Below are 72,089 nucleotides of genomic sequence, written 5' to 3'. Positions count from 1 at the left end.
GCAGGTTCGAATCCTGCCTCCGGCATGGATGTGTGTGATGTCTTTACGTTGGTTAGGTTTAAGTAGTTCTAAGTTCTAGGGGACTGATGACCTCAGATTTTAAGTCCCATAGTGCTCAGAGCCATTTGAACCATTTAAAGTCCGTGGAGAAGAGACAAAACTTTGAGGTTCGCCGATGACATTGTAATTATGTCATCGACAGCAAAGGACCTGGAAGAGGAGCTGAACGGAATGGACAGTGTCCTGAAAGGAGGATATAAGATGAACATCAACAAAAGCAAAACAAGGATAATGGAATGTAGTCTAATTAAATCAGGTGATGGAATTAGGTTAGGAAATGAGACACTTAAAGTAGTAGATGAGTTTTGTTATTTGGGGAGCAAAATAATTGATGGGCTAAGTAGAGAGGATATAAAAGGCAGATTGGCAATGGCAAGAAAAGCGTTTCTGAAGAACAGAAATTTTTTAACGGCTAGTATAGATTTAACTGTCAGGAAGTCTTTGCTAAAAGTATTTGTATGGAGTGTAGCCATGTATGGATGTGAAACAAGGACGATAAATAGTTTAGACAAGAAGAGAATAGAAGCTTTCGAAATTTGGTGCTACATAAGAATGCTGAAGGTTAAATCAGTAGATCAAATAACTAAAGAGGAGGTACTGAATAGAATTGGGGAGAAGAGGGATTTGTGGCACAACTTGACTAGGAGAAGGGATCGGTTGGTAAGACACGTTCTGAGGCATCAAGGGATCACCAGTTTAGTATTGGAGGGAAGCGCGGAGGGTAAAAATCGTAGAGGGAGACCAAGAGATGACTACACTACGCAGATTCAGAAGGATGTATGGTGCAGTAGTTACTTGGAGATGAATAAGCTCGCACAGGATAGAGTAGCATGGAGAGCTGCATCAAACCAGTCTCTGGACTGAAGACCACAACAACAACGACCTCTCTGGAGGTCGACAGCGCCACCCGATAGCGACGCGCGAAGTATCTACGACTGGACAGAAGACGAAACAGGTAGAGGAACTATTCCAATGAATGTCAACGGCGCGAATTCCGAAGTGCCGGAGAAAGACAAAGCGGCACAGTAAAACAGTACAACGCTGATTGCAAAGTGCAACTCGGACGTAAAACGTCAGAATTATCAAAATAATGGCAAGGAGACTCAAGTAACTAGGAGAATATTTGAATAGAAAAACGTAGAAGTGGTTCCAAAATATTGTTAAACCACCATGTCATACACAATATATGTGCATAAGGTACATGGTTCTACAGGCCACAACATATGAAACATTTGTACAGAATAAAATCTGAGAAAATACTGAAATAAGCTCAGTGATTGCGAGTGTGACGAGATTAAGTGCTCTATTATTCTGTTGGATCAATGGAAACCCGCTTCTGTACCGTGCACGGAATCTCTCAGTACAGAATGCATGCTCTAAAGCTTTGAAAATATGGGTAGAATTAGAACTCTACATCTTTCAGTGTTACCCAGAAAATAGGCACACATTCACTGCGCACTGTGTGGGAGTGAGCAGCAGACACTGACTTCAACTGTACTCCAATCTTAAACAACCATTCAGCATCTTTACCAGACGTGCCCGTCTCACGCCCCAGCGCCCAGCGCGACATCACGTCACCGATTCCATCAGGCCGCTCTGTCGCGTACCAAAACAAGTCCTCCGGTCGGTCACGTGCGGCGCTCGTGTATCATTGGCTCGCAGGTGCCACAAAGCATTTCGTGCCTGCCGTGGTACTGAAAGCGTCAAAGACAGTTACGCATTTAAAAGACTGATTGCCCGATACATCTTTGCAGTCTATTGCGCTATTAGAACACTTGAAATAATTCAGTATCGAAAGCGGTGACTTTGTAGGCATATTTCAAATGTTATAACCTACAGGCGCGAACAATTAGCACTGTTGAAACGTTCCTTCCCGTCCACTGTCGGAGCTTCCGCGGCGTCCAACAAAGTACCACGCGCGGCTCCAGCTGGAATTCACAAACTTGGACACTGTGCAGCATGCAAGGTACATCACGCGACGTATTGATCGGTAGACTTTCTCGGAACCGTTTATTGACGGACCCGGAAAAATTCTCTGGACTGTCACGTATACTACGAAGTAACGCAAGGGTGGCCGGTCTCTCTTTGACCCGGGAGTCTTGGTTAAAATAGTCACTTCTTTTGTACCACTAATCAGTGGCCTTTAGCAATCCAAAAGATTCTCACATCTGACCACCGAATTTGAAAAGTGCTACAAACAGTCACTAACCGTCACCAGCCAATTTCTAATATCTTCCCCATAAATGAAACAGAATAACAGTATAAAAATTAAAAATGGAGAAGGACACACACGTAACACATCAACTTTCTACTGCAAGAAATGGAATTTACTATCTTATGTAAGAGCCTGGCAAGTTAGCCTCGTGTGAAAACACTATTCAATACGAAATGGCTTTGTGCATCCTTACAGTACGTCTAAAATGTGTTACATTTGTACAGATCATGAACATCTCCAAATTCATCAGCACATTTTCTACAGGCTGTTATAATAATGAATATTTTAGGACGAGGTAGTGCTGAATGAAACAGAAAAACCAGTCCAGACAAATGAGGTCCAGAAGCACAGACTTAGTGAATTCTGAATGTTGTTTATAATATAAACTCAATGTGACGTCAGTTTATGACATCTAGTCAACGGATGTGTTTAACCGTGACGTCCACCCATGGCAGTGCATCCCTCTCCACTTGGACTATACAAGGTGGTCCATTGATAGTTATCGGGCCAAATATCTCACGAAATAAGCATCAAACGAAAAAACGACAAAGAACTAAACTCGTCTAGCTTGAAAGGGGAAACCAGATGGCGCTATGGTTGGCCCGCTAGATGGCGCTGCCATAGGTCAAACGAATATCAACTGCGTTTTTTTTAAATAGGAACCCCCATTTTTTATTACATATTCGTGTAGTACGTAAAGAAATATGAATATTTTAGTTGGACCACATTTTTCGCTTTGTTATATATGGCGCTGTAATAGTCACAAACGTATAAGTACATGATATCACGTAACATTCCCCCAGTGCGGACGGTATTTGCTTCGTGATACAATACCCGTGTTAAAATGGACCGTTTACCAATTGCGGAAAAGGTCGATTCGTGTTGATGTATGGCTATTGTGATCAAAATGCCCAATGGGCATGTGCTATGTATGCTGCTCGGTATCCTGGACGACATCATCCAAGTGTCCGGACCGTTCGCCGGAAGGTTACATTATTTAAGGAAACAGGAAGTGTTCAGCCACATCTGAAACGTCAACCACGACCTGCAACAAATGATGATGCCCAAGTACGTGTTTTAGCTGCTGTCGCGGCTAATCCGCACATCAGTAGCAGACAAATTGCGCGAGACTCGGGAATCTCAAAAACGTTGGTGTTGAGAATGCTACATCAACATCGATTGCAACCGCACCATATTTCTATGCACCAGGAATTGCATGGCGACGACTTTGAATGTCGTGTACAGTTCTGCCACTGGGCACGAGAGAAATTACGGGGCGATGACAGATTTTTTCACGCGTTCTATTTAGCGAAGAAGCGTCATTCACCAACAGCGGTGACATAAACTGGCAGAATTTGCACTATTGGGCAACAGAAAAACCACGATGGCTACGACAAGTGGAACATCAGCGACCTTGGCGGGTTAATGTATGGTGCGGCATTATGGGAGGAAGTATAATTGGCCCCCATTTTATCGATGGCAATCTAAAAGGAGCAATATATGCTGATTTACTGTATGGTTAAATGATGATGGCGTCCTCTTGGGTAAAATATTCCGGAGGTAAAATAGTCCCCCATTCGGATCTCTGGGCGGGGACTACTCAAGAGGACGTCGTTATCAGGAGAAAGAAAACTGGCGTTCTACTGGTCGCAGCGTGGAATGTCAGATCCCTTAATCGGGCAGGTAGGCTAGAAAATTTAAAAAAGGAAATGGATAGGTTAAAGTTAGATATAGTGGGAATTAGTGAAGTTCGGTGGCAGGAGGAACAAGACATTTGGTCAGGTGAATACAGGGTTATAAATAAAAAATCAAATAGGGGTAATCCAGGAGTAGCTCTAATAATGAATAGGAAAATAGGAGTGTGGGTAAGCTACTACAAACAGCATAGTGAACGCATTATTGTGGCCAAGATAAACACCAAGCCCATGCCTAATACAGTAGTACAAGTTTATATGCCAACTAGCTCTGCAGAAATTATTCAGGTAGTGAAGGGAGACGAAAATTTAATAGACATGGGTGACTGGAATTCGAGAGTAGGAAAAGGGATAGAAGGAAACATAGTAGGTGAATATGGTTGGGGGTTAGTAATGAAAGAGGAAGCCGTCTGGTAGAATTTTGCACAGAGCATAACTTAATCGTAGCTAACACTTGGTTCAAGAATCATGAAAGAAGGTTGTGTACATGGAAGAATCCTGGAGATACTAGAAGGTATCCGATAGATTATATAATGGTAAGACAGAGATTTAGGAACCAGGTTTTAAATTGTAAGACATTTCCAGGGGCAGTTGTGGATTCTTACCACAATCTATTGGTTATGAACTGTAGATTAAAACTGAAGAAACTGCAAAAAGGTGTGATTTTATGGAGATTGGACCTGGATAAACTGACTAAACCAGAGGTTGTACAGAGTTTAAGGGAGAGCATAAGAGAATAATTGACAGGAATGAGAGAAAGAAATACAGTAGAAGAATGGGTAGCTCTGAGGGATGAAGTAGTAAAGGCAGCAGAGGATCAAGTAGGTAAAAGGGCGAGGGCTAGTAGAAATCCTTGGGTAACAGAAGATATACTGAATTTAATTGATGAAAGGAGAAAATATAAAAATGCAGTAAATGAAGCAGGCAAAAAGGAATACAAACGTCTCAAAGGTGGAAGCAGTATATAGAACGTCTATACAAGGGCGATGTACTTGAGGACAATTGTATGGAAATGGAAGAGGATGTAGATGAAGATGAATTGGGAGATACGATACTGCGTGAAGAGTTTGATAGAGCACTAAAAGACCTGAGTCAAAACAAGGCCCCGGGAGCAGACAACATTCCATTAGAACTACTGACGGCCTTGGGAGAACCAGTCATGACAAAGCTCTACCATCTGGTGAGCAAGATGTATGAGACAAGCGAAATACCCTCAGATTTCAAGAAGAATATAATAATTCCAATCCCAAAGAAAGCAGGTGTTGACAGATGTGAAAATTACCGAATTATCATTTCATAAGTCACAGCTGCAAAATACTAACTCGAATTCTTTACAGACGAATAGAAAAACTGGTAGAAGCCTACCTCGGGGAAGATCAGTTTGAATTCCACAGAAATGTTGGAACACGTGAGGCAATACTGACCTTACGACTTATCTTAGAAGAAAGATTAAGGAAAGGCAAACCTACGTTTCTAGCATTTGTAGACTTAGAGAAAGCTTTTGACAATGTTGACTGGAATACTCTTTCAAATTCTGAAGGTGGCAGAGGTAAAATACAGGGAGAGAAAGCCTATTTACAATTTGTACAGAAACCAGATGGCAGTTATATCCGTCACGCTGACCACTCAGCTACTGGGGCGGACAGTTATAAGAGTCGAGGGGGGTATGAAAGGGAAGCAGTGGTTGGGAAGGGAGTGAGGCAGGGTTGTAGCCTCTCCCCGATGTTATTCAATCTGTATATTGAGCATGCAGTAAAGGAAACAAAAGAAAAATTCGGAGTAGGTATTAAAATCCATGGAGAAGAAATTAAAACTTTAAGGTTCGCTGATGACATTGTAATTCTGTCAGAGACAGCAATGGACTTGGAAGAGCAGTTGAACGGAATGGACAGTGTCTTGAAAGGAGGGTATAAGATCAGCAAAAGCAAAACGAGTCGAATTAAGTCGGGTGATGCTGAGGGAAATAGATTAGGAAATGACACTTAAAGTAGTAAAGGAGTTTTGCTATTTGGGGAGCAAAATAACGTCGGACGCTGTGGCCGAGCGGTTGTAGGCGCTTCAGTCTGGAACCGCGTGACCGCTACGGTCGCAGGTTCGAATCCTGCCTTGGGCATGGATGTGTGTGATGTCCTTAGGTTAGTTAGGTTTAAGTAGTTCTGAGTTCTAGGGGACTGATGACCTCAGATGTTAAGTCCCATAGTGCTCAGAGCCATTTGAACCATTTTGAGCTAAATAACTGATGATGGTTGAAGTAGAGAGGATATAAAACGTAGACTGGCAATGGCAAGGAAAGCGTTTCTGAAGAACAGAAATTTGTTAACATCGAGTGTACATTTAAGTGTCAGGAAGACGTTTCTGAAAGTATTTGTATGGAGTGTAGCCATGTATGGAAGTGAAACATGGACGATAAATAGTTTGGACAAGAAGAGAATAGGTTTCGAAATGTGGTGCTACAGAAGAATGCCGAAGATTAGATGGGTAGAGTACATAACTAATGAGGACATACTGAATAGAATTGAGGAGAAGAGGAGTTTGTGGTACAGCTTGAGAAGAAGACGGGACCGGTTGGTAGGACATGTTCTGAGGCATCAAGGGATCACAGATTTAGCATTGGAGGGCAGCGTGGAGGGTAAAAATCATAGAGGGAGACCAAGAGATGAATACACTAAGCAGATTCAGAAGGATGTAGGTTGCAGTAAGTACTGGGAGATGAAGAAGTTTGCACAGGATAGAGTAGCATGGAGATCTGCATCAAACCAGTCTCAGGACTAAAAACTACAACAACAACAACAACAACAACAACAACAACATGCTAATTTCCTACGAAATGTTCTACCAATGCTAGTACAGGATGTTTCACTGCATGACAGAATGGCGATGTACTTCCAACATGATGGATGTCCGGCACATAGCTCGCGTGCGGCTGATGCGGTATTGAATAGCATATTTCATGACAGGTGGATTGGTCGTCGAAGCACCATACCATGGCCCGATGGCCCGCACGTTCACCGGATCTGACGTCTCAGGATTTCTTTCTGTGGGGAAAGTTGAACGATATTTGCTATCGTGATCCACCGACAACGCCTGACAACATGCGTCAGCGCATTGTCAATGCATGTGCGAACATTACGGAAGGAGAACTACTCGCTGTTGAGAGGAATGTCGTTACATGTATTACCAAATGCATTGTGGTTGACGGACATCATTTTGAGCATTTATTGCATTAATATGGTATTTACAGGTAATCACGCTGTAACAGCATACGTTCTCAGCAATGATAAGTTCACAAAGGTACATGTATCATATTGGAACAACCGAAATAAAATGTTCAAACGTACCTACGTTCTGTATTTTAATTTAAAGAACCTACCTGTTACCAACTGTTCGTCTATATGAGCCATACGTTTGTGGCTATTACAGCGCCATCTGTTAGAAAACGAAAAAAGTGGTCCAACAAAACATTCATGTTTCTTTACGTACTGCACGAATATGTAATAAAAAATGGGGGTTCCTATTTAGAAAAAGGCAGTTGATATCCGTTTGACCTATGGCAGTGCCATCTAACGGGACAACCATAGCGCTGTCTGGTTTCCCGCTTCAAGATATACAAGTTTCATTCTTTGTAGTTTTTTCGTTTGATGCTTATTTCGTGAGATATTTGGCCTGGTCACGATCAATGGACCATCCTGTACAATCACGCGCTCTGAAATTGACCGAACTGTTGTTGTACGTGATGCCATGCAATGAAGACGCAGTCCTATACTGCTGGTCCGTCGTTGATGTTAGAGACGTCACCCAATTCGGTCAAGTATGACCGTAACGATAGGTCAAGGGGACAGAGAAGCCTAACAAATCCAGTGGTCTTGAAATGTCGGCACCATATGATCGCCCTCATGTGTTGTTGCGCCATCGTGTAGGAACCACATGAATTTGTAGCGTTTACTGATATGACACATCCTCCAGCAAGATGGGCGATATGTAAATGAGAAACTTGTGGCAATCAAGTTGTCCATAATTTTATTGAAATACGGTGTTGATGCCCTCTTTCTGCAACTCTACAAGGATTTCCATCAGCCTGCAGACGCTCAGTAAAAAAATTCACGTCTTGGAACCCAGCTTTCTCGGTAAATAAAATATTAGGCGGATTAGCATCACTCCTTTACAACAGTCACTGCCAGAACTGCGATTTCCCTGGCGCTCTTGTGGACTTAGTGCCTGGACGTTCTGGTGGCGGTATGAATACACCAATTATTCATGAAGACCTCTCCAGACAAGAAGATGACTACGCCATCCTCTGCAGCTAGTCGTCCATGTGGCAAACACTGGAAAGGAAAACTGAGGATCCATTAAATGGCAATCAGATTGGCTTTAGGAAAGGTAATGGCAGTAGAGAAGCAGTTCGGATGTTGCGCTCGATAACGGAAGTACGACTTAAGAAAAATAAACCACGTTCATAGAATTTGTCGACATAGAAAAATACTTTCGACAGCGTAAAATAGTGCAAGATGTTCGAAAATCTGAGAAAAGTAGAAGTAAGCTATAGAGAAAGATGGCTAACATAAAAATATACTAGAACCAAGAACGATCAACAATACCGGAAGACCAAGAACAGAATGTTCAGATTAAAAAGTGTGTACATCAAGAAGCAATGACAGAAATAAAACGAAGGTTCAAGATTGGGACTAAAAGCCAAGGTGAAAGGACAACAATGATAAGATTCACTTATGACATTTTTAATCTCAGTGAAAGTGTAGAAGATAACAGCACCTGCTGAATGCAATGGACCGTTTAGGAATATATTAAAGATGTGACTCAAAATTTTATTTCGAAATTTTCCGGGCGAGTATTTCAAACACTCTGCGAGTGTAACATACCTGAGGCCTATGTACCAACCCTAACTGTCTTTCAAATCAGAAGCAATCTGATGAGAGTAAAGCATACTATATAATTAAATGTAGATGGCACATCGATTGACAGTGTAAGAAATGCAAAATTTCTGAAAATGACTATTGATTTTCAGATGAAGTGTTATGAACGAACAATGATATTCACAAAGAGAATACCGTCAGAATGTTAAGAGTCCTCTCATTAATGTGTAACAGCCATTGTCGTTTAGTTACACATTATTCATACATCAGTTCCTAGCTATGGCTTTCTTTTCTGGGGCCAGTTACATAAGATATGAACACGGTTTTCAAACTGCAGTAAAGGGCGATAAAAATAATAACCAGAAATATAATTCGAACCCAGTCTGTATCTGTTCAAGGCACTGGGGATTTTAATTACACCATGGATACATTTACCAATGAGTTATCGGCATAAAAAATAACATTGGTAATTATTGCACAACAGCTCTGTTCAAATCCACGAAAAAAGATCTGGGCTGAACATACGTTTCCCAAGAAACAACAAACATAAAATTAAAAACAGCAATTCCTACCAAGAAATAAAAGTGGATAATAAATTACCTAAGGAGATTAAAGACAAAACTAAAAGAAACTTATATGAAATGAAGTTACAAAATTACCTGTTAAGCAATACTCTCTATACAATAAACGACAACTCAGTTAACACTGGGTAGGAGGGGCTTGGTAAAGAAAGTAACACAAATAAAACATCACTTACCTAACACTTTTTTTAACTTTTCATAACTGGGATTCACAATCATGTGAAATTTCTTGAAAGACATAATGTTTACGCCAGCGACTATTAAACTTCCTATTTCCACTATTGCAATTTCGGCCTTAGGCCATTATCAAGTGCAGATGTTCTGGCTTTAAACCATGTCTACTTTATACAAGCTGACACATTTCGTGGTGCCCTCCATGAGTAATACTGGAATTCAATACGGTGTTGACCCACCTTAGCCTTGATGACAGCTTCCACTCCCGCTGGGATACGTTCAGTCATGTTCTAGAAGGTTTCTTGTGGAATGGTAGCCCATCCTTTACGAAGTCCTGCATTGAAGAGAGGTATCGATGTCGATCGGAGAGGCCTGGCACGAAGTCGGTGTCCCAAAACATACCAAAGGTGTTTTATAGGATTCAGGTCAGGACTCGGTGCAGGCCAGTCCATTACAGGGATGTTACTGTCGTGTAACCACTCCGCCACAGGCCGTGCACTATGAACAGGTGCTCGATCGTGTTGAAAGATGCAGTCGCCATCACCGAATTGCTCTTCAACAGTGGGAAGCAAGAAGGTACTTAAAACATCAATGTAGGCCCATACTGTCATAGTGCCACGCAAAAGAACAAGGGGTGCAAGCCCCCTCCATAAAAAATGCGACCACACCATAACACCACCGCCCATGAATTTTACTGTTGGCACTACACACGCTGGCAGATGACGTTCACCGAGCATTCGCCATACCCACACCCTACCACCTGATCACCACACTTTGTAGCGTGATTCGTCACTCCACACAACGTTTTTCCACTGTTCAATCGTCCAATGTTTACGCTCCTTACACCAAGCGAGGCGTCGTTTGGCATTTACGAGCGTGATGTATGGCTTATGAGCAGTCGCTCGACCATGAAATCCAAATTTTCTCACCTCCCGCCTAATTTTCATAGTACTTGCAGTGGATCCTGATGCAGTCTGGAATTCCTGTGTGATGGTCTGGATGGATGTACGCTTTTGTGCTGTACGTGTCCTTTCACGTTTCCACTTCACTATCCCAATGGAAAGAGTGGACCTAGGGATGTTTAGGAGTGTGGAAATCTCGCGTACAGACATATGTCACAAGTGACACCCAATCACCCACAATGTCTAATGACTACTGAGGTCGCTGATATGGAGTACCTGGCAGTATGTGGCAGCACAATGCACCTAATATGAAAAACGTATGTTTTTGGGCGTGTCCAGATACTTTTGATCACATAGTGTAAATGCAACACACAACTGAGCATGTTGGTTGTGATACTCTGAAATGAAGAGATAGGGTTGAGTAAACCCTTGCGGGTGACATGAAACGGGGCAGAAGACTTAATAAACAATCTGAGTCTGGTAATACTTGATTAGTTTTTCAGGTTTATATACGAAAAATGGCTTCCTAATGTCACTGAAGATTTTCAAATAAGCGAACCACTGCGTTCCGACTTGCTTTTCGCTCTGAAACAATCAAACGCCGTCATCGTTTATAAAAGATAGAAGCGACTCGTTAAATTCAAGTCAGTGAATATCTTTCCAACCAACTGGAATATAGCTTTGGCAAAATGCTCGACAAATAGTCACAAAAATATAGTAATCAGCATTTTCGATTACAAGAAGGGAGTGAATAAATCTCTTTCCTCTGTGGAAATAATTTACTTTTCCATTTAGTTATTTATGTTAATCCGACAATATTTGAATGCGCCATTTACAGGCGCTAAAGCTGCGACGCTCTGTTTCTCACTGAGTCGGTACTAGCAATAAATCACGCAGTCCCGCGCTTTACGATTCTAATAAAACAAAAAATCCATAGCATCCGACAGCAACTAATCTATATGAATTGGCGATCGTGTTCAGAGCATTTTGGCCACTTTTCTGGAGAGGTATCACGCATCCGACTACATAATGGATTAATCACAGCCACATCCCCACAGACTGTTGCCCCCAGTTGTCGACAGCTCCTATTGCTTGATCTGTCACAATAACTTATGAGCCGTTCGTATTTCAACTTTGGTACGCAAAACTCATTTTCTTAAACTATCGCACTGCGTGTTGGTGACACGACCCAATTTCATTTGGCATGAAAATTTGCTGTCTGCACAAAAATCAGGCAACCGGTTTATCTTCTTCTACACGACGACTTTTTGGGTTTAGCAGTTCATCTAAGAGTAATTTATAAATTTCTTGAAAGGGGTTTGTCTTCTGAAAGGGAATTAATGTCGAATTTTAGGAATAATTTTTATCCAAATTACACAAAATACCGATATTAATGATTGTTTTCGAGTTCTGACGATGTTATTTTTTGTTGTATTATCAGATTTGTTTTCATTTTCCCTGTTTGGTGCTACGTTCTATGATCTTTGCTGTGCTCTCTGCGAGTTTTTATCTTCTACAACAAGCTCGTCGGTGGGAATCTGTCGTAGCACATTAAGAAATCTTGTACTAAAACGAAACGGAAAAACAACAATCCGGTTCGAAAATCCTCTCAAGGTATAACGTATTTTTCAATTTTCTCGTTTTGAGAAGACCGAAGGAACGATCTGTTTACTTGCAAAAGAAGTTCAACAGCCTAGATAAAATAAATATTTCTTTTTTAAGGAAACCGGTTTCGACAGACTTCGCTGTCTCTTCAGGTCTTAAAAATCTTTTTGTTATGAAGTGTGTCCACTTTACGTTGGACCTCACGCCAAGCGAGCGATATGTACATGGAAATGGTCACTAGTATAAGGTGCTTTTTGTTTTCAAATATTTTAGTTATGACAAACTTTTAGTTATGTGCTGATTTATTTTCACAAGACAACTTGGGGTGAGGTCCAATGTAAAATGGACACGTTTCATAACAAAAAGGTTTATAAGACCTGAACATGACATCAAAGTCTGTCGAAAGCGGTTGCCTTAAATAAAGAAATATTTATGTGATCTAGGCTGTTGATTGTTTTTAGTACACACCGGTTAACAAGTTCGTCTGATAATGTTCGTAGAGCATTAGAAATATCTACCTCATTTAGTGACGAGCAGCTAGCCTCCACGCCAGAAAAATATGAACTGGAGAATATTGTGCCTTGAAGATAGCGTACTGAGGAGCACATGACATTTCCTGAACGTTTCAGCTGCGCGACCGATTTTAGACTCACATGAAGGAACGAGTGCTAGAGATAGCTGTAAGTAGTTTCCGACACTTTCTGCTGTTTTGTTCTGAGACAGAGACTGTTTTGTGTAGAGTTTGTAAATATTATGAGTTCTACGTATTTAAGTGCTGAATAATATATTAAAACTATTTTGAGGGTAGTGTTAATTTTTCAGTTAGAGAGTGCAATAGTGAGTACAATTCTGCATACTTTTAAAATTAGTAACATAATGTGTGTACAGTTAAGCTATACCTCATTAGTCGTGCACCATCTTGTAACTTGAACCGAACGTTTTTTTCCAGCACAGGACACGTGATTTTTGCAAATGAACCGAGTTTCCATAATGTCTTATCAGTTTTCGTTGTCTCGAAAATCGAAATTTATGTTAGGTCCTAATAGCTTTTATGTCACAGTATTTTTAACTTGTAACTGATTTTTGATAACACTTCTTTTTAATTTGGTTTCACTCAATGATTATTGGTGTGCAGTAGAGTAATAATATTACACATAACTGTTAAACTGTTACATGCAGCACTGAAAAGACTTTTTCGATAGGAACAGTTTCAAATTTGAATAGCTGTTCCCAGATACATGATCATGTTGTACGTCGGAATCGTTTTTTACTTTTAGAAAAATCTTACTTTCTTGAGTATTTTTTGTAATTTCAGAAGAACACTGCAGGGCGCATATAGTGACTACTATCATTTTAAAACAGAATACAAAAATATATAAAGCTTTAATTCACGCTTACTTAGAGGCGAGAGACTGACAAGTGTTCCATGGTGCAAGACACCCCTCCGCACACAGTACATAATAATACGAAGATATTCGATTACTCGAATAGTGAGAGACGAAACCACACTCCAGATGTGAACAGAATGATTGAGAAAGTCAGATTTAAGAGAAAGAGTACGTACCTCACAGCTTAGTAGGCACTTTGTTAGGAAACTCAAGTGATAAAAGGAAAAGTCGGCGCAGTATCGTGTTGTGAGCTACTGAGATTCATGACGCCAGATCGTAGCAACAGTTGGAGATGGGAACGCGAGATCTACGATAGAGCAAGACACACTGCGATGATGTGTGCACCAAAATATCGTTCTGCAACACTGTGAGACGTGATATAGTGGTATAATAGAACGCGTACCAGAAAACTCCAGTGGGCCATGAGTGGCATTTCCCGTCTGTAGGGTCCCACTTCAGTAAAGTATGTGATGACCTCGGAAGGCAGTACAGGAGGCATAAGAACAGCTCCTCACACTGTAACACTGACGAAAAAAAGTGAATGTAGTGACGAAATATTCAGTCGCTATACATCACATCCATAGCTGAACACCTTCAAGAAAAAGATGATCAATATCAATTTTACTCACAATCGTGACTAGACTTGCTTTTCTGTTTTCGATCGGAAACCTCTTTCTCAACACACATTTGCTCACAGGAAACAGAATCGACAGGTTGCTGCAATTATTGTCGTTAGTAGGCTGTTTAGGTTTTTTATGTTGTTAACGGCACGTAGCGCTCTGTATGAAAATCACAGACTGTGCTGTGCGCAGTCTGTGGCTGATTTGCATTGTTGGAATATTCGCTATTGTAGAGTTGGGCAGTTGGATGAGAACAGCGCCTAGCATTGCGCAGTTGGAGGTGAGCCGCCAGCAGTGGTGGATGTGGGGAGTGAGATGGCGGAGTTTTGAGAGCGGACGATCTGGATGTGTGTCCGTCAGAAAACCGAAATTTGTAAAACTGGATGTCATGAACTGATATATGTATTATGACTTTTGAACACTATTAAGGTAAATACATTGTTTGTTCTCTATCAAAATCTTTCATTTGCTAAGTATGCCTATCAGTAGTTAGTGCCTTCAGTAGCTAGAATCTTTTACTTAGCTGGCAGTATTGGCGCTCGCTGTATTGCAGTAGTGCGAGTAACGAAGATTTTTGTGAGGTAAGTGATTCATGAAAGGTATAGGTTACTGTTACTCGCGGACATTCTTTTGTAGGGATTATTGAAAGTCAGATGGCGCTGCACTAAAACTATTGTGTGTTAGTTTAGTGATGATCAGAAAAAGTAATGAGTGAAATGTCTGATTACGTTCAGTTTTGCTCAGCTGTTTGAAAATCAAATAACGTAAGAGGTTTAACAGCACAGTAATTCATAAATTTTTCTAAGGGGCTCTTTCATTGTGCCTAAAAAATAAAGGTTCTACCGTGAAACCTGGCGTTGGAGTTTGTCTTTCTCTACATATTGACCTTTCAGTGTGACACATTTTTTCAAAAATGGATGTGGATGTTATCACTGTGTAGTAGGCTTTTTAAGAATGATGACGTGGAGCGTCTCCTCTGCATCCAAACTGCTGAGGAGTGAGGGATATGTCACTGTGTACAGTGTCTGGAGAATAAGAGGAGTGAGGCCGAAAGAAGCTCAAAGAAGTGTAGACGCTATTTGTATTCAGACATTCCTATGTAATGCAAAGTTAATCAATTGCCTCCAAGAGAGGCGGACACACCAGAATGAAAGGAGGGAAGTACTATCAGTAGAGAAGCAGGAACTGTAGGACTGTTCGGTCAGCAGAACTCAGGGACTACGAACGTAGTCACCTGGGTAATAAACCCATCAGGGACAGTTCAACGTTTCTAAAGCTGCCCAAGTCAATTGTTGGTTGACATGATTGAGAAGTGGAAGCACGAAGGAACAACCATAGCTAGAACGAGATCAGGCAAACCTCACGCACTGGCGAGCAGGGATCATTGATCATTGCGGAGGTTGGTCGCAAAATATTCCAAGAAATATCTTGTGAGTCTGATCGTGCTGCCAGCAGTCCATCAGGCACAATGACTGTGAGCAGAGAGTTGAAAAGCCACAAATCTCTGTGGTCAGTGCTGAGGGACGCCTGAGGTGGCGTTAAGAGTGACGACACTGGACAGCAGACGACTGGAAACGAGTGACTGGCAGTGATGAATCACGCGGTACCCTGTGAAAGCCCGAAGAAAGTTTCTGGGTTTGACGGATACCTGGAGAACGTTACCTGCCATCACGGGTAGTGCCAACAGCGAAATATGGAGGAGGTGGCGCCACGGTCTGGGGTGCTTCTCCTGCTTAGGATGTTTTCCCCTTACTGTGATTCAGAGCAGATGTACGGCAAAATTGCGAAAAAATTTGAATTTTTTATTGCCTAATTTCTTAGATTGATTCTTTAAGAATAACATCGGACAGTTTCGTAATCGAATTCTGGCTAGAAATATGTTTTAAAAAAGTTTCTTTGGGTGTCTGCACCTGCCACGCCCCCTCTTTCTGTGCTGTGACACACCTTCTCTACGCTAGAAATTTTCTGTGCGTTAATTTTTCGTTCTCACAATCGAAACGAACTGCACATGAGTCTATAAGGCTGTGAGAAAGATTACCTTAGATTGTTCCTTTCTTTACAATTTTTTTTAGAACAGCACGTGCTACAAATTTATCTCAGTTTTTACTTTTGCATATATCGACCTGTTCTGCTCGAAATGGGTCGTAACAGTGGACCGATATTAAAAAACGAGAGGAAATGTCGAATTTCACGTGTAAAATAATGCAGCAAGCCGTGTGGGCAATATTCTTTCACAAACTTTCCACATACGTTTATCCTCAACATTCCTTTTCTGACATATAATGGTGCAAATATCCTCAGGCAGAAGCCAGTGAGATGTCATACACCCACAAACATTGTTTGCCACATGCTGCTTTAGATGATCACCAACCTTCAGGTCCCCATTGTGAACTGGGAAAACACAGAATACAAATGACAGCTACGTACAATCACCTTATATGGATGTGTTGTCCAAAAACAGTATTTGTGTTCTCAATTGTGGTGAAGATAACCTGTCCTGTATTCAATAGTGGAAATGTGGGTAGAATTGAGTGCCTGCAGAGACTGAGCCTCCATCTAGGTGCATTCACACTGAAGATACTCAGAAGCATCAGTGAAGTGCTACTGGACAAAGTTCAGGCAGCAGAAGAAAAAATGCAAAATCTGGCTAGGAAAAGGAGGCAGGGGAGGAGATTACTCCAGGAAGACGAGGAAGAGTATAAAGATTATGGATATGAACAGCATTAGTCACTAGATAAAACTTTAAATGCAAATTGCTGTAAACTGAATTTTTTGGGCCATAATGTACCTTTTCTCAGGAACTATAAACGCTAACAGTCTAAATTCGTCATAGTTTTAAGAATTGAAGGCGTCAGAGAGACATAGTCATAAACCACACCTTTGTCGAAATTGAGATATTCACGCTATGACATTCTTAACGATGCCCTCCCCATCTTGGAATGAAGAAGTTCCATCTTTCTCCAACAGGAGGCGGGTGATGACGTACTGCAGTTCTATACTCTGTCACCTGGCGTCTTTTTCAGAAGATACATAGTCACAAGCCACATCAAAATGGCTGAATACTTACGTACATCTGAAGGTGCTTCGCGCATTCTAGGCGTATATGGCAGTGACAGTAGTTTAAATGAGGATTCTGATCCTTTTAACAGTGATGGTGATGAGTCTTGGTGTTCATCAAGCAACAGGACTAGCTTAGAAGATGTTTCGGTTACTATACAAAAATATTTTTTACTGGTGATCATTGTTCAGTAGCTTGTGACTTTGTTTCTCTAACATTGCTCTCACAGTTGATCGTCGTCTTTTGTGTTAATGAGAAACCTTAAAAGCCTAATTTTAATGACCACTGATTGCGGTAATAATATAGTTTTCATGGCTACACACATGTAAGAATATTTTTATTATCAGTGCCATTTCAGTGACATATAATGATTTGTGTGGCTTGTGACTATGTCTCACAGAAGTTCTGTGACTATTTTTCTATTCATATTATAGCCTGAAATAAGTAGTGCAAATGAAGTATCACCTCAGAAACCAAGCTCTTCAAGAAAAGAAAGCGCAATACTGAAGAGTGGGAAAAAATTAAGGCCAAACGTGGACGTAACGCGGGTCAGCAGTTTGTGTCTTCTAAACCCAACAACACTGTTCAGGCATCTTTGGGAAGTACCTATAGTTGTTCAAATAACTGCTATGCGAATCTACTCAGAGAAGAAGAAAATATTTTCCACTCTTTTTGGGACATACGAAACTTTAATCCCCATAATATTTACCTAATGTGTTGTATGAAAATGGTACCAAAAAAGCGAAGGTTCGTTTCACTTTTTTTAAACACGAATGGACCAGTTGTCACAAATTTACTATACCTTGTTCCGCTTCACATTTCTTTCTTTCACAGCTATCCAAAAAAGACTACAAAGAATATTTCATCTAGAGCTGTGACATTTTCATACAGTATGAAAGTAAATGAAATTGAAGTCATGATTTGCAAGCAAGCTTTCCTCGGGGTTCATGGCTTACAGATCACATAAGAACAGTGAGGAATATGCAACCACAAATGAAGTTGGGTCGCTCAGTTCCAAAAGATGATTTTTCTGTCCGAATTTAACATAGACTTCAAACTGCTGAAAAGTGAGACCTGTTCAACATGTGACGCCTTCCTAAAATCAACGAGTAACCCAAAATTATGTGCAGAAGAAATTACACAAAGAAAAAACATGGGTTGCATCTAAGAAAGGCTGATAAAGAGCAAAATATGATCGTCTCTTTAACTTCTCTGGCTAAAGAGAATGTGAAATAGCACCACGTAATAGCAATGGGCATGCAACAAACGTTTCCCACGCCAAAACTAACTTCTGGCCCAGCATTCTACAAGAGAGAAATATGGACATATAACTACGGTATCCACGATTGTGGGTCAAATGAGGGATACATGTTTCTGTGGAGTGAGAAGGACGGAGGAAGGGGTTCAGATGAAGTCAGGAACTGTTTATTAAAATACTTTGAGATAACTAACACTCAAGCCAAAAATCTCCACATAATCACAGATAACTGTAAGGGCCAGGCAAAGAATTGGCCTCTTATTGCCCTGGAAAGGACTCTCGTTGCCACCAAAAGATTTGAATATGTGCAACACTATTTCCTCGTGGTAGGTCATGCTAGACTTCCTTGTGATCGACATTTTGGTCGCACTGAAATTTACCTTCGAAACAGATGTCCGATAATATACATGCCAGATGAATGGGCAGAAGTAGTCCAAAAATTTTGTTGTGACGAAAATGCACAGACAAGACTTCAGAAGCTTGGACGATCCGAAGTCATTAATCTCGATAACCACTCTATTCAGACCTGGAGATCTAATTCGTTTTAGTGAAGCGGCTCAATTTAAGTTTGAGTATTAAGATCCCTTCACACTAAATGTGAATCACTGCTACTCAGATATAGGAACCTTCACATCAGTGGATGTATGTTGCAAGAGGAAAGGAAGACCTGCTGAACCTGATCAATTCAAATTAATCAGAAAAGATTTATGACGTACTGTCTCTCATGGCATACATACCTGCAGCATAGCAAAGCTTTTTTCGGTCATGTGCTGGAAATAATGTCAACAATGATGATTTAGAAGAATGTCCTTGATTTCACATTTACAGTGTAAAATAAATTATTAGACTGACTTATCTGTTGTGCATGTGTGTATATGGAAGTGCAAAAATTGTTAATAACTACTAGTTGTTATATAATTTTCAAAATAAAACCTTGAAAACGTCTTTTGTGTTCTAAATTATTTTCAGAGACACAGTCATAAGCCATTTTCGACCACATCATAATTAAAATGACTCTCAAATTAATATTACATAACAGAAAGAAAATTGTCTATTTTACACAAGGTTTGCAATGTATTAAAGTATAATTAAAAGCAAAAAGGAAGTGTCCACTTGGTCTTCAACATTTTTATACTTCCATGAAACTTTGAAGTCACTTTATCTATAAACTTGTTGAATATGGCTTATTACTAGATCTCTCCAAACCCTTCAATTACTTATTGAATAATCCTGTGCAGCACTTTTCTGTTAACTTTTTACTAAGAAAATTTCTCCTTTAAAATTTGGGAAAAATAGAGCAGTGCCATGTAACACAAAACTAAAAATTCAATTTCAAAGAAACAATGACAAACAAAAATCTTTGGACACCTTGTATTAGCCTCTTATGCAGATTTAAACTGTGAAATTAGTTTTATTGCTTGATTCTTTTACGAGAAAAGGCACATTATAGAAATAATTGTAATTAAGAATTCAAATCCTTATAAAATGCATGTCGATCGCTTTTTCTAACAAAAATTAAACGGAATATCAAGCATTATGCTGTATGTAGTAGATTTACTATTTCAGTTGTAATATTTTTGGAGATATATGTGTTTAAGTACAACAATGTATTTTGCCCTACGTCCGTCCTCAAGAAGACGCTAAATGCGGAAGGATATGAGTACGTTTTACAACATCGTGTATGGCGTACAGCAGAGTAAACGATTGCATAGATGAACCCGTTGTTCAGGAGAAAGTCAACACCCTTTGACAGCTTCCCCCACGTTTGGTCTTTAATCTCGTTGTGATGTCTCCTGGCAAGACATTCACAAAATCTTTCGAATGTATATAAAAAAATAACAAAAATAAAAATTTATCTGTATTATTATTATATTACTGTATGAATGGTTGTAGATTATGTATAAAAGGAAATAACAATTTTTCATTTTTATGTTGGTGCAATATTTATGTATTTATATTTCACAAATAGCATCTGTCGTCGGCAAATGTATGTAACGAAGCAGACAATGACAATTCAAAGAGATAACAAAGATGCATATTAAATTGCCTATAAATAGTGGAGGTTAAAACATTACTCTTTCTGTCTTCTTGTAGCCGTTAAAGTTGTAAGAGCCTGTGACGCTCGCTTGAATGCTTAGGTAGCCTTCATTTGTCCTTTGATCGAGAAAGACGCCATTGGAGGCTGATATTTGTAAAAGTTGTGTACATTCAATTTATGTTGATTTTTTGGATATAGAAATTGTTAAAATTATTACCTGTAATAATTTATTGCTAGCTTGCCCAAGATATCATTCCACATTCTTAGCAGTTTTCAGCGTATTACGAATTTTTCATGACGCAGAGCCGTGCAGCGACCGCGGGAGCCGCTGCCGCGGCAAATTCAAATTAAAATTAATGAAAGCAGTTTTCCCGCAATATAGCGGGCAGGTAACGGTACATTAAAATTATCTCTTTCAGCTTCCTGGAGACTTCAGAGGGAAATTGTGGCTTTTATTATGTCATTTTCAGGTGGACATGGGCAGCTGCTATTACGTTATCAGTTACGTAAATAATTCATGAGTGATAAAATTTTACTTGTGTGCGATCAAAGACTGCTATGCAAAACATGTTCTGGCTAATGACATAATAATCAATTTCATTTTTTTTTTTGGTTTCATGCTCTCATGTTAGTCGTGGCAGTTAATAGTGTTCATATAGTATAAAAAAAAATCCACTGCAGCTTTTACGTTTAGTGAACATAACATACTGTAACTTCCGTACAGGTAATAAGAGTAATTTTCAGTGCATTCAAGAGATGAAAACAGCGAAGGGCATTTTTTTTATTCCATAATTAGTCACAGTAATGATACCATATTCCATATCTAACAAGCCAGATCAGTGTTGTATAAAAATAGTTTGCAAATTAAAGATCGTACGTCCACAGCAGGAAATCTTTCAGTGTTGTGCGTATCCCCACACAATAGGTCAAAGTGCATAAAGTTAAAATATTTTCAACTGCAGAAGCTAATAGTGAGAATCGTATTTTATCTGTCGTGCTCGCAACAATAAGTAATATAAAATTAATTAAATTTTTATGCCATATAAACTGCATATAAAGTAAAAAAGGGTGTGCAGTGGGGATTACGCGACATCGTCATGAGACGTCGTTAGTGTGACACTGTGACAGTTTACCCCTTTCGAGCATAATCTGTTAGGAACACATCACTGCAGTCCAAAAAATCGCTTGCATTACCTTGAACGCTGTTTCTTCGCCTTTTCTGAGCGTGGTGAATCCATTTGTTACCACAACTTGCCTTGCTCCTGTGTCTCAGTGTTTTAGTAAGACACCCAGCAGGCATCGTCTGAGTTTGCCTCACACAGAACATATCCGTTGTCATGGCGATCACTCGCAGAAAACAGCGAGACGAGAGAGAGCACTCGCAGATCACAGCGAGACGCGATCATCACGTTAAAAATGTCATACAAGATGTTCAGAACTGATCCTTGACCGACTCACTTTCCGCACTATTGCCTCAGCTGTGATACGCCGGTCTTCTAGCACCAAGACCTAGAACTCTACTGTGTATCTCGTTTCTGCACAGACAGACCGTCTGCCATGCCGCTCTTCGTCGTGCCGGCAGGTCTGACCGCAATGGAAGCGAGAGTCCCGTACGTGAAACCGTCCCGAAAGTTATTTTGTTTTTTCCCAACTTTGTGCCCTCTGGTGGAGCCAGAGAGTAACTTGTCGTCTGAACGTGGTCCGCTAGGCGGCGCGTGCGGGTCAGCGAAGAGTTTTTGGGTTAGCAGCCGCATGAGGAAGGAGGCGAGACGGGCCGGTGCTGGGAACAGACCTGTGTTTGTGTTCGAAAACGTCTTCTCTGAGCCTGGAGTGATAACACAGCCCCATTGGTGTTGATAGCCGTTTGTCTGAAAAGAACCACCTCTTCTGGAATCGAGTGTTCGTTGATCGCACTGTACTGCTGCTCGTAGACGTGTTGACCGTGATCACTGTCTACGCTTTTGGACCCTGCGTCCGTTGACTGGAAGACACTGTCGGCAGAGCACAGCTGGAAGGTCTATCCAGCCTTCACTTCACTGTCGCTGCACTCTGGTTGCATTTACGAACAAATACGTGTTCCCTTCATACGAAGCTGCGTACTTCTACTACCCAGTAGGTGGTGATCTTTTTATTTTATATATTCATGATGCAAAGGTTGTCACTGAAACTGCTCCTATGGGCGTCATTTGTGTTATGTGTATGTGTGGCACGGGTGGTAACTGATTTATGTTTCAGGTTTTATCATACCAACTTACTGGTGTGTATAGTGTATCGCCAAGAAGTGTAAGCACCACTGAAGTGTGAAATAGAATATGATTGCAAGCCTACAGCAATGTAAACCCACTTGGGAGCCGTGAATAAATTCTAATGCTGCAGATCAACTATGATTTGATATCAGTGTATCACCACTATTTGCCATCAGAGTTGGATCAGGGTTAATATTCAATGAAGGGTATTTTTTTTAAAAAAAAAGGCGGTTAGGCAACATGTGTTTTTAGTAAATGTTGAGTAGGAATTTCTTGTTAGTAAATTTGTTTTATAAGCATGTCTGAATTAATGTTAGCCCGGCACCCTACCACTCCCTACAACTCCTACCGTACCATTTATGAAGGTGTACTGTTCCAATACACTTCACCAACTCTGCGTGGATTGTTACGGTGCTGTTCCAATTCAGAAGCAGGAAATGAATTGCCACACGATATTCTATCGTTAGTTTGCGCCATTTTATTTTGAAGACATGCTACAATAGTACGAGACGAAGAATTAAATGTATACCAACACACATGAACAGTCAGTTACAGAATTCGCAGGACCTTTCACCTTACAGTTATGCTGAACTCGACAGCTATCCTGTCTCTGATACAGCATAGCAAGCAAGAAGACGATGTAGCCCTACTGCCAACATACTGTCTACAGTGATGAAGTCGAAAAACTATGCGAGCATTACCAGACTGTTTTTGATAATGTGGGGGACTATATTGTTGGTTATTAATTTATTTCTTCTCTTTGTCTGTTGTGTTAATAAACTAACTATAAAACGCTATATAGTATGCAATATACTGTTATAAATGAATTACAGCTTATCATAATAACGTTGTGGAAATAGAATTTTTTAATAAAATGAAGCATCCCAAATTGTCACGAGTTAGTACGATAATGACCACCTCCGCCTTCGAAACGGACTGAGCTAAGTTCAGTCCACGGTCATACTGAAGTAGTGTTACAGGGAAAACTACCACGAAAGTATGCAAACGTTGCAGTAGGTGCAGATGCATAAAGAAATCCAGTTACCATATCTTTCACCGGCCGGTGTGGCCGAGCGGTTCTGGGCGCTTCAGTCTGGAACCGCGCGACCGCTACAGTCGCAGGTTCGAATCCTGCCTCGGACATGGATGTATGTGATGTCCTTAGGTTAGTTAGGTTTAAGTAGTTCTAAGTTCTAGGTGACTGATGACCTCAGATGTTAAGACCCATAGTGCTCAGAGCCATTTGAACCATTTGAACATGTCATTCAGTGCTACAATTAAATAAATGCTATTGACAGAAGCTGAAAAACGAGGCACTAACAATTGTGCATTTCAGCAAGTTTTTCACCTTTAGATCTACAGGCTACAGAATCAAGGTAGCTACAAAAAGTACGGGGGAAAAATTTCCATAAGATTTCTTCACTGAACATCGATCTGCCTGTGAGTGGCTCATTCACAGCAGCGATAAAAATCTTGTCTCTAGCGAGATTAGAATCGACAACTAACGCGGTCTCCCCTTGAAGTGTGAACACATTATTGTAAGCTAGCTATTGTATGCAAGGTTTCGTGCTTCTTACTATGGAAGTGCTGAAGGAGGAGGAGGGTGTCTACTCAGACCACGGAAGTTCAAGGACCTATCTCCGATCATCGTAATAGAGTGCTCAAAACAGAATGAGATAGTTAAGTCTGTACCTATAGATGTGCGAATCGAATTTGAATCTTCGACAAATTTCCCAGAACACACTGCCGCGTATACTCTAGTTCTACATGACCGTGTGATCAACTACTGCCCCCTTACCGGTGTTGTGGAACAAGCTGTATAAATGAACAGGTGCTGCACCATACCTAGATCATTTCACAATGGCATCTCAAGGTGTGAACATCATTGCAGACGCTCAAGGTTTCTATGGTGGTGAGTGTAAACAGTTCATATTTAAAGATGTTGCGTTCGTAGTGTACACTGGAGAAGCAGGAATAATAGAGACATTCTCAGCAAACATTGCATCACTGAAGTCTTTCAAGTATGTGAAGTTTGCTAAGACACGGAAGAGTGCAAAGTGGTTAACATATTTCTACCAAGGAATTCACTGCGATGATCCTGACATACCCTATAAAGATATGGTGATGGCGCTTAAATTATTCGACCACATGAATACCATCATCTATGTGAAGGGGCAGGAGAAGATCTCATGGATGAGTCGAATCTTTAAGTCTGCTGCTATTCAAGACCTGGAATTCTATGGGTGTCCTCTCCATTGACTCAAGAACATGTATGAAAACAGTGTTGCTGTTTCTGCTTATGCAAATGTAAAATTACTGTTAAGTTGGATGAGAAATAAATGAATTTTTACCTCACAACCTCTGTGTTCTTTTTTCTCAACCCTGTTCTCACTTTGACAGTGTACAGTTTTAACCACACGCTATACTACAATAAGGATTATCGGCAGTGTACGAGGACGTGCCGAATTCATTACCGTGGTACCTCATTATTTAATATGGATCGCAGTTCTTCACCCAATAGATGAAGCTATCTGTATCCCTATAATGTAATTTTGGATCTACAAAATGAGTTTTCGCAAACTCATAATGAAATTAATACATATGGAGTTTGGACAGGTCTAGTATGCACAACACCACATAAATAGATTTCGTAAACTCTACTGCAGCCTTCGCCATCCCCACAGCAACGAATTTCTTACTGAATATAGTGACCCGCTTAAAATTTGGTCTGGCAATGCATTTTCTTCCGCCATAACGCCCATCCCATTCGGTTCTATTCCAAATTTCACGTCGTTCCCTCCACTTCTCTATTGTTTTACTGAAAATTGAATTATTCATTAATTTATAAAAGTCGTTCTCAAAGTCACACGTCGCGGAAGCTATCTGTCTCGTAATCAGATCAATATACTCCTTCAACCAGGGGGCAGCTTCAAGGAGATAGCCTGGGAGATTCTAACCAGCTCCATATACAAGCTGAGACACTGCTGGAGATTACGATAATGAATAATATATCTCCGCTTATCCCCCGGCGTTGTCATCAGTTTTGGCGTGGAGCCGCCTCGTGGAATTAGTTGCTCTGGACACAGCAGCAAGTTGGTGTGCACATCATGCAAACTAATGGGTTATGTGAGTTCTACCTCGACCACATACCCTACATCAGAATCAGCTGCCATACCCCTCCATGATTTTTCCACCTAATCCCTTGCATTCGTCTTCAGGCACCTACCAAAACTCACCAATGGGCAGTGATTGCAGCATGGCGTGCCTGTATAAGTTATTTACGTCCAGGTACATTATGTATCCTGAATCACGGGATGTGTTGAACCTGTCACCCATCAGTGGGTTATTTGCCTTCACGTGCCTATGGACACATTGGCAAAGTCCCCCCCATGGATCCCTAGCTCAAAGAGTCCCAACACAACCCAGGTACCATGTAATAAAAGGCGGGATCCAGAGAATATGTGGCCATGCACAGACTCCAGAATTTCTCGATAACGTCTGCAAGCAAGTTCACATCTCTGTCCATGGAAATTCATGCATACTCTCCTAAAGTGGAATTCCCACCAGACATTCACGGCATGCACATATTCTGCATCTGTTATGGCATCACCTGTAAGGTTGCTGGAGAATGCAGTTCTGTCAGTTAGCTTGGTTTTGTTGAGTTTCATCATACTATCCACATACTCATATGGGAAAACCCCCTTCCTGTTCACAAGTTGAAACTTTTTCTTGTTGGGAAATGCAGCTCGAGTGATAAGCATATCTTCCCGAGGTAGAGTTACAACGAGTTTCTGGATGGCGCTTGCATAAAACGTAGCGTATCAAGGAAGCGGAGCGTAATTCTTGGCGTCATTCGTTTGGAGAATGAAATGTATTTTTCGACGCTCTCAGGTAGGACACTGACCTGATCTTTCTCCAAACCGAAATCAGCCAAGTGCTCAACTAGAAAGTGAGCGTCATACCTGCTTAAATTGTAGAAGAGAACGGGTATGTGTCTTGGTAGCTCGTACTTCAAATTGCATGCATTGCATCTAACGGAAGACCACAGATATGACAATCAACCGCGTTGTTGTACAAATCTTCATTCTCTTTCGGTCATGGGACCATTGTCGCTGTAAAGCCTATCGACCTCCCATGAAAGTTTTTCTAGCTCAGTGAGCAGCCAAACCACAAGATTATCCATGACATAAGATTTGTAGCGGTGAAGACTGGAATCATAGGACGATAAAATTTGCTACGCTACCACATATGGTATGTGTTTTTCTGGAAATGTGGTGTATGAGGCTGTAGGGTCACTTTCACAGCGGGTCACAGGAGCGAGTGTGCATTCAAAGTCGGTGTACACTACAAACGGGCATCGCTACTGATGGTGAGCATATTTAGCTTTACGAATTTGTTTTCCTCAGTAGGCATAATAACACGTACCGGGCCCTTGGAAGCGCAGTCTACTAAATGCGCCGCTAATAACTTGTCTGAGGAGAAATAATTCAGGCACCGTAAGCAAATATGTTTTACAGGATGATCAGTTGATAGTTGGGTGGAAAGGAGTCGGCCCATGTCTTTGAGCCAAACATAGTGATAATTATCAGCTTCAGAGAAGAGCTAACGCTCACTGGCAAACGTCGAAACATTTATGTTCAGTATTTGAAGATATAGACGGTTACTACTATATACAATGAAAAAAATTGTTGAAATGGCTCTGAGCACTATGGGACTTAACATCGAAGGTCATCAGTCATCTAGAACTTAGAACTAGTTAAACCTAACTAACCTAAGGACATCACACACATCTATGTCCGAGACAGGATTCGAACGTGCGACCGTAGCGGTCGCGCGGTTCCTGACTGAAGGGCCTAGAACCGCTCGGCCACACCGGCCGGCAAATACAATGAAGTAACAAAATAACGAATGGAAACATTATTTATATAGGCTCTATAAAGCTATAATTCAACATGTTCACCCTATAACTATTTACTGAGTCGGAAACGTTGATCTTCAGATGCCACAGGTTCCACTAGGAGGTAATTTGGCTGAGAGTGTTGGGATTTCCAGAGGGTTGGGGAGGTCATTAGAGACGGGCTACGTATGGAAATGCTTTCCGTGGAAATCGGCGAACGTGATCGGTGAATTACGATAGCGTTTTCCGATGTGTCTTACAACAAGCAGCATCCGCCCCGGTCAGTACGGCAGAAGCAGCAATTAGTGGGCAAACGTGCCTCGCGGCGGCAGTTGGCGCGGACGCGGGCTAAATCGGCGATGGAACGGCTCGTTCGCATTGGCCATTCAATTAGGAGGCTGCAGGTCGCGCCGCCACCGGCGGACAACTGTACTACTGCTGCGAGCACGGCGGACCAATACACAATATTGCGCGGGCGGCATTTGCCGCGACTGTTTGGACAGGCGGCCGCTCGGGGACGTCCTGAACACACTGCGGCACAAACACACAGCAGCAGGCGAACGGCCTGTGTCAGTGACGTCCGCCGCCGCGATGACTGCTACTGCTGGCTTCGTGCCCTGCTGACAGCCGTTTGCGCTGCTGTTCTAGGCCCGTCGTGTAAAACGCGTGGGAAACAGAAGTTGTCAGTATTTGGTCACTTCACTGTTTCAAGTAGTAACTTTCTTATTTTCGAACTAGTTTTTTGCCCCATGTAGGAATATGAAGCTCCGGATCAACTATATTTTCCAAACCGAGGAAAAAACTTGATAGTGCCCTCCGGCCCTCGAGCGTTTGAGACAGGACGTCAAAAATTTAAAATAAACCGATTTTTCAAAAATTTGTTCATTTTGTAGCGTTCATCTTTCTGAAGACTTTGATATGTAAAATATATATGTTCGAGAAAATGTGAGACATGTTATTTGGTCTTAAGTGTGCAAAAGTGCAGTGCCACACCTCTTCACATAGCATTCTTTTATCGAACATCACTGTATTTCTCTCTACGGAATTCAGATGTGTATATTTTGTAACAAAAGCCATAAACCCATATTCAGGACAGTGGAAATGTCCTGCTCCCAGGCGGTTGGTTTGAGATCCTGTTGTTGTTGTGGTCTTCAGTCCTGAGACTGGTTTGATGCAGCTCTCCATGCTACTCTATCCTGTGCAAGCTGCTTCATCTCCCAGTACCTACTGCAGCCTACATCCTTCTGAATGTGCTTAGTGTACTCACCTCTTGGTCTTCCTCTACGATTTTTACCGTCCACGCTGCCCTCCAATACTAAACTGGTGATCCCTTCATGCCTCAGAACATGTCCTACCAACCGATCCCTTCTCCTAGTCAAGTTGTGCCACAAGCTCCTCTTCTCCCCAATTCTATTCAACACCTCCTCATTAGTTATGTGATCTACCCATCTAATCTTCAGCATTCTTCTGTAACACCACATTTCGAAAGCTTCTATTCTCTTGTTGTCGAAACTATTTATCGTCCATGTTTCACTTCCATACATGGCTACACTCCATACAAATACTTTCAGAAACGGCTTCCTGACACTTAAATCTATACTCGATGTTAACAGATTTATCTTCTTCAGAAACGCTTTCCTTGCCATTGCCAGTCTACATTTTATATCCTCTCTACTTCGACCATCATCAGTTATTTTGCTCCCCAAATAGCAAAACTCCTTTACTACTTTAAGTGTCTCATTTCCTAATCTAATTCCCTCAGCAACACCCGATTTAATTCGACTACATTCTATTATCCTCGTTTTGCTTTTGTTGATGTTCATCTTATGCCCTCCTTTCAAGACACTGTCCATTCCGTTCAACTGCTCTTCCAAGTCCTTTTCTGTCTCCGACAGAATTACAATGTCATCGGCGAACCTCAGAGTTTTTATTTCTTCTCCATGGATTTTAATACCTATCCCTCTTTTAAAAAAAATAGACACCTCACAAGTAACACTGGATGGGATTATTTGGAGCCCGGAGAGAAAGAACTCCTCAGAAAATTTCCACTCTTTATTGCCTATTAGCTAATAACATTTTCTTCTGTGTGGCAGAAGATTAAATACAGAAAACATAAAACCAGTCAAGACAAGATACAAGCAAGACAGTACACATTTCTTCAATCCTTAGGTCCCAGCATTTTTTTTTCTCTCTAATCTTGCTACAGATTTACACGGGGTGCTCTCCTTTCTACGAAAGAATCTATTTCCTCATCGATGTTCGCCAAACGTTTTGCTACACGTAAAATCAAAATGTCGTTGTCTGATACCGAAAAAGCTATTAATACGAATAGTACCCAAGAGTGGTGTGGTTTCTCGATTTGATTACGTCTATTTTGTCACTGTCTGCTAGATAAAACGAAATAGGGCTTTCTAACACTGCAGCAGTTGTAACACACGACACATAAGCGAGACTGTTTTGCCACAAATGATCATTTTTGTTTACCTCATTTACACAAATAATGCTACAGAATATAACTCACGAAGTACCAATACCCAATGCGTATCAGTCCTACTACAACCGGAAAGTTTTATGTTAGAAAATAGTTTCAAATTTCATTCATAAGCTCCAGTTTCTCAAGCATAGGATCGAAAATGGGTAATATCAAATTTTTATATAAATTTGGAATCGCCATATTCTTCCATATAATTTGTGTGATGTCCACGTTTCTTCTCCTTCCTCATTTAAGTCCCATAGTGCTCAGAGCCATCCTTCCTCATTCTAACAAACAATCTTGTCATCACTAATTATGTAACTATTCTTGCCATTGTCAAAACTCGTTCTCCGGTTAACTTCACTAAGCCTTCCAGAATCACCGGTTTAGTTATTCCGCGTTTATTCTCCGGAGAGGCGTTAGTACGTGTTCGTACAACGCATATTCCGAGAATAGAACTCAAGTGGCTGCTAACCGGGGACTGCACAACTGGCTCTTAGTAGTGTAGCGGTCTGGCAAATATTTTCTGTCAAAATTTCATTTTCTTTGATACGCCGAGAAGATAAGATATAAGCTTTCTTATCTGTTATTTCTGTTAGTCGTTTATTTCCACTCTGGTAGTCTGAATCTATGGATTTCGCTGATAATTATAACAACGTTGATCATTCGCGCACCCAATCAACAAACAGCGATTGGCATTCGCCTGTTCGGGTTTATTCGGCTCAACTCATGTAGCCCCATCCTCCTTTGTCTGCGGGGAAACTTTCCATTTCTAGATGCGACGGCGATTCCCCTGGCAGGGGCATCACATACAAGACGCACACATTCAAAAATCAACTTATGATTCGTTCAGAAATCAACTTAGAATGTGTTGAAAAATGTTCAAAAACCAACTGGGATGCGTTGCAAAATCAAGAGTAATCAATAGACCAACGTGCGCTGGATGCTTGGCGCTTTGTGAAATAAGGTTATTTCCTTCAAGAATATGAATATAGGGCCCCTGAAATTGCCGCCCGAGGCAGATACACCGGTTCTCCCCTCCCTAGATCCGGGCCTGGAAATATGTGATGAGGAAAGGGCGCACTTGACGGTCGGCATTCGGTTCCTCATACCAGTTCAAGATAAAAGTGTATCTTGCAAATCCTAGACCCGCCTATAGATTTCATAGAAATGCAATTTAAAAAGACAATGCTGTGGCACACTGTAACTGGATGCATTGTGGCCAAGATTCTGTAGCATGAACTCTGCGCTATGCTGGAACGGTACCATCAGCTCAGTGAAACGAAACAAGACCGTGGGGATTCAATTTACAGCCTCGCCAACGTTCCAGTCGCGTTCGCGCCAAACTTTTTTTTCCAGTTAAAGCATCAAATTGTATTCAGTTTACACCTTCGTAACACGGTATCTTGGGTATTTCTTTCTGTTACTGTTACATTTATTGTGGCCGAGCGGTTCTAGGCGCTTCAGTCTGGAACCGCGCGACTGCTACGGTCGCAGGTTCGAATCCTACCTCGGACATGGATGTGTGCGTGATGCCCTTAGGTTAGTTAGGTTTAAGTAGTTCTAAGTTCTAGGGGACTGATGACCTGCGATGTTAAATCCCATAGTGCTCCGAACCATTTTTTTGTTACATTTATTAAAACATTAAGACGTAACATGGACTTCTTGAAGACGTAAACGACCAGTTTGTTTCGTCCATGACACAAAAAAGCCAACAGAAAATAATAGTTGATACAGTAACATCGTCTGTATCGAATGTTTTACAAAAAGCACAACAGGCAGGCTACACTAGACTGTTCATTATGCTAATGTACAGTAATTCCATTCCCACAAATAAAAAAATCTAGCGGAAGCCAGAACATTGAGCCTCAATGACCAATCCATTTCCCAAGAAGCGCTTCATTTAAATAGTTACGCACGTGCATTCCAAAGTGTTGAGACGCACCATCATACTCAAACCACGTCGCCGAATACAGGAACGTTTTCTAACGTGTCAGGCAAAGTGTTGCAAAGAAATGTATGATACAGGGGCACATTCAACCTGTTCAGCAATACGTAAGGCCCCAGAAGCACTCCCTCCACGTTTCCAACCTACAGGTCTATGCCGAAGCGTGCCTGAAAGCCACGTTCACACGTGACATGTAGGTTGTGTTCTGATCAGTAATGGCTGTTGTGGAGGTTGAAAACACCTTCGCGAGTGAAGCTGGATACTCGTATGTCAGTCCACTTCACGTTATTTGTAAAATGTTCGTTATCTTCCACCTCGTGCAAGAGCCACGCACAAACCGTACTCGTCGAATGCGGCCTTCTGGCCGCTGGTGTTCAGTTAACAAATAATGAGATGGATGCCGTTCTACGTCGTGCAACACTTCAACAACCAGTCTTTCAGATATATGAAACTGCCTTACAAATCATGGGTACACTGCGCCTTTGTGGGTACCGTGCAGGAAACACATGAGCAATACCAGCAGCTTGGTTATCGGATGCACCCAGCTCCTAAAGCATATCGACGTATTCATCGTTTGTGCACTCCGTCGGGAAGCCGCCCTGCACGAACTTGGTAGGACTATTTATGGCTGTGCACTTCACGGTTAGTAAACGCATGCATGCAGTTTAATGGATCCAACCGTCATGTGACAGGCTATTGTCATGTGACAAAATGATGTCCCGCTTATAAACGACGAGAATTAGGGAACGGAAATCTAAAAAGTAAAAATTGGAATTGAAGAGGATGTGGATTTCATGTTCCAGCAGGATAGTGAGCTAGGATGGCTGCTGCTGTAGAGTGGGGTGATACGCATGTGACAGTGTTGGCAGCTCCTCATTTTCATCCAAGTATTTCCAAAATGAACACCGGATCTGATGTTGTTAGATACGCTTTTGACTTGAATCTTGATGAGGAATTGCACGCCGACCTCCAAGTCTGGCATTTTTTCTTCACCCTGTATAATTCACACAAACTCTTATTTCACATACATCCAACATGTTTAACACATATTTGTAAGTCTAATGGATTTCGCCCTGAAGTTTCATCCGCATTCTGAGGAAACTTGTAATTTTACCAGTAACTGATTGTACTTCAGAGAAAGAGAACTGTCGCTGTCTCCTGTACGATTCGTCTTTGTTTTACACCAGGCATGAGCTCGCGGACCGACTCCTCATGTGACATGACAGCAACGCTCCTAGCACATAAAGTCAAAACTATAGCGTCCATGACGTTAATTATTATTCGGTAACGCCTTTCCCAATACGCCAAGGCACGCCAATAAATTATGCCTCAAAACACGAGATTTTGAGAGAAAATTAATTTTACTGGTATGTTCATCCAGAAAACAGTGAAATTGACAACATGAGAAGAAAGCGAAAAAATGAGAAATACAGCGACATCACATAAGCCTAACATGGCGACCGCTACGAACCCAGCGAAGAGCTCGTAAGAGTGATTTGCTAGCAGCGGCCCTATCGATCGGAAATGAAGACTCTGCTTTACGGTAAACGTACTTTTTAATTCAAAATCATAAACCTCCCAACCTAGAAACGATTGCCTGGAATACCGTACACATAAGGGGTACAGCAACCAACGTTTTTTACCTTGCTCTTTATCCGCAGCATAGCCCAGGCAGTCGCTACTAAACTGGGAGATTTTTTTTTGGTTTAAATTAAAAAGTACAAAAGGTGTATAACAGAGTCGTCATTTCTGCCATTGGCTGAGGTACCGCGATAGCGGCACCCCTAAGTTCAGTATGTAAAAGTACCATATCTTGGTGTAATGTCTGATAAATTAACAAGGCTATGCAAAATCACAGACTAAAAATTAGCTTCTGCGTCAATAACAAGCTAAGTAAGAAGCCTGTTCGCAATATAAAACAGCAGACACAGATCTTGATGCATCTGACACTTGCAAAATTACCTGCAACCAATACAACAAATATTACATAGGCCAAATAGTCAGAAATTTCAGAATTCGATTTAAAGAATATTTAGACTGCTGCAGACTGGATAAATCTGACAAATCAGCAGTGGCAACATACATTGAAGACACAAGCCACCCTTTCAGTATCGAAAATAATCTTGAAATTTTGCACAAAATCGGAAAAAACAAAAGCATGTATATCATGGAAGAAATGGAAATTTTCGTTCATGATACAAAACGTGGAGATAATATTCTTCATGAGATAACCTAAGTCAAGAAGTCGGAGCACTTCAATAATCTTAAGTTAGTTCTAATGCAATAGATTTAAGACGGGCCAGTATGAATGAGAAGACTACCAGACTGTCAGTATCACGAATAGCGATATAAAATGCGGTAGTCGATACTCATTTACACACAGCAAAGCTGTCACGTTGTGTTAAGTGTAGAATGTTTGCATGTATGCAGAAAAATTTGTGTAGTGAATTACGTCACAAAACAGTACCAAAAGTATATAGTGTAATGGTATAATGTCTCATAACAGTTTTGGCAGTGTACCAATGATGCAAAAGAAGCTTTGGGAGCCCAAAATCGTAAGTGAACAACTAACAAATAGAAAACTGTGTCACATGATCTTCGCAGCAAAACAACTGATGCACAACTATCTGCAGCCCACAGAAGCTGTGGTGTCAGTCATAATAAACAACAAAACACAGTTCCACACCGGCAGAAGCCATCACTGGACATCAATTTCTGGCGATCCGCTGCCGCCCCTCCCCCCCCCCCCTTTAAATACTCTAACAGCAGCACCAGCAGCAGACAATAAACAAAAAGTGCTACATTGATTTAGTTCAAGAAATTTTATTTGCAAGTAACGATTTTGTGTATGTATAAAGGTCGGAAAATGAGCAGAACATCCTCGAAACCCGTTGCAGTACATTAAATTAAACATAGAACTAATAAAAGTGACTGGTAGCAGAAACTAAAAATACGAGATTCCACATAGTCACGGTTCAAAAACAGCCGTCATAGCCACAAGTAACTAATATCGGTTGTTATGCAGTATTTTTGCATCTCATGTCTTATTATACCCATCCCTACCCCTAGGGGTTGGTGTATATTACGCCACAAATGTCCGCCCCGATAGCTGAACAGTTCCGTTTCAGCCGCACTAGCGAGTGGCCGCTGTTAACTGCTGTGCTGCACTTCCGTGTTTACATCGCTGCACTTGTGCTTCGCCGAGTGCTGTCCGTCCGTAAACCTCCGTGTTCGTTCATGTTCCTTGTGATCTGGTCGCTCTTTCTAGTCTTGCTGCCGCTAATTGGAATTTCGGTGTCTAACCGAAACTGCGTCGCTGGATTAACCATGGCTACAAACCTCAGGACAAATACTCTGGTATTTGCTTTTGACAAGGAATCCCGTCCTATTCAGCGGACATCCGTGGAAATAGATGACGGGATTACACAGGTAATTGGTCTCAATTCTGATACCGTCCATACCTGGCTACTGGATCAGGAAAAATACTGTGTTTTTGTCAAGTTAATCAGTGCTGCGACTGTTGATAAAGTGTTACGAAAGTGGGGCTATGAAGTAGATTTTGTGCATAGAAATGGTTATAAAAGTAAGATTTCCATCTATATTCATTATAAAACCGTTGGTATCTTGAATCTTCCCACTGAGATTGAAAACGATAAGATTAAGGAAGCTCTTTCAAACAATGGGGACGTTAAATCAATTGCAAATGAAAGATGGTCGCTTCACTTTAAACTACAGCGTTTCAACGGGGTCCGCTGTATAGGAATGGACGTTAAGACGAATATTCCGTCTCACATAACTGTTTGTGGATATAAGGCACAAATTGTTTATACATGTCAGGAAGCTATATGTCATACATTATATATGTAACGAAACCGGCCACTTCAGACAGGAATGTCCTTGACGAACTGTTGTTCTTAATGATACAGCGCCAGAAGCTTACCTTAAATGATTTGTTACCAAAAATAGCCCGAAACAATTGGTTGAAGATGTTAACTCAGCGGGCCATGCTGATGTCTCCCTTCACGATAACAGCTTCCCCCGTTAACAACAAGGGGAATCCCTGTTACCACTACTCGTGAAACTGAAATGCAACCGAAGAAACGACCTCTGGAGGCAATTGATAGTTGTTCAGAGGACGAGCTGTCCTGTCCAACTCCCTCACTTCGCATGCAAAAACAGTGCGCTGAGGAGGCAGAGGAACCTGAAGGCAAAATGTGAATGGAAACTAATTAACAGAAAGATAATACACATACGGTACCAGAAAATGTAGAGGGTGTAGTCAGTATTACTTTGCAAGAAACAACAGGTGCAGTAGCTGATTGAAAATATCAGCAGCTATCTGCTAATAAACAAAGAGAGGTTCCAAAACTGCAGTCTCCATTTGTTCCCCTCGATCAGGAAGTAAGTGATATCAATAAAGAACGAGGAAGTGGTGGCCAAACTGAAATCACGGTCAACACCTCAGGTCAGGCGCCGGCAACAGAAATTGCAAAAGCGTCTGCTGCGAAGTAAAATACCGACGCAACCAAATGAGAATGTAGTTCGTAAACAAGGGAAGGGAAAATCCGGTAGGGGGACCCAAGCCCAAAGAATGTTCGGTCCGAAACGGACCTATACGAATCACTGGAGAAAAAATCAGAAAGTTTACCAAGAAATCAGTCTGCTTGTGGTACAAAAGAAAACATCAGAAGTAGAAAAAAACGGGACAGTAACTAATAAACTGATTGAAATGTTATTCCATGTTCAGCCTTCCTAGAAAACTGTTATAGCTTAACTGAGCACTGAACCACAAGAAACTAAGTTAATTCATTAAAACAACTACATAGTGACAGCGCAACGACGCAGTCTTATTCTGTCACCACTATAAACACAAATAAAATTACGTCCGTTTTGAAATTATCGCCCTTAAGGATTTTTTGTACGAATCCGCGACTGATATTTCCCTGTTACAAGAAGTTCTAGTTTCGGATTTAGTAATTCCCTGTTATGTCAGTTACATAAATATGTCTCCCGAAACAAGTGTTGGAACAACTGTTTTGGTGAGGGAAGGGATTACAGTAAGCGAGGTGGAATGAATGGAATTCGGAAGGGGAATAGGATTAAATATCTATGATGTCACTATCATCAACTTGTATGCCCCTTCAGGAAGTTCTCACCGAGCTGGCAGGGCACGTTTCTTCAAAGATGACCTGATATACTTGTTAAGGAAAACTCCAAGACAGTTATTACTTGAAGGTGATTTTAATTGTGTTACGAATTGAAAAGATCAGTTACCTGATTTTAATTTCTCAAGTGAACTAAAACAACTAGTTACTGGTTTAGAATTAAAGGATATATGGGAAATCAAATACTCCTCCATTGTTGAGTTCACTTATGTCACGGCAAAATCATGTAGCAGGATTCATATATTTCTAAAAATCTTGAAACTTCTGTGACAAAACTAGAAACCATTCCTACGTACTTTACAGACCATCCAAGTGTCTTAGTTTGCATAAATCTAACAAGACAGCCAGTTCGCCGATTCAAGAATCAGTGGCTCAAAATGGCTCTGAGCACTATGGGACCTAACATCCGAGGTCATCAGTCCCCTAGAACTTAGAACTACGTAAACCTAACCAACCTAAGGACATCACACACATCCATGCCCGAGGCAGGATTCGAACCTGCGACCGTAGCGGTCGCGCGGTTCCAGACTGACAAGAATCAGTGGAATTTGAACACTTCCTTGTTAGTAAATCATGATTTAGAAGACCTGATTAAAGAGACATGGGCAATATACCTGCGTGCTCTTAGTAGATATGCCACTGCTATCGACTGGTGAGTTAAAATGACGAAGCCAAAGTTGAGGAAGGTTCTGATTCAATACAGTGCCAAGAGTGCAAGAGAAATGAAACGCACTATAGAATATTACTACTCCGTTTTGAGATATCTGTGTGATCAAGTATCAGCAGGTTCCTCACTTCGGATAGCAGACATCAAAAAAGTCAAAGCCAGGTTACTTAATATCAAGAGAAGTCAAATGGAAGGGTTGAAAATAAAATCTAAGCAAATTCGGTGTCAGAAGATGAAACTACTTCCCTGAATCATTTAGTGAAGCATACGAAAAATGGGAGAAGGACTTTTATTGCTGAAATTCCAACAAAACACGGTACGATTTTCAGAAACAAGCAGGGTATCATGGACGAGATTTATCGCTATTATTGTAAGCTATGTTCTGTACATCAAATTAGTGATGCTTCCTTGGAAGAACTCCTTGACATCCTAGCCCCACAGCTGACAGAAGATGACAACGAAAATTTTCTCGAGGTTGTCAGTGAAGAGGACGTGTATGAGCCACGGTGCGCCTCACCACCAAAAAAATCCCCAGGACTGGATGGTCTGCCAGCAGAGTTTTACATCCGTTACTGGCCAATAGTAGGTGCGAAAATCACGGACATTGTAAATGAGGTTACTCAGGGTAAAATGATTCCGGCTGAGTTTAAGGAGAGTAAAATTGTTCTGGTGCCAAAAAAATAAAGGGAACAAAGATTTAAATAATTTTCGTCCAATTTCACGGCTGAATTCTGATTATAAATTAACAGCTAGAATAGTAAACAAGAGAATTTTGTGCCTTACAGATAAAATTATTAGTTAACATCAGAACTGCGCGCAAGAGTGAACCATTTTTCAAAACCTAGCAGAATTCAGGGATATTATTGCGATAACTTCTGTAACAAGCATAAAGTATGCTTTATTTCATTTTTTTAGATTTTTATGAAGCGTTTGATGTAGTAAATCATGAATATCTTCTACAGACATTGAAAAAAATAGGTTTCAACGATAGGGTCATAGAGTTGATTAAGAACATAGTAACTGGAATAAATGCTAATATAGCGGTGAGTTGTCAACAATCCAGGCCGATGCAAATACTACGAGGTGTTCCTCAAGAAGTCCTCTGTCCATGTCGCTCTTCCACATTTCGCTGTAACCTTTCCTCCGACATGTCATGCTAGATTAAAAGGCTTAACATTACCAGGAAATAAAACAGTTATAAGAGCCTATGCTGACGATTTAGGGGTCATTACAAGGAATAATGACGAGGTAACCTCGCTAGCAACAGTGAATGATTCGTACTGTAGAGCATCTGGAGCCAATGCAAACGAAAAAAAAGTAAGATGTTAAATCTCAGAGTTTTTGATAATATCAACGTCGAGTGGGCAAAATTAGTCCGACAACATAAAACACTTGGGATCACCCTGACAGCATGCCCCATGAAAAGGACGGCTTTAAATTGGAAAGTTGCAGCAGACAAAGTGAAAGGAGCCATTATAGAGAATTTAATTCGATATATGAACCAAGTTCAAAGAAAAAAGTATATCAACTCATGCATCCTTGCTAAAGCTGATTATACTGCCCAGCTGTTTCCAATACCGAGAATGATAGCGAGGAGAATAATGTCCAAAAGCATCAACTTTTTGTAGAGAGGTTAAGTGTTCAGAGTACCTGCTAAAGTAGCCACTTTAGATCCTAAAAGTGGTGAACTAGGATTAACTGATATAACGGATAAAGCCTCTGCACTTTTTATCAAAAGGCAAGGTAATTTAATAAGAGACTCTCGAGAAAGCATAACCAGCCAACTTTTCGAGATCATTAAGCCTCGAAGTCTGCTTCCCCCGATTGACGTGCAGAATATCAGCAGTCGTTTACAGCATGTGAGGATTTTCTATGTTGAGTTTAATTATGTAAGTGTCGACACTTAACATCAAGAGCCATAATGCACCAACGAAAGAAAAGCGAAGGAAGGAACAAAATAGAACAACAGTTTCCAAACATTGAGTGGACTGAGATTTAGAAAACATTAGTTCTAATGTGCTCACGTCTAATATAAAAACGTCATGGTACAAGACAGTGAACTACATGGTTAGCACCAATCTGTGAAACAAACTTATGCCAATAATGCCATCTAGTTGCCATAATAATTCATAGATATACTTGCAGTGGTCACATGAACAGTTGGAATTGGATTCTGGAGCAAACAGCTCTGATTACAAGGACATCTCCTGAGTAAATTTCGATGTCATTGATACAAAGGCCTTCAGTACATTATTTCCCAGGGGTATAAAATAACGCCGTGTACTGGTTGCTGGGAAATTTTGTTAATTACGTCCTTGAGAAATTAGAATCCTACAGCACGATAAAGTTCAAGGCACACATGATGTGTGAATTCCATAAAATTATAAGGTATTCGAATCACGAGAAAAAGTTCGGTAATATTGTAACCTCCCCACAAAAATTTTAAAAATAATTAATAATATTTATTAGAAATGAAGCCACAGCTAAGTGTGACCTTCCCACAGAAATTTTAAAAACAATATTTATTAGAAATGGTGCCACAGCTAAGTGTGACCTTCCCACAGAAATTTTAAAAACAATATTTATTAGAAATGGTGCCACAGCTAAGTATAAACTCCCCACAAGAATATTAATGGCAAAGACAATTAAATGAAAGCTCGCTATCTGACTCAAGTACAAGTTCCCATTAAATAATGAACGCTAATCCCATGATAATGAAACTGTAATGATAACCTAAACTCAATTCAACCGAAAGGTCGGTGTTTGCCCTGTGCGAAACGAGAATAAATTTCTTACCTTAGTGAAACTGCATGTCAAAATTCTGCTCTTATTGTTCTCTGCCGCTTGCATGAAAAGCATTGGAAGTACCTTTTAAAAATCTTTGTTACAAGGAAATGGAAGGAAATTTGAATGATTGTCTCTAAAAATTGCTTTTAAATCAAAATTATTATTGGGGGCGATTTTTGAAAGTTAAATTACAATGACTGTTCGTTACATTATCTGATGAGCGCAAAGCTGCATGATTATTTATTTAAATAAATTATACCTCGTCCTGAATCTCGACCATTGCGATGCCGACGCCCGCCGACTGCTCTCCGCTACTGCTAGCAACCAACTCCAAGCACTACTGAGGACTGACTACTGCAGACTGACTGACTGCTCGCTACTGCGAGTCGAGCGCAACTGCTCTGGTCAGAGATTCTACAATGTCTCAGCATCGCTGCCGCACAACATACGTGTTTCATAACCCTCCACTGGGGGGGCAAAAATTTGGCAGCGATGGTGAGTCATTTGGACTTGCCATCGTAACAAATTTTTCTTTTAATTAATTAACATTTACAAAATATTTAGATGTATCACATGAATTAAATGTTGTGCGCATGCACCGATTACAAAACATTACAGACAAGACAAAATATAAGTACAAAACAAATCAGGAAAAATGTATATACAAATTATTTGACAGATAACAAAGTGTACACACACTGAAAAATTCTTTAGCAGTTTCATAACAGGCAAAAAAAAAAAATCATGTTGACAAGTGTCATGAGTGCACATGCACTGCAGTGGAGAACATATCAGTAAAAGACGAAATGTATATACAAGAGTAACAAATGACATAAATCATAAAAGGTATACAGAATGAACACAAATCATATCGAAAATTGAGAAGAGTGCACAGGCACTGTAGTTCAGTTGAAAACATATTCACATAAGTGCACATGCACTGAAAACTTTTGAACATTTTTATAACAAATAAACGCAAGAGTAGAAAAAATCATCAAATCACAAAAAGTATATACAATATAGATGACAAGAGTGCACACATACTGCACTTCAAAACAAATCGAAAATGTCTTTAGTATTTTGACAACAAATGGCAAAAATCATGTCGACAAGTGACACAAGTGTACTCGCACTAGAGTTCAACAAATCGAGAAAAAATGTATAGGCCATGAACATAAATGGTGTTAGTAAAAAATGATTTTCACTATTAGGATAGGAAAGGAAGGATTGCATCATGGTTGTAGCACTTTAGTTTGCACATAGCTGCACTGAAAGTCCATATCTTTCCACAGAATCACAACTAAGTGATACAATCTGCAGTTCCGTTCCCAGAAGTATTTATCAGCGTATCAAGACAGTGAAACGTCGTAGTAGTATTCCATACTATCATTTGGCAGTATACCAGGTACACCAAACAGTGGGACCAGAATAACGTCTTCATCGCTTACGGTGGTGGACAGCATGTCGTGTCAACACCACGCTCTTAAGAGGCGGCACACAGTGCTCCATAACAAAGTCTTGATTAGTGATTACATAAGTAGTTTCTTCGCCTACAGTGGTGGACAGCATGTCGTGTCAACACCACGCTTTTAAGAGGCGGCACACCAACGTAGAATTAGTGCAAAAACCAAATATAGTGCTCCATGATAATGAGGATGGACAAGACAAATGGATGTTACAATAATTTCAGGTAGTTAGGTTAGAAGGTGAAGGACATTAACTAACACACAAGTCTTGATTAGTGATTACATAAGTAGTTTGCGGTATTCATACTCTAGTCATTGAACATTTCTGTACCATGAATGTAGTATTACAGAAAAATGTTCATTAATTAATTTAAAGACAAGAGTGGTAATCAATCGCCATCAAGTATTGAGTATTACAAAACATTTTTCCTCATTCAAATGACATATTTACAAGTAACTATTAACACTCAGTGGCCTAGCAACTTTCGATTAGTACAAAATATTTATCATCATGCAGTATTAATATGGGAAGTCATCATTCAAAACACTAACAAAACGTTAAGTTACATTAATTATTGGCACTCAGTGGCCAGCAAGTATTGAATAGTATAAAACATTATTCATCATTCAGTATTCTTCATATCATTAAGAAATCATTATTAAAAATCAGTTAATTACAGTCATAGCCTTAATAATCATGGGCATAATAAGTAATTACATTAATTATGGGCACTCAGTGGCCAGCAAGTATTGAATAGTATAAAACATTATTCATCATTCAGTATTATTCATATCATTAAGAAATCATTATTAGAAAAATCAGTTAATTACAGTCATAGCATTAATAAGCATGGGCATTATAAGTTACATTAATTATGGGCACTCAGTGGCCAGCAAGTATTATCATTAAGAAATCATTATTAAAAATCAGTTAATTACAGTCATAGCATTAATAAGCATGGGCATTATAAGTACTCTCATTACAATAGATAGTGGCAATTATGTTTTGGTATCATTAAGAAGTCATTATTCAAGTGACATACTATTCAGAGCTGATCAGTGTTATTCAGAATTATCATAAACTAGTGACATTATCTGGGACTGTTAATACATTTTGTTTTTTCTGCTAGCAATGCATTGCTTTGGGTAATTATAAGGGAAAGCAAGAAGAAATAAGAGAAAAAATTGCTTCTAGGTTGTTCCTATAAATGAAAAGATTGTGTAACGTCATTCGTCATGAGTCAGCTGTAGCAAGATTATCACATTTAAAAATGATAGACACAAGTGGGTAAGAAAAATGCAAGTACTAGAACAGGTATAATAAGTAACAAGTTTAGTAAGTATCATAAAAAGCTTCTCCTGAAAGAAAAATACAAAATGGATTATTGAGCTGAAAGAAGAAACGCAGACTATGCTGAAAAGTAGTGAACTTCGAATTAACAGGTAGTGAAATGTATATAAAAAATGTGTTCCATAGCTGTCCTTTCCAAAACCTTCAGTCATCCTACTACGCAATATAACACCTGCTGTCAAAGTAAACTGCAACAAATACTTAAATAACTACATAGCATAAATACATAACTTCAACATTATCCTCATCTGTAAAGAAAAACTTCATTATTCATATCATCATAACTCCATCATTATCATCACCTGTAAACAAAAACTTCATTATTCATAGTACCATATTCTTCATCATTGTTCATTATCAGCATTCATTATCATCTGCAAAAATCATTTCATTATTCATCACACAACTATTCCTAATCCCTAGCATATTTCATCACTTAAAACTAAAATGTGTAGTTCTGTCTGACAGCTTGCATCAATCGCTTTGTATTCTGAAAGAAAAAATTAGTTAAGACTGCTATTCTGCGATGTGTATAATATATTCTGGTTAATGCTTGTTAATTCTGATCCATTTACTCGTCCTCATTAGCTTATTGCATCTTCTTTCGTTTATTCCATAGGTGAAATTCCCACTTCTGTTTAATTCATTTCCTGTACGCATCATTTATTTCTGAAATTGATGAACAAAGATTAATGTCTTGCATTTAAATCATATACCCATTAAATAGTGACTGGTTAATGGTGACTCAATTAAGCATACAACATAACATGACAGAAAACGTAATATCTCAAAACACAGACAGTGTTTAAAGGCAAAAAGTGTACAGAGAATATCGTAATGCAGCAGCAAAAAAGGAAAATGTAAAACAGTCATGATGTTGAGATATCACAAGGCAAAATGTCAAAGTCAAATGGTGTGTGTTATACCTTAACTAGTTCACAGTGCATACAAACAAAACATGAAAACAATCGTACATACATAAGAAAGACAAAATGTGACATTCGTTGTGTTCAGCTTATATGTAGTGTAGTTAATAGATGCGATAATTAAAGACTTCAATGGAGAGAGAATTTGATAAAATTAATGCGTCATTATAGAGAATTGCATAATTATTCATAAAATGCGTAAGTTCATCTGAAAAAATGTACGGTCTAGTGTGTAACGACAAGAAGAGCGACCTGCTAACCTTACCTTGCCGGGCACTTGCCAAGAAAAAATACGATAATCATCAGTAATTAGTAATGTCAATATAATTGCATAAGTGGTCATAAAATGTGTAAGTTCATCTGGAAAATATGCACGGTCTGATGTGTAACGACAAGAAGAGCGACCTGCTAACCTTACCTTGCCGGGCACTTGCCAAGAAAAAATACGATAATCATCAGTAATTAGTCATGTGAATGTAATTGCATAAGTAGTCATAAAATGTGTAAACGGCCTCATAGCATGTTACATCGTAAAGTGGTTTCATTCGATAAAGGGTTTAATGTTTGACACATGATGGTTGCCTTTCGATTTTCTGGTTCTCAGAGTTTCGACGTGTACAACATTGGGGTGAGGAATGCTGCGAATCCGATATGGACCTGCGTATAGAAGTTCAAATTTACTGCACTTACCTTTTAATTTGCTGGATAAATAGTGTGTACGTACTAATATCTTCTGTCCAACGTGAAAGTCTCGGCGTCTACAAACCTGTTTTTGCTGTCTTCTCCGGCGCTCTGCGGCACGTTTGATGTTGTTCAGCGCAATGTCAATTATTTCGTGGTGTCGTAATCGACGAGATGTAGGAAATGTTACTAATTCTTTGATTTTGTTTGGTGGTTCAACGTTTTTCAGTATAACAGACGGAGATAGCATAGTGGATTCATTTGGAATGGAATTAATTATATCTTGAAATGAGTGTACGTGTGTGTCCCAATTAACATGTCTTTTGTGGCAGTATATTCTACACAGTTTACCAATTTCTTTCATTAGTCGTTCACAAGGGTTCGAAGAGGCGTGGTACTTGGATATATAAATCGGAGAAATGTTTCTAGCTCGTAACATGCGCGTCCATATAGCAGAACGAAATTGTGATCCATTGTCAGAAATTACTTTCATCACATGCCCTACATGAAATAAGAAATGCTTTACAAATGCTTTCGAAACAGTTTTAGCAGTAGCTTTGCGTAACGGAGTGAAGGTAACAAATTTTGAAGTGAGTTCAACAGCGACAAAGATGTAGCAAAAACCTCTATTAGTTCTCGGAATTGGACCAAAAATGTCTACTGCGGCCATATGTCTTAATTTAACAGGTATAATGGGATATAATGGAGGAATGTGTGAAGTGGTGTCAGACTTAGCTTTCTGGCAAATTTTACATGACGCTAAAACTCGTCGTATACGTTTTTCCATGTTTGAAAAATAACAGTTCTGTCTCAGTATCAGAAAACATTTTCTTGCTCCATAATGTGCGTAGCTTAAATGAGTGTACCAGATTAATTTGTTAACCACTTCGTCAGGAATGCATAATAACCAATTGTTGCTGTCTGGATGAGAGCGGCGAAACAGAATGTCATTGCGTACAGTGTAGTGGTTCCTAATCGTAACATTATTCTTATCTTGCCAAAGGTGTTTAATTTCTTTCCACACATTGTCTTTGCTTTGCTCTCGTGCTATGTCCTGTAATGACGAGGAAATAAAATTTTCGAATGCAACTTGCTGAATGTACATGATGCTGAAATTTGCTTTGCAGAAGTTGGTTGCTACGTCTTGCTGATTGTTGCTGAGAGAACGAGAAAGTGCGTCTGCTATTACATTTTGTGTGCCGGGAATGTAAACAATCGTAAAATTAAATTCCTGTAAATACAGTTTCCATCTGCTTAACCTGTCGTGAGTAAATTTAGCCGAAAGTAAGAATTGTATAGCTCTGTGATCTGTGTAAACGGTGGTATGTCTGCCATAAAGAAAGTGCCGAAATCTCGTAAAAGCCCATACAACACATAATGTTTCTAGTTCAGTAACGGAATAATTTCGTTCAGCAGGTGACAAAATGCGGCTTGCAAATGCGATGTTTTTAATTACTATTGAGCCATGTTCTTCAATTTCCTGAAAAATGTGTACGCCTAAAGCTGTGTTGGAACTGTCGGTGGCAATGGAAAAATTTCTAGTAAGGTCTGGGTGCGATAAAAGTGGAGCATTCAACAAAGCATGTTTCAGGTTCACGAATTCAGAGTGTGCTTGCTTATCCCATGACCAAATAGTGTTTTTACCTGTTAATTGGCATAATCTAGGCGTGTCTAAAGCAGAGTGATGAATAAATTTACGAAAAAAGTTAATTAAACCCAAAAAACTGCGTAATTGCTTCTTCGTCGTAGGAACAGTAATGTCACGTAGAGCTTGAAGTTTTTCCGGATCGGGCGCAATGCCTTCTGCTGAAATTACGTGTCCAAGAAATTTTATAGAAGTTTTACCAAAATGCGATTTACTGAGGTTAACTGTGAGTCCTTGTGCATGGAAAGTTTGCAATAGTCGTTCTAAAATCAGATTATGTTCAGACCAGTTAGCTTCTGCAATAAGAATGTCGTCTACGTACGTCGTAATTCTGTCTTTAAGTTCTGTCGGAAGTATTGTGTTCAAACCGCGAATAAAAGCAGCAGAAGAAATAGTTAAGCCGAACGGTAATTTGCAAAATTGATAACAGTCACCAAAACAGAGAAATGCTGTATACTTTCTGCAATTCGGATGAAGTTGAATTTGCCAAAATCCCGATTTTAAATCTAGTGTAGAATAAATAGCTGTACCGTGAAATTTCTGTAGTAGTTCTTCTAATGTCTGTGGTCGATCTGTTTCATTAATAATAATGTCATTAATGTGACGTGAATCAAGTACGAGGCGAAGTGAGCCATCTTTTTTCTTAACAATATGCAGCGGGTTTATGTACGGGCTAACTGCTGGTTCAATAATTCCTTGATCGAGCATATCCTGCAATTCTTTTTTAACTTGTTCTCTGTGGATATATGGAATGGGATAATGCTTTGCTTTAAATGTGTCGTGCTGTTTGACTTGAAATTCGTACATAAAGCCGGACATAGTACCAGGAATGTTGTCGAAAACTGGAGCTTGCTGTAAAAGAATTTTGTGTAATTGCGTTCGTTCATCGTCTGTATTTGCACTGCTTTGTTTAACCTTATCGGAAATCATCTGCATTACGTCGTAGTCAGTTTCGTCTGGAGTATTATAGTTGTGTACGTACGTATCCGTGAACAATGTGGGATTACAGTCTATGTTACGCGATACTGAAATGACCTCTGTGCGGTTAATTGTTTCCTCTTCTGTCGATAATGAGTGCTGAAACTCTAAAGCTAATTGTACATTTTCGTCTTTCAACATTAAATAAGAATTTTGAAAATCAACCACTGCGTCGTGTTGTACGAGAAAGTTCATGCCTAAAATAACGTCTGTTGTCAATAAGGGAACAATCCAAAAATTTGAATGAAAAGTATGACCTCCAATACAAAATGATAAATGCGTCTGTAATTTCACATCCACTCCTTTACTCGATACTGCTCCTTTCACTTTCGTTTTGCCTAAAGGTAATGTAGGATAAGTATTCTCTTTGTTGCACTCATTAAAAGTTTCCTCATTAATGACTGACATAGGTGAGCCAGAATCAATTACTGCTGAAAATTTCGATGAACCAATTTTAATTTCGATGACAGGATGTGAAATGGTTTTCTGAACAACTGGTTTTTCCTGCAAAAGAGTGTCTCTGATGTCGTCAAACGTAATTACATTCTCGTAAACAGCATTTTGCGTGTCAAAACTAGTGCTTGTGTTATTGGAAGATGCGTCCTGTACGGTATCTAGTCAGATTCTATCTGACGTGTTATTATTTTCTGGATGATGTTGTGGCATTTCTACAATTTGAACAGTTCTATTACTTCTTCCAGACGTATTACGCTCTGGATGATACCTACTGTCGGGTTCATTTACTAGAATATGTTGTTGCTGATGATTTTGTTGCTGGTAGGATCGACTGTTGTTAGATGTACGCTGAAAATTGTCGTCATTATTTTTACGTCTATCGTAATAGTCATTCCTATACGGTGCATTGCGATAGGAATTGAAATACTGTCTTCTCTGTACGTAGTTATTTCCTTGCTGCCGTGCGTTACTATTTGTTGTATCAGGGACTACACGTGCACGCGGCGAAACATTAAAGCCTGGTTGACCTTGTGCATTCCATTGTTGGTTAGGTATGCTAACCGGCTGACTTTCATGCTGTTGTGGTGGAAAACGTCTATTGTTACCAAAATGTGATTCCTGTTGCTCAAAATTTTGACGATATTGATAATTAGAATTTTGTCTGTTATTAAAGTTTTGGTGGTTATCATTCCTAAAGCGTCTGTTACTTTTCCTATTGAAATTACGCGTCTGATCATAATTGCTGTATGTTTGTTGACCTTGGTTATTATACGAAAAATTTTTGTTTACGAAAGAATAATCAGATTGCTGCACTTCTAAAAGCTGCAGCAGATCCCTGAATGCCGAAATGTTTTCTTTTTGCTGACCGGTTAGAAGTGAAACTCTTAATGACCGTGGTAATTTAGAGATACATAATTGAATGAGTGCGGATTCACTATAGGGTTCACTTAAGTACTGGTTTTGTTGCACCATGTGCTCAAAGAATTGCGTCACACTCGGAAAATTTGAGTTCTCATAATTCGGTAAACTAATTAACTGATCTTTAATTCCGCGCTGTGTCGTCTTTGACCAATACGCAGATAGAAACGCATTCTGAAACTCTTCTACTGAATAACATTGTCTCGCGATCGGTCTCATACGAGTTGCCGGTTCGCCTTCCAAAAAGCTACAAATAAATTCCAGTTTGTGCGTTACAGGCCAAGTCGGTGGAAAAGCAAAGCTAAATTGTTGAATCCAATCTAGCGGGTGAATCTGTGTTCTATCATTTTTAAACACTTTAAATTTTCTTACTGACAGAAAATGTTTGTAATCGAAATTGTCGTCTCTGTGTGATGGAACAGGTTCAGGATTGTAAGAGAATCTGTTGAACTGTGGTTGTTCGGAATCTAAGTCCCGTACTCTCTGTAGATTACCCAAATGATACGCGTTGCGCGAGTCTGACAAATGTTCGCAAAGTGGCGTCTGCTGTGATGTGTTATTAACTGAAATACTTTTCATCTCTGTTACTTCTTGCTGTAAACTTGACAGTTTTCTACGCAAGGTGTTATTAGACGAATCAATTTCATTAATTGTCTGCTGTAAATTTTGAAATTCAGGTGTTTGATTAAACGAAACCGGTGAAGTATCATCTGATTTATTGTCATTAGTATTTTCGATGACGTCAATACGACTGGCCAATTCATCACATTTTTCAGTCAGTATTTTAACCTGATCATCGGTTTTAGTGTCTGTGGCATTAATCTGGTTTTGCAATTTACGTGTAGTTTCGTTCAGTTTTCTAACGTCAGCTTTGACGACATCGGAATCCTGTGTTAGTTCTAATTGTTCGAGTCTGTCGGTCACTGTTTGAATATCTATTGTGTGTGTATCTGTTTTTGATTTAAGATCCGAAATTTCGTCACGTAATTCTGTGTTCGACTGTTTGAATGTATTAATTTCGTCGGACACTGTGGCAATATTATTGTCTACATATGTTTTTGCCTTCGCAAACATTTTGCGTTTGTCTTCCTGTCTCTGAGCAGTGATTGTTTCCATTACTTGACGTTTTACTTGATTTTGATCATCAATAAATTTGCGGAAACGCGTATCACTGTTCTGTATGTGAAGACTAAGACGTTCGTTAATCTGTGTGTTCTGTTGTTCGAATTTCGCATCAATCTTTTCATCCATTGTGCGCGAAAGTTCTACCGTCATTGCTTTAAACTCGTCGCGTAATTGTGTAGCTTTTTCAGAGCATTGTTTAGCGACTCCGCTAATTTCGTCTCTGAGTGTTTCTGTTGCAGCTGTTTGCAATTCCCTTAATTCCTGAGCAACAGCCTCAATTTCTTCGCGTAACTGTTCCTTAGTGTCATGACACTGTGCGGCAACGGCTCTAATTTGTTCACTAAGCTGTCTCGAATTGTTGTCTAATTTTTCATTTAACTGTCTGGAATTGTTGTCTAATTTTTCATTTAAGTGTTGTTTAAGGTTTTCGTTATCTTGTTTGTTCTGTTCTCTAAGTTGTTGTTTGAGATCTTCTTTAAGACTGTCTTGTTTTTCATTCTGTTGTTTAGCCTGTTCACTAAGTTGTTTGAGATTTACATCATTGTTGTCTTGTTTTTCAATAATTTGGTTAATTCGTTGCAGCAATAGTGCCATAATTTGATCTGAGCCAAAATTAACATTTCTATTCTCTGTGCTGATTAATGGTGGATCTGGAATCGTTTCGCTTTCTGTAACCATTTGGTTATTTTGCGATTTACAAGAAGGTTTATCAGTCAGATGTACACTGTTAGACATTATTTCGGAATTAAATAAGTCCGGCGTACTTTCCGTACACTGATCATTTTCATTAGACAAATTTGTCTGTTCGCTACTTGAATTTTCCAAACCGGGTGTGTTAACCTGGGCAGCGCTCATTACAACAGAGCGTCCCGCGTCATTGATTGTCGTCAAATCAACAGAAGACATAACCGAGTTCGTTTGTTCATCATTAAGGTAAAAGTCGTCATTCGCGATTGGAACGCACTGACTGTTAGTGAACACAGCATTGTCATCATTACACTGCGTGTCACTAGTATTATTGGTCACGTTGTTTAAGTCGGTAATTTCGTTCATGATACCTCGCGATACACTATTCACAGTCTTTCGCGGCATTTTCACAATAGTCACAATTAATCACAAAACAAATAAGCACAATGCAAAATCAACACACAAATACAACAGAGCAACGAATTGCCGTTGACCTGTAGAAAGAAAGTCACAAGATCAGTAAAAGCGTTGCGCCAAATCCTAATTATATCTAAGAAATAAGAGCAGATATCTGACTGTTTTTCAAAAGATTCTCTACGAAATACGATCCTGGACTGGGTGTCGCCAAGTGTAACCTCCCCACAAAAATTTTAAAAATAATTAATAATATTTATTAGAAATGAAGCCACAGCTAAGTGTGACCTTCCCACAGAAATTTTAAAAACAATATTTATTAGAAATGGTGCCACAGCTAAGTGTGACCTTCCCACAGAAATTTTAAAAACAATATTTATTAGAAATGGTGCCACAGCTAAGTATAAACTCCCCACAAGAATATTAATGGCAAAGACAATTAAATGAAAGCTCGCTATCTGACTCAAGTACAAGTTCCCATTAAATAATGAACGCTAATCCCATGATAATGAAACTGTAATGATAACCTAAACTCAATTCAACCGAAAGGTCGGTGTTTGCCCTGTGCGAAACGAGAATAAATTTCTTACCTTAGTGAAACTGCATGTCAAAATTCTGCTCTTATTGTTCTCTGCCGCTTGCATGAAAAGCATTGGAAGTACCTTTTAAAAATCTTTGTTACAAGGAAATGGAAGGAAATTTGAATGATTGTCTCTAAAAATTGCTTTTAAATCAAAATTATTATTGGGGGCGATTTTTGAAAGTTAAATTACAATGACTGTTCGTTACATTATCTGATGAGCGCAAAGCTGCATGATTATTTATTTAAATAAATTATACCTCGTCCTGAATCTCGACCATTGCGATGCCGACGCCCGCCGACTGCTCTCCGCTACTGCTAGCAACCAACTCCAAGCACTACTGAGGACTGACTACTGCAGACTGACTGACTGCTCGCTACTGCGAGTCGAGCGCAACTGCTCTGGTCAGAGATTCTACAATGTCTCAGCATCGCTGCCGCACAACATACGTGTTTCAATATGTCAAAAATTATATTTGAAAGAATGGCCATTGGTTAATATAAAAAAGAAGACTGTTCTAGTTCCCTTAAGGATATTATTTAAAATTTTACTGTACATTTTTCATGTGTGCTTTTTCTACTTCAGAGAGTAGCTTTTGAAATTTTATAAGCTAATGTACTGGACTTCTGTGACAGTCAGATTGTGTGTCTAATAGTATCAAAACACAAAACACTAAAGCTGCATTATTGGTTTATATTAGAAATCTGTAAATTGACAGTTTTTATGGAAATGTCCTTATCGATTGGTTAAAACCGTAAGATTCTATCTGATGTAATGTAATATTCAATGGCTGGCACATTGCCCTGTTCATTTTTGCACTGTGATGTGTAAGTCAGTTTTGCAGTGAAAGACTTATAATATTGGTCTGATCACTTCAGATACTTAACATTCAATTAATGTCCAGAAAGTGTAGTTGGAAGGCTAGTCAACTTTATAATATCTCCTTTCCGCCATTCTCAAGTATTTCAGAAACTGTCTAATACGATTATTAAATTGTTTTTATGTGTGATGGGCATAAATCTTCCATATTCAGTATATGGACTTCCATATATTTGTGTGAAATGCTCGTAGCTAGTCTGACTAAGCTGGGAAGTTTAAAGATCAGTTTCTACCCTTAACCTGTCTCTCAGTGAGGCGATTTCCTTGTGTACATCAATATATTAAAAATTATCCCACCAACTTGCTGATATCCTTCATAAAGGGCTATTTATGCTTCTGTAAAGATTGGAGCACACGTAATTCCAAGTGCAGATTTTATTTCTTCATGTTGAAGTTTGAATGTCTTTTAAAAAAAACTTTTCTTCATGTTTAACTTAATTCTATTGGTAATTTAGTCAGTAGCACAATCTTCTGATGTATTTCTTAAACATCAGCATAAATGAAATAATCAAACTGTTCTTGCTTAAATCATTTCGTGTATAACATGTGTACATGGTTAGTATATGTACTTAGTATGTATTTGGAATGTGTAACATTGTTTCTTTAATAAATGTTTTTATAAAAAAGAAAAGAAAAAAGTGGTCAGTGTGACGGATTGCAGTCCTAAGGGCTCGGGCTCGATTCCCGGCTGGGTTGGAGATTTTCACCGTTCAGGGACTGGGTGTTGTGTTGTCTTCATCATAATTTGTCCCCATCCGACGAGCACGTCGCCCAGTGTGGCGTCGACTGTAGTAAGATCTACACCAAGGCGGTCGGACCTGCCCCGCAAGGGGCCTCCCGGCCAATGACGCCAAACGCTCATTTCCATTTTCCACACCACAAATAAAAATACTGAGTCTTATATATCGACAGAGGACGTGAAACTGATTCCATATTTTTAGATTTCCAGAAGGATTTTGACACAGCTCGTCAGAAGTGACTTCTAACTAAATTCCGTTCATATGGAGTATCAACCCAGTTGTGTGTATTCGTGATTTCCTGTCAGAGATGTCACAGTTCGTAACAACTGGTGGAAAGTCACTGAGTAAAACAAAAGTAATATCTGGCGTTCCCCAAGGAAGTATTATAGCTTCTCTGTTGTTCACGATCTACGTAAACGATTTAGGAGGCATTCTGAGCAATCCTCTCAGATTGTTTGCAGATGACTCTGTCATTTACCGTCATGTAAAGTCATCAGATGATCAGACCGAGCTGGATAATGATTTAGAGAAACATCTGTTGACTCTTGAACATTAAAAAGAATCCGCTAAATTTCAGTTACACGATAAATCACACAAATCTAAAGGCTATAAACTAGACTATATACTTAGAGATTACAATTACGAATAACTTAAATTGGAACGATCATATAGGTAAACCAAAGACTGTGATTTATTGGCGGAGGACTTGGAAAATGTAACAGATCTACTAAAGAGGCTGCTTACACCACGCTTGGCCGCCCTCTTCTGGAGTAATGCTGTGAGGTATAGGATCCGTGTCTGATAGGATTGACGGAGGAGATCGAGAAAGTTCAAAGAAGGACAGCTGGTTTTGTATTATCTCGAAATAGGGGAGAAGTGCCACGGATATGATACACCAACTGGGACGGCAATCATTAAAACAAAGGCGTTTGTCGCTGCGGCAGGACATTCTCAAAAATTTCAGTCACCAACTTCCTCTCAGAATGTGAAAAGATTTTGTTGGCACCCACCTATAATGGGAGAAATGATCATTTTAATGAAATAACAGAAACCAGAGCTCGCACAGAAACATTTAAGTGTTTGTCTTTCCCGCGCGCTGCTCGAGAGTGGAAAGATAGAGAAGTAGCTTAAAGATGGTTCTATGAACCCTCTGCCAGGCACTTAATTGTGTATTGCAACATAATAATCATGTAGATGTTGTTGTAGATGTGTATACAAAATTTTATTGAAGCTGCTTCACAGAAAACTGCGAGCATACACACAACTTACCAAAGATTCGTCGTAATCAGATGAATGGTACAGGAATGCATGGAAGGCAAGTAAACGAATACTGATTTTTTATATGAGATATACGGTTAACAAAGACATAACATTTCAATAAATAAAAAATGCGTTCTGTTAACAAATGTGAAATATGGCATCTAATTTACTAAGTAAAATCATACAATATTTTCTTCTTGTTGTTACAGTCTTGCGTGCGAACGGCCTTACTGCAGTGCCAACACCGCTTCCCGTCAGATCACCGAAGTTAAGCGCTGTCGGCCTTGACTAGTACTGCAATGGGTGACCATCCGGTCTGCCGAGCGCTCTTGGCAAGTGGGGTACACTCAGCCTTTGTGAGGCAAATTGAGGAGCTACTTCACTGACAAGGCGACGCCACCTCGCTGGGATCCAGATATACAGTACTGGCCATTAAAATTGCTACACCACGAAGATGACGTGCTACAGACGCAAAATTTAACCGATAGGAAGAAGGTGCTGTGATATGCAAATGATTAGCTTTTCAGAGCATTCACACATGGCTGGCGCCGGTGGCGACACCTACAACGTGCTGACATAAGGAAAGTTTCCAACCGATTTCTCATACACAAACAGCAGTTGACCGGCGTTGCCTGGTGAAACGTTGTTGTGATGCCTCGTGTAAGGAGGAGAAATGCGTACCATCACGTTTCCGACTTTGATAAAGGTCGGATTGTAGCCTATCGCGATTGCGGGTTATCGTATCGCGACATTGCTGCTCGCGTTGGTCGAGATCCAATGACTGTTAGCATAATATGGAATCGGTGGGTTCAGGAGGGTAATACGGAACGCCGTGCTGGATCCCAACGGCCTCAAATCACTAGCAGTCGAGATGACAGGCATCTTATCTGCATGGCTGTAACGGATCGTGCAGCCACGTCTCGATCCCTGAGTCAACAGATGGGGACGTTTGCAAGACAACAACCATCTGCACGAACAGTTCGACGACGTTTGGAGCAGCATGGGCTATCAGCTCGGAGACCATGGCTGCGGTTACCCTTGACGCTGCATCACAGACAGGAGCGCCTGTGATGGTTTACTCAACAACGAGCCTGGGTGCACGAATGGCAAAACGTCATTTTTTCGGATGAATCCACGTTTTATTTATAGCATCATGATGGTCGCATCCGTGTTTGGCGACATCGCGGTGAACGCACATTGGAAGCGTGTATTCGTCATCGCCATACTGGCGTAACACCCGGCGTTATGGTATGGGGTGCCATTGGTTACACGTCTCGGTAGCCTCTTGTTCGCATTGACGGCACTTTGAACAGTGGACGTTACATTTCAGATGTGTTACGACCCGTGGCTCTACCCTTCATTCGATCCCCGCGAAACCCTACATTTCAGCAGGATAATGCACGACCGCAGACCGCATGCTGCACGTCCTGTACGGGCCTTTCTGGATACAGAAAATGTTCGGCTGCTGCCCTGGCCAGCACATTCTCCAGATCTCTCACGAATTGAAAACGTCTGGTCAATGGTGGCCGAGCAACTGGCTCGTCAAAATACGCCAGTCACTACTCTTGATGAACTGTGGTATCGTGTTGAAGCTGCATGGGCACCTGTACCTGTACACGCCATCCAAGCTCTGTTTGACTCAATGCCCAGGCGTATCAAGGCCGTTATTGCGGCCAGAGGTGGTTGTTCTGGGTACTGATTTCTCTGGATCTATGCACCCAAATTGCGTGAAAATGTAATCACATGTCAGTTCTAATATAATATATTCTTCAAATGAATACCCGTTTATCATCTGCATTTCTTCTTGGTATAACAATTTTGATGACCAATAGTGTACTTGAATGGGTGACCATCCAGACTGCTGAGCCCTGTTGGCAAGTGGATTTATACTCAGCCCTTGTGAGGCAAATTAAGGAGCTACTTCACTGACAAGGCGAGGCCACGTCGTTGGGATCACGGATTTACTTCAGACTTTGTACACCTTTAGTAGACCATTGAAACAACATAATGTGCCAGTAGTAAGGAGCAATACTCTGGCAATTGCGAGAAAATCACAAGAAAGCTTTTACGCGCCTGGTACTTACCAGACAGCCGCCACGGTGCTCAGCGTGTTCGGTCAGCGGGTTAGCTGCCCTCCCTATAAAAAAAAAAAAAAAAAAAAAAAAAGACAAAGATGAACTTGAACGGGTGTCATATGGACGTCCGCCCCGAACAAAGGCAACGAACTTTAACATCATAAAGAAAAAGTGATTAGCGTCCGAGCTTCGCAAGACGAACGTGTAGGAGGCGAGAGCTCGATTCCCGCTCGAACTTGATTTTTAATTATATTGTCTTGCATCGCTGGTCATATTATTTAATTTATATTACATCTGAGAGGCAATATAATTAAAAACACGTGTATTTGGATGAAGTTTTAGTGAATTCATGTTATTTGAGTACTTAGTATTTTAATTAAATGTAATTATTAGAATAAACATATCTATAAATATCGACAAGTAAATGAAGAACCGCACAGAGTTTTCCTAAAAATTGATTTGCGAAATCACGACAGGCATACATGCACGAAATGCAGTCTGGTAAGGTACGCTACACCTCGACGCTTCGAGCTCCGGACACAGAGGCACGCCCCATTTGGCAGTTAACCTGCTTAGCGGTGAGACGTTGCCAATGCAGCAAGAACGAATAGTGTAGGTGCAAAATTTTTAAATAACACAAAATTAACACTTGTACTACTATCCGGTCTAAGGCGCTGCAGTCATGGACTGTGCGGCTAGTCCCGGCGGAGGTTCGAGTCCTCCATCGGGCATAGGCGTGTGTGTTGTCCTTAGGATAATTTAGGTTAAGTAGTGTGTAAGCTTAGTGACTGATGACCTTCGCAGTTAAGTCCCATAAGATTTCATACACATTTGAACATTCTTCTGTACTACTATCATGCATCTGGTGGAGACCCCATTGAACAGTCTTGAAAATTAAGTGAATACTTTGATCCTAAGCGCAATGTACGAATAAAAAAACACGTCAATTATGTAGGCGCATTCAGGTGAGTTCTTGTAAAATCGGACGGTTCCTTTCAGAATAAAAACATTGTGACAACAATTTTCTCAGAGGTTGTTTTCAGGCAATTTTCAGCAGTGAATATATGTTTCAAAAAGCTCATGACACTAAACTGCATTAACCGAGGTTTATTAGTACTATCGGTTTCGGTTGTAAACCATCATCTGGTACGAAAAACACTTAAAACATTTCATTTGTCATGAATACTGAAACACAAATCATTGACTATTTTAATCCACATGAAACACGTAATAAGGAACTCATTCTTAGCATTTACAAGTGCAGCAATCGTCCTATTCATACAAGTAGTTTATTCATTTTATCGGTTGTTGAGCTCCGTAGCTGTCGATTATCTTATTTTAAGAAATAGAGCAACCAGTGATTTTTGCGTATTTTCATTTACGCCAATATGCGTTTCGAGCTTTGATCCATCTCTATTAGGCGTAAATAACAATTTTGTCTAGCTAGTGCCCTTTAAGATTTGTATATTTCGAAGTATTAGTCTTGAGATGTGCTCATTTTATACACTGCTTCTTATTGCGTGGATTTTCGCTTTTATAATCGTGGCGGATACATTTGCCCGTTTGTATGTTGCACAAGGGCAGTGCGGTGTTTTCCATGTTACTGACTGACATGTTATGGTAGTTCTGCATCAAATAAATCAGTTTATCTGCCTTTATTATTTGTGAATGTCACTCCAACTGTGAGTAAAACTTGTAACATAACTTCTTCTATGTAAAAAATATACTCTATTTTTGGAACAATGAGTAAGAGTTAATGAACCAGTGACTACTGCACTTATCAAACCACCATATAGTCATACAGGCGCTTAAACTACAAATAGTACTTTCAGAACCCGTAAGTAAAATGTAACTTTGACCATAGATATAATTTTCCATAGTAAACAAAGATGTATGTTGCCAACATGGGGGGATACTGAGCTGTTATTGTACAATATAAAAATGAAAAAGTGTTTGTGCTACTATCATATATTCTAAAACCGGAACAACAAGTACAGTAGAGAACATTTACATGTAACGATTAATTTGTCGTAAATATACAACTCGCGAAGGATAGTACCTAAACAAAATTGTTATTTTGCACATTGCACCTCTAGTATCCAAACAACAGTCAATGTTTTAACGATTGTACTAACTGAAGATTGAAATATGTATTACGCTAAACGAAGATGGGTGAAACCCCGAAACACATACTACCATCAAAAATACATAAAAATCGTGGCTGGTTGCTGTATTTCTTAAAATAGTAAAAACTTTAAAGACATAGCCGTATTAAATCAGTTGAATATTTCTAAAACACCCACTTCTTTTACTCCGTCATTCGTCGCCAGAATTACGAAGGAGTTATATTATTCAGATTTTTTTTTCCGGTGGAATAAAATACCACATTTCTGCTTTTCAAATGCTGGTGGCCGTTATATTTTTTTTATAATAATGTGTCGTTGCCGTGATTTTCGGTATCAAAAGTAGATAGAGCTGTTGGAACCAACCAGTCTTTATCTGAACCATGTAGAGTGGGGGCCGATATTGAATGGATTTAATAATATAAAATTTGATTTTTATTTTTCACTTGATGTCCGTCAGTGCCTTCTGCCTGGTGGCTAATTGCAGCAGATCAGTCACTTTGCAAAACTGGACAGAACCACTTTGAAACTCACTTGTTGAACCACCAGCGCCGGCCGGAGTGGCCGAGCGGTTCTAGGCGCTTCAGTCTGGAACCGCGCGACTGCTGCGGTCGCAGGTTCGAATCCTGCCTCAGGCATGGATGTGTGTGATGGCCTTAGGTTGGTTAGGTTTAAGTAGTTCTAAGTTCTAGGGGACTGATGACCTCAGATGTTAAGTCCCATAGTGCTCAGAGCCATTTGCACCATTTGAACCACCAGCAGCTAAACTCACGTGTTGCTGACGAGGTAACGTTACCGAACTGCGCGTCTACGATTTGGCCGACGAATAGGGAGGTTTGGATGTGGTCGCGTGGGGGTTGAACCACACCCACCCACCGGCAGCGGGCACGCCGTCCGCTCTCTTCTGCTGGCAGCTTCCGACCCGACCAGACGCCCTCCTCTCCTGCTTTGGGCAGCAGCCCATTCAGTTTCGGCGGCTTCTCTAGGCCTGCCTTTCCTTCTTACGGATTAAACATACATGCATCTAAAATATGTTTGATTTTTCACCTCAACGGCTGTCCACTGCTTTCCCTTCCTCGCCAATCCTGACACATTAACAACCATTTTCTTATCGCATCAAAATTAATTCAATTCTTTCAGTTGACCGAGTTAGTTGGATCATCCTGTATTCGTACGAATTGCTCTTGAATGAACTTTTCGCCGACACTGAAATTCTGGAAATGTTCGAAAACAGAAAAAAAGGTCAATCTACGTTCCAGGAAGATGTTGGTCCCTCATGAAGCCAATTTTCTACATCTACATCTGAATGGATACTCTGTAAATCACACTTAATTATCTGGCAGAGGGTTCATCGAAACACGTTTACACTAATTCTCTATTATTCCACTCTCTAACAGCGTGTTAAAACAAACGAACACCTATTATTTCCGTACGAGCTCGGATTGCCCTTACTTTATTATCATGATCGTTTGTCCCTATGCCGGTTGGGCTCAGCGAAAATTTTTCGCATTCGGAGGAGAAATTTGTCATGAAATTTCAGTCACCAGTTTTCTCCTCCAAATGCGAAAATATTTTGTTTATGCCGGCCTACATAGGGAGAACTGATCATCATACTAAAATAACGTAAATATGAGCTTGCACGGAAAGATATAGGTGATCGTTTTTCCCGCGCCCTGTACGAGACTGAAATAATAGAGAATTATTGTAAGGTGGTTCGATGAACCCTCTGCGAGGCACTTAAATGTGATTTGCAGAGTACCCATATAGATCCAGATGTAGATGTAGATGAGACAGCTGGTGATTGAAATTTCATGAGAAGATCCCGCCGTAACGTGAAACACCTTTGTTTTAACAATTTCCACCTCAAATCGTGTATCATTTCCGTGACACCCTCACTCCTATTTCTCGAAAGTAGAGAAGATGCTGCCATTCTTTGAATTTTCTCTGTGCACGCCGTTAATCCTGTTTGGTAAGGATCCCACATCGCGCTGCTGTACTCCAAAAGAGGACGGACAAGCGTAGTGGAGGCTGTCTCTTGAGTACATCTGTTGCATCTAGTGAGTGTTCTGCCAATAAGATGCAGTCTTGGGTTCGCTTTCTCCAAAACATTTTCCAGGTGTTCTTTCCAATTTCAGTCGTCCGTAACAGTAATTCCAGGCAACGGTTTTGCCGCAGTGGATACATCGGTTCCCGTGAAATCACCGACGTTAAGCGCTGTCGGGCGTGGTCGGCACTTGGATGGGTGACCATCCAGGCTGCCATGCGCTGTTGCCATTTTTCGGGGTGCACTCAGCCTCGTGATGCCACTTGAGGAGCTACTCGACCGATTAGTAGCGGCTTCGATCAAGAATACCATCACAACGACCGGGAGAGCGGTGTGCTGACCCCACGCCCCTCCTATCCGCATCCTCTACTGACAAGGGAACATCCCCATCGCACCCCCCTCAGATTTAGTTATAAGTTGGCATAGTGGATAGGCCTTGAAAAACTGAACACAGATCGATCGAGAAAACAGGAAGAAGTTGTGTGGAACTATGAAAAAATAAGCAGAATATACAAACTGGGTCGTCCATGTGTAATATAGGTAATATTAAGGGAAGTATGAGACGAGGAACGCCGTGGTCCCGTGATTAGTGTGAACAGCTGCAGAATGAGAGGTCTTCAGTTCAAATCTTCCCTCGACCGAAAATTTTAACTTTTTATTTTCAGTTTATGTGATAAACTCTTATGCTTTCATCACTTTTTTTGGAGTGATTATTACATCCACAAGAAAACCTAAATCGGGCGAGGTAGAAGAATCTTTTCACCCATTCGCTAAGTGTACTAGTTAGGTGGGTCGACAACATATTCCTGTCATGTGACGCACATGCTGTCACCAGTGTCGTATACAAAATATCAGACGTGTTTTCCTGTGGAGGAATCGGTTGACCTATGACCTTGCGATCAAATATTTTCGGTTCCCATTGGAGAGGCACGTCCTTTCGTAACTAATCACACGGTTTTGCGGTGCGGTCGCAAAACACAGACACTAAACTTATTACAGTGAACATAGACGTCAATGAACGAACGTACTGATCATAACTTTGTGAAAATAAAGAAAGCAAAACTTTCAGTCGAGGGCAGATTTGAACCAAGGACCTCTCGTTCCGCAGCTGTTCACGCTAACGACGGGACCACGGCGCTCCTCGCCTCACATTGCCCTTAATATTGCCTATCTTACGCATGGACGACCCAGTTTGTATATTTTGCTTATTTTTTCATAGTTCCACACAACTTCTTCCTGTTTTCTCGATTAATCTGTGTTCAGTTTTTCAAGGCCTATCCACTGTGCCAACTTATAACTAAATCTGAGGGGGGTACGATGGGGATGTTCCCTTGTGAGGATGACGCGGCGGTCGGATGGTTCCGGTAGGCCACTCGTGGCCTGACGACGGAGTAACAGTAATTCTAGGCATTTTGTTGAATTTACGGCCTTTAGATTTGATTGATTTATTGTGCATTCGAAGTTCAACGGGTTCCTTTTAGCACCTCACAGTTTTCATTACTTAGGCCCGACGGAGCTGAAGCAAGTTCTTCGAGGGTACAGAACGCGCCCGCAGATGAGGGGATGCGCAGCCCAAGTTGGCTCGCCCAACAAGTAGTACGGCCTGTGGCGCGTTTGTAATTTAGGCCGGGCTGGCGGCTAATTAGAGCGTCTTGCCGCGTGCCGTGAGACGGGGACGGGAAGGGACGGGACGTAAGGAAATTTTAATTTCGCTGGTATTATCCGCTGCGCTCCGCTAGGCCCCGCCTGTTTTCTCAATTAACGTGGCCAGCGCAGTCTCTGCATTATGAGCAGCCGCTCCAGGAGGGCGCCTAGAGAGGACGGCCCTCCAGGAGAGCCAGCGAGCTCCGGCCTACAGTCAACGCTGACACCGATGCTGTGCTGCGCAACCTGCATCCTCCGACACGTGCTAATTTCTCTTTGCTAGCGGTGCCACGCCCCTTTTTAAATACGTTACAACACCAGTATGTGCTATAGTAATGAACACTTCTGTTCATATAGGATGAAAATTATTGAAATATATCGAACCGTAAATTTACTTTCAAAATGTTTTCTTAAAGAAATTACTTTATTTACTAGCGATTCATCAAGAACATTAACACATTCAATCACACTAGGTGAGCGTGGAAGTAGTTGCCAGAAAGTAACTGATGGAAAACGAAATTACTTTTACAAATGTTAATTTTATTCCTAAAAGCTTTTTCTAAAACAGATTTAAAATTATAAGCAGAAAAGCACTCTCGAAATATCAAGTTACAATTGTATTTAGAGGCAGAAAGAACAATATTAACAGTATGACCCTTCGGGCTGAGAAGCTTGCCTGCTCCCTTTCAACACGGCCGTAGTCATGACTGATGTGTCGGCAGAAGTGCCCACACCGTGCTGTTTGAGGAAGCCGAAATGCACGCTATAAGCTCACGCAGGATGGCGTGAGGGCTGCAACAGGATACTTTTTATTTATTTATTTATTTATTTATTTATTGTTCCGTGGGACCAAATTAAGGAGAAATCTCCATGGTCATGGAACGAGTCAATACATGAAATTATAACACGATATTAGAAACAGATATAATGAAATATAGAAAAAAAAAATATTCAGGTGACAAGTCATAAGTTTAAATGAAGACAATCAACAATGTAACACTGGAATTTGCTTAATTTTTTAGCTCTTCCAGGAGCTCCTCGACAGAATAGAAGGAGTGAGCCATGAGGAAACTCTTCAGTTTAGACTTAAAAGAGTTTGGGCTACTGCTAAGATTTTTGAGTTCTTGTGGTAGCTTATTGAAAATGGATGCAGCAGAATACTGCACTCCTTTCTGCACAAGAGTCAAGGAACTGCATTCTACATGCAGATTTGATTTCTGCCTAGTATTAACTGAGTGAAAGCTGCTAACTCTTGGGAATAGGCTAATATTGCAAACAACAAACGACATTAAAGAAAATATATACTGTGAGGGCAATGTCAGAATTCCCAGATTTTTGAATAGGGGTCGACAAGAGGTTCTCGAACTTACACCACATATAGCTCGAACAGCCCGTTTTTGAGCCAAAAATACCCTTTTTGAATCAGAAGAATTACCCCAAAAAATAATACCATACGACATAAGCGTATGAAAATATGCGAAGTAGACTACTTTTCGTGTTGAAGTGTCACTTATTTCAGATACTGTTCTAATGGTAAATAAAGCAGCATTTAGTTTCTGAACAAGATCCTGAACATGGGCTTTCCACAACAGCTTACTATCTATCCGTACGCCTAGGAACTTGAACTGTTCCGTCTCGCTTATAACATGCCCATTCTGTCTGATTAAAATGTCAGTTCTTGTTGAATTGTGAGTTAGAAACTGTAAAAACTGAGTCTTACTGTGATTTAGCATCAAATTATTTTCCACAAGCCACGAACTTATTTCATGAACTAAATTATTTGTTACTGTTTCAATATTACACACAAGATCCTTCACTATCAAGCTGGTGTCATCAGCAAACAGAAATATTTTTGAATCACCTGTAATACTAGAAGGCATATCATTTATATAAATAAGAAACAGCAGTGGCCCCAGCACCGACCCTTGGGGAACGCCCCACTTAACAGTGCCCCATTGGGACTGAACATCACTACCACTCTCAATATTGCGGAGAATTACCCTCTGCTTTCTGTTCTTAAAGTAAGAGGCGAACCAATTGTAAGCTACTCCCCTTACTCCATAATGGTCCAACTTCTGCAGTAATATTTTGTGGTCAACACAGTCAAAAGCCTTCGTTAAATCAAAGAAAACACCTAGCGTTCGCAACCTTTTATTTAATCCGTCGAAAACCTCACAGAGAAAAGAGAATATAGCATTTTCAGTTGTTAAACCATTTCTAAAACCAAACTGAACATTTGACAGCAAATTATGTGAATTTAAATGCTCCAGTAACCTTGTATATACAACCTTCTCGATAACTTTAGCAAACACCGATGGCATAGAAATAGGTCTAAAATTGTCAACATTATCAATGTCTCCCTTTTTATAAAGTGGCTTCACTACCGAGTATTTTAATCGATCAGGAAACCGACCACTCCTAAAGGAAAAGTTACAGATATGGCTAAGTACTGGGCTAACATACATAGAACAATACTTCAGTATTCTGCTAGATACCCCGTCATATCCATGAGAGTTCTTGGTCTTTAGTGATTTAATTATTAACTCAATCTCCCTCTTGTCAGTATCATGGAGGAGCATTTCAGGTAACAGTCTCGGAACACTTTTTTCTAAGAGCGCTATATGATTCCCTGTTGGAATTAGGTTTCTATTTAGTTCACTTGCTATATTCAGAAAGTGATTATTAAATACTGTACATATATGCGACTTATCAGTAACACGGACATTCCCACTACGCACTGATTCTATATCCTCGACCTGTCTCTGCAGACCAGCAACTTCCTTTACGACTGACCATATGGTTTTAATTTTATCCTGAGACTTAGCTATTCTATCTGCATACCACATACTTTTTGCCTTCCTAATAACATTTTTAAGCACCTTACAGTACTGTTTGTAATGGGCTGCTGCATTTAGATTTTGACTGTTTCTAACGTTTTGATATAATTGCCACTTTGTTCTACAAGATATTCTTATCCCTCTAGTCAGCCACCCAGGCTGCCTGTTTGTGCTAGTACCCTGTTTTAAACGTTGTAACGGAAAGCAACTTTCAAAGAGCATGAGAAAGGTCTTTAGAAAAGCATTATATTTATCGTTTACTGTCTCAGCGCTATAAACATCTTGCCACTCTTGTTCCTTTATAAGGTTTACAAAGGTCTCTACAGCAACCGGATCAGCTTTCCTGAACAGCTGATGACTATATTTAACACGAGTTGCAGCATAAAAATCTTTTAAAGTTAAAATTTGCGCATCATGATCTGAAAGGCCATTCACCTTTTTTCTAACAGAATGCCCTTCTAGTAATGAGGAATGAACAAAAATGTTGTCTATGGTTGTTCTACTGTTCCCTTGCACTCTCGTTGGAAAGAATACGGTTTGCATAAGATTATATGAATTAAAGAGGTCTACCAGCATCCTCTTCCTTGCACAATCACTTATACAATTAATATTGAAGTCACCACATATAACTAACTTTTTGTATTTCCTATAAAGTGAACCAAGAACCTCCTCTAGCTTTAGCAAAAATGCTGTGAAATCGGAGTCTGGGGATCTATAAATAACAACAGTTACAAGTTTAACTCCGTTAAATTTAACCACACCTGCACAACATTCAAACACCTTTTCAGTGCAGTACTTTGAAACATCAATTGACTCAAATGCGATGCCGTTTTTCACATACATGGCTACTCCCCCACACCGCAAAGAGCTCCTCGAAAAGCAGCCAGCCAACCTGTATCCTGGTAAAGGAAGCCTCTGAATTATCTCCTTATTTAAGAAGTGTTCAGATATACCAATAATTTCAGAGTCAACATCTATAAGCAGTTCACTAACTTTATCCCTAATACCTTGTATATTTTGATGAAATATACTAATTCCCTCATTACTCGGATACCTAAGCTTTGTCAAAAGTGATTCCCTTGTTAGAGAGACTTCCCTTAAGCAGGAATACCTATCAGCTGACTTCAATCTAAAAAAGGTGCAGCTCTAACACACACTACTGCAGGAATTTTCCCATGAGTGATCCCACCAACCCCACCTATGCTGTCACCTATAAGCTTTGCCAACCTCCCCTTCCCATACCTGTTGAGGTGCAGGCCGTGTCTAGTGAAACCCGTCCTGCTGATAGACTCCACCGACACCACTGAAATGTGACCCATGCTTTCTGTCATCAGCGCACCCCCAAGTCTCATGTTATTACGCCTGACGGCTGTATTAAGATGAGGCCGATCGTGACGCTGAAACAGTTCCACGAAATGCACATTCGTGTTGCCAGTCTGAGTGGCTATCTTTTCCAGGTCACCATCTATGTTATACTCCCCATCCCTACCAATACTATTACCAGCCCCACCCACAATCACTACCTGATCCTCTTTAGTAAAATCCCTACATAACCCCCCTATGTTAACAGTCACCTGAGCCAACCCTGCATTAGGCTTCACAATGCTGGTGACAACTTAATGAATGCTATAAAGAAAAGTACGTAGCTGCTGGAATACTTTAATCCACAATTGGTGAACATTGGTCTTGTTACTGTACATGCTTCATTAGATACATAGCAAAGGAGAAATGGCGCCTTGCTAGGTCGTAGCAATTGACTAAGCTGAACGCTATCCTAACTATCGTCTCGGCTAATGAGAGCGTAATTCTCAGTGAACCTTTCCTAGCAATGTCGGCTGTACAACTGGGGCGAGTGCTAGTAAGTCTCTCTAGACCTGCCGCGTGGCGTCGCTCGGTCTGCAATTACTGACAGTGGCGAGACGCGGGTCCGACGTATACTAATGGACCGCGGCCGATTTAAAAGCTACCACCTAGCAAGTGTGGTGTCTGGCGGTGACACCACAATGACCGCTCACAACAACCTCTGAAAGAGTACACTGGTGCAAATCTGCAACGTACCAGATGACTTTAAACTAAAAAAATTATTAACAACTCACACAAACACGTAAACTATGCACCCCGTAAAAATTGGCTCTGAGCACTATGGGACTTAACTGCTGAGGTCATCAGTCCCCTAGAACTTAGAACTACTTAAACCTAACTAACCTAAAGACGTCACACACATCCATGCCCGAGGCAGGATTCGAACCTGCGACCGTAGCGGTCGCGCGGTTCCAGACTGTAGCGCCTAGAACCGCTCGGGCACACAGGCCGGCGCACCTCGTAAGAGGGATGGAAATGGTACAACACTCAAATTATTTGCCACCGAAAAGTGCAATTTGAAACTTCCTGCCAGATTAAAACTGTGTGCCCGACCGAGACTCGAACTCGGGACCTTTGCCTTTCGCGGGCAAGTGCTCTACCATCTGAGCTACTGGCAGAAGTAAAGCTGTGAGGACCGGGTGTGAGTCGTGCTTCGGTAGCTCAGATGGTAGAGCACTTGCCCGCGAAAGGCAAAGGTCCCGAGTTCGAGTCTCGGTCGGACACACAGTTTTAAGCTGCCAGGAAGTTTCATATCAGCGTACACTCCGCTGCAGAGCGAAAATCTCATTCTGGAAACATCCCCCAGGCTGTGGCTAAGCCATGTCTCCGCAATATCCTTTCTTTCATGAGTGCTAGTTCTGCAAGGTTCGCAGGAGAGCTTCTGTAAAGTTTGGAAGGTAGGAGACGAGATACTGGCAGAAGTAAAGCTGTGAGGACGGGGCGTGAGTCGTGCTTCGGTAGCTCAGATGGTAGAGCACTTGCCCGCAAAAGGCAAAGGTCCCGAGTTCGAGTCTCGGTCGGGCACACAGTTTTAATATGGCAGGAAGTTTCATATCAGCGTACACTCCGCTGCAGAGCGAAAATCTCATTCTGAAAGTGCAATTTGTTTTTTTTTTTTTAAGGACTCTTGCGGTGGAAGGATGGCAACCTTATAACCTAAAATGACTATTTTATAAAACCCATAAAATTCAGACTTACATAAAATGTACAACATGCTCTACATTACACATATACCACCTCGCATGATGATAGGCAAGATAAAGGCATATTTCAAGAATTCGGCCTTAAAGCAATGAATTCGTTAACATGACAGAGGTAGCTATTAACGTATGGCAGATTGACAGGAGGGGAGGCGGGTTACTAAACAACCCGAACCGCAGATTGCTCTAAACCTCCCCAACTCCACAAGAGAAAAACGAACCATCCAATTCACAAAAAACCACCTTCCCGCAGGTGGGTGGGCAAACGGAGAAGAATGGTGGGACGACCTCAAAACAAAGCGGCTGGTGACCTCATCAAGAAAACAAGTAGAATTTAACAAGTAAATGAGACAACGATCTCCAATCACTTAACTTCTAATAAACTGCCATTTCTGGCGAAGACCTGGCGCAGCAGCCCCAACGCTCTTCCGAACCGTCCGCTGCCAGCCGCTTCAATGGACGCAGGAAGGCGCGCCGATCTCCCGTCTCACGGCGTCGCAGCTCGCCCCAGCCAGCCCGATGTCGTGGTTTCGCTCCTGTTGCTCTTGTGTGAACCGTCAAGCCACTACCCCTCACTATAAGGCGCGGCCCACTGGACTCACGTGGGGACCTCACATGCGCCAACGCTCAAGGTGGAGACGTCATCTCGTGTCTCAGTGCGCGACCGACCAACTGACTGATCCAACCGCCAATGACCGTTGTCCGAGCAACTCGAGCAGACTGGCAGCCTAACGCGAAGACTCAGATGCAGGAACTCAGCCCCGACCGGGCGACTACTAGCTGAGTTCTGTTACTGGTGGAGTGGCAAGACTCTCATTTTCTGGCTTTAAAGTTTGATCCAAACGACAGACATACTAGCACTCCGACGACAGACAGACACTAACTGCCACATAAATGAAAATGAGAGACAGACCAGGAACTGCTGACGCGAGACTGACCTAACCTCACTCCGACTGACTCCTCGCTAAGTTCTTTTTCTTTTCTTTATTGTGATTTCATTCCCCTGCCCCATATGGTCAGGGGAGGGCTGTCAGCGGCACGATCCGCCGCTCTTCAGCTGAGTGATATAACAACTTAAAATAAAAATAAAATGTTACATACATAAGGCGAGAAAGGGGAGCTTAAAACAGAATAATGGGAAAAAACGGAGGTAAAAAATTAACACGCAGACATTCATGGAGGACAGTTAAAAAAAAGTCACCAGAAAGTTAAAAAACACAGTTGGCGATTCTTCAAAACTCAGAGAAGACACTGAATGGACATGCACACGTTAAAAGCCGGCCACAGGAGTAAAAACACTCCGGAACAATACACTTAAAACCCACGTGGAACACACACAATGAAGAATAAAACTGCCAGGTGGGACTTGCCGAGGGAAAGGGCAGAGAGGATGGAAAGGGAGGGGGGAGCAAGGGGCAGCAGGGGAAGCGGCAGGATGAAGAGAGGAGGGGCATCAGAGGGTACACAAAGAGGCAGGAGGCACGTGGGGTGGGAGATGAAGAGGGAAGACAGGGCAGGAGGGAGTGCAGAGATACTGAAAGGAGGCACAAGAGATGGAGTAGGAGGGGGAAGCCGCTCAGGAGGAGGGAGGGAGAGGAGAGGAAGCCCTGAGGAAGAGGCAGGAAGATGGGGTTAGAGTTGGTAGGAAGGGTAGATGTCAGGGCGAAGCTCATCATCCGGGAGGGGTAGACGGTGGAAGTTGCGTTGGGAAAGGAGATGGAGGGTGTGGAGATGGAGAGAGGATGGAACACAACGGTAAACGTGCGGCAACTGGTTGGGGGTGGAGAGGAAGGGTGACACCAGGGGGTGAGGGGGATCAAGGCGGAGGACAATATATAGTGTGCAGATGTGTTCAAGGAAAAGGAGAAGGTGGGGGAAGGGGACGAGGTCGTAGAGGATGCGCGTGGGGGACGGAAGGCGGATGCGGAAGGCGAGGCGGAGCGTGTGGCGTTCGAGGATTTGGAGGGCTTAATAGAACCAGGGAGGGGCGAAAATCCAAGCTACGCTGGCATAACAGAGGATGGGGCGGATCAAGGATTTGTAGGTGTGATGGATGGTGGAAGGATGCAGACCCCACATCTGGATGGACAGGAGTTTCAGGAGGCAGAGGCGGTTGTGAGCTTTGTTTTGGATGGTAAGGAGATGGGGAGTCCAGGAGAGTTGGTGGTCGTGTCCTTGCCGAGCTGACAGCGCCCCTTAAATGCACGTGAACAGGCAACCTTTCCATTTCCACACCAGAGGGAGACACCAAAGCTGCGTTTTCCACAGCGGCGCCACCGCCAGAAACGGAGGGCGACTGCTTCACACAGCGTGCTGCGGCGTGCTCTTCAAAACATCAATTTTTTACCACGGCTCATATATGAAGAAAAAACGTAAATTAGTTACAAACTACTCCGTGCACGCACTTTATTCAACATGTAAACGTCACAATAATATATTCGGATTTAGGTTATAACATGTTCGACATGCCAGCCATAATTGGCGATGACATGCCGCAGGCTAATAGCGGAATTCTGCATGACCTGCCGAACTGTTGGAACATCGATGCTGTCGATGACCTCCTGAATGGCTGTTTTCAGCTCAGCAGTTGTTTTGGGGTTATGGTTCAAATGGCTCTGTGCACTATGGGACTTAACATCTATGGTCATCAGTCCCCTAGAAATTAGAACTACTTAAACCTAACTAACCTAAGGACATCACACAACACCCAGTCATCACGATTTTGGGGTTATGCCTCTCAAAAAGGAGTCGCATGTGTTCAGATCCGGAGAATATGGCGGTCAATCCCGACCCATGCCAGTGGCCTCTGGGTATCCTAGAGCCAGAATGCGATCACCAAAGTGCTCTTCCAGGATATCAAATACCTCCTGCTTCGACGGGGTCGAGATCCATCTCGCATGATCCAAATCTTGTCGAAATCAGAGTCACTTTGGGCAATGGGAATGTAATCAACTTCCAGGACCTTCACGTACGGTTCGGTAGTCACAGAACCATCAAGGAATATCGCAGCAATTATTTCGTGACTGGACACTGCACACTACGCAGTCACCCGTTGAGGGTGAAGAGACTTCTCGATCGTGAGATGCGGAGTCTCAACCACCAGATGCGCCAATTTTGCATATTGACGAAACCATCCAAATGAAAGTGGCTTCGTCGCTAAACCAAACCGTCCATGCGCATACTAATTCCCACCATGCCCCGCAGTTTCAACGTCCCAACGCAAACCGCTCAGAAGTTATGACGACTCTGTTTCATATAGTTCAATAATTGTCACGCTGTATGTGGAAAGTACAAAATCTGTAACGTAACAGACTCCTTTTCGAGAGGGACGCCACAACTGAAACTGAATGAACTCAAAGAATTATTTTGAATAACTTTCTTCAAGCTCGCAAATTGAGACAGACGAAGTTTCAGCTTTTCCGTATCAGACATTCATAAAACTCCTTGGCTTTTCCCAAATTACACCAACTGCCTAATATCTCTGCTGGTAACTGTCAATATATCTATCGGTGCCTCACTTTAATATTCAATGAGCTTCCAAAATTCAGCAACA

This window comes from Schistocerca nitens, chromosome 8, assembly GCF_023898315.1.
Source record: "Schistocerca nitens isolate TAMUIC-IGC-003100 chromosome 8, iqSchNite1.1, whole genome shotgun sequence".
NCBI classification, from domain to species: Eukaryota; Metazoa; Arthropoda; class Insecta; order Orthoptera; family Acrididae; genus Schistocerca; species Schistocerca nitens.
Note: the sequence above shows the minus strand (reverse complement) of the source record.